General features: G+C 36.2%; 1 protein-coding gene and 1 long non-coding RNA gene across 3 annotated transcripts; both read left to right on the top strand.

Moving 5' to 3' along the window:
• The first annotated feature begins 14,508 nt into the window (after positions 1–14,508).
• LOC144255132 (uncharacterized) lies at positions 14,509–27,762 on the top strand. Its single transcript, XR_013343654.1, has 4 exons — positions 14,509–14,594; positions 16,480–16,578; positions 21,054–21,124; positions 27,690–27,762. It is a non-coding gene; the product is annotated as an uncharacterized LOC144255132 (long non-coding RNA).
• A 2,087-nt stretch (positions 27,763–29,849) lies between these two features.
• Positions 29,850–53,001, top strand: LOC144255131 (ankyrin repeat domain-containing protein 26-like). 2 transcript variants are annotated; one of them, XM_077799199.1, is made up of 9 exons: positions 29,850–29,938; positions 31,810–31,895; positions 36,781–36,944; positions 38,809–38,842; positions 39,408–39,549; positions 44,439–44,640; positions 46,132–46,315; positions 48,324–49,244; positions 52,348–53,001. In XM_077799199.1, exons 1-9 carry the CDS (start codon positions 29,869–29,871, stop codon positions 52,447–52,449), a joined length of 1,905 nt encoding a protein of 634 aa, XP_077655325.1. In that variant the 5' UTR covers positions 29,850–29,868; the 3' UTR covers positions 52,450–53,001. The 2 variants fall into 2 exon arrangements, with proteins under 2 accessions (XP_077655325.1, XP_077655326.1); XM_077799200.1 differs by lacking the exons at positions 29,850–29,938; positions 31,810–31,895; positions 38,809–38,842 and having other exon boundaries at positions 36,872–36,944.
• The last annotated feature ends 19,088 nt before the right edge of the window (positions 53,002–72,089 follow it).

Genomic DNA, 72,089 nt, shown 5'->3' on the forward strand with positions numbered 1-72,089 from the left:
ATTTCTTCTTTTTCCATGGCCTTGAAATGTAATGGGAGGTTTTCTGTTCTCTTAAGGAATAAGATCCGGGCTCTGAACCTTCTTCTCTGAACCACGTTCCGAGTATCCCTGGGTTGTGGGTAGGTTGTGTGGCTCTTCTCAGTAACCTTGAAGTATGGTTTATTTCATCTCTCGAGTCTTCTGCTCTCCAGTCGTTGATCACTCAGTCGAGGGGGCGTGAGGGGCTCCTGTGTTTTATTTCTACTGTTGATTTCTGGTTTCATTGCATAAAAGTCTGATGGAACGCCAGGCATTCTCCCTAATTGTTTCCTAGGAACTGATCCTTGCTTTGTGGCATCAGATGTGGTGTGTTTCAGGAAACTATCTCTGTGCTTCCGAGAAGAAAGTGTCTTTATAGTGCTTGCTAATTCCTGGCATCCTGTGTTTTTCCTTCCCAGAATGCCCCTGAGGAAAAAGAGGAAGTGTGTGAAAATCCCCGGCAGTCCAGGAATCATGGTAATGTCTTTGAAGAGTGCCAAATGTGCTATTGATTGACTTACAGTTACACAGAGTTTCATGTGTGTTTTACTTTGACTTCTTCCCAAAACAGGAAAAATCGACCTCGGGAAACAACAACACCGAGCCTTGCTGGACAACAGTCCTACTGAGACTGAAAGAGAACATGTGGTTTCCACCCCCCGTTTAGTGCCTTCCACGAAGAAGGGCTTGCGTGATGCTACCCCTTCATCGCCTGACCCCAAAGTAAGGCATGTTTTAATACTTGTTTCCCGTCCCCTGGCCACATCTTTGATTTCTTCTTCTGTTTTTTGTTGGTGTTTTCATCTATTATATCATCTGTTATATCCTCATAATGTTGACAATGATCCTACATAGAGGGCCCCTAACCTCAGGGCCACAAAAGAAAATAAGTGTCTCACCAGGAGAGGCATAAGGACAGGACTGTGCTTTGTGGGAGTCAAGAACTGTCAGGCCTGCGAATGGGGAATAAAGAACTAGAAAGCAAAGCCAATAAGTAGCTACTGGAAGCTGGAAGAGAGATTTTCATGAGCCCAAATAAACCATTGTTTGAGTGCTGACTAGAGTTTTTCAGTCAAGAGTGGGCATTGCTACAGCTGGGCCCTTTTGAGTTTCAGGAGTCAGCTCCATTCGGATTCCCATAGTGGATGTAGAAATAAGCATCCTCACCAACAATGTTGAAGCATTTCTATTTCCACATGATCATCAGAGTGTGTTATTTGTGTTCTCAACATTACCTTCCCGAATGGGGTAAGATGGACTCGCTGTTGAAATTTGATTTGCATGTCCCTCATGTGTGAAGACTGGGATTGTTACGACCTTGATGAGCTGAGCGATTATCCATGTTCCTTTGTGTACTTCGTGATCATGTGCCATTGGGTAAATGGGTTGTTTGTCTTCCCACAGCTCAGTACCTTTAGCTGTTTATGTACATATTATTATGGCAATCCACGGTCCACGAGAAACTGGCAAAAACTCATCTCCTAGGCTATATGCCTTCTCCTCACCCTGTGAATGGTTTTCTTTGCTGTTCTGCAGATTGAATTTGGACGCACTCATGTTCACCCCTTCTTGCGAGCACGTTCTCACGTGCAATATTCCTCTTCCTGAAGTCTTATTTGATGCCTCTATCCGGAGGTGTTTTCCCTGTGTTCCTTCCAATGGCTGCCATGTTTCTCATTTGTTATATCTAAGTTTTTTAATCCCTGTGGTGTTGTGTTGTGCATATAGAGAAACAGACACCTAGTTTCACTCTTCTTGAAATGGATATCCAGTTTGCAAAATTCCATCCTTTGTTTTGCTTTTGCATTGCATTAAACATGTACATGATAGTTGGGTTCCTATGGACATATTCATAAACGTGTTTTTTTTACACCATACGGACCCTGGTTCCTGCCTCTTATTTCCCTGCACCCTCAACTGGCTCTAATCTACTGGTCTACCTACCATGCATTCATTTATTTAGTGGTTTTTGATAGATATACATTGAATTGCAATTCACCATGATATAATTTCAGGCTTGTAGAGAATTGTCATCAACATTCCCTCCACTACCCTAACTCTTGTGTCCCCCCAAAGATCTTTTTCTGCTCTACCAGGCTTTGCTTTCACTTCAGGATATCCATGCCTACCTTGTTCCTAGTAGGTTGCTTTACCTTCAGCCTTGATTGGAATCTTTTCAATGCTCCATATTCTCCTATGACTTATTGAATTGAGCATGGGATTCTCCACTTCCTCCCTCTCATCGACAATGGTATAAGTTCATTCTTCAACAAATGCTAAAACTTGTTCGTGTATATACGCCTCATTGTATCATCCATTCAACATGTCGCTGCTGGTAAGGTTTGTGCGGCTGCAGACATTGATACACTTGTGTGTCTGATGGTCAGCTGAACACAAGAGAGGCGTGGACATCCAGATCCTGGGGTGGCTCCATTGCTTGTTTTCGGAGGAATCTCCATAGTGCTTCCCACAGTGGTTGCTCTAATGGGTGGTTGCCCTAATGTGTGGTTGCCCTATTGTCTGTTGTTTTGCATCTCTGGAGCCCAAATTGCATCCCAAGATGAATCGCATGGGATCCTAGTGGTGTCCTGTCTTTTTCCTGTGCTTTGGTAAGTGAATTACCGATGTTTTACTAAGATCTTCTGCATTTATTTTCATGAGGATGATTGGCCTCAAGTTTTGTTTCCTGATGGGTCTTTGTCTGGTTTTGGAATCGGGGTGATGCGGCCTTCATAGAATGAGTCTGTCCGGCGGGTTCCCTCCATTTCTTTTTCATGGAATGGTTTCAGGGGGTTTCCCATTAACTCTTTATAAAAGGACTGGTTGAACTGGGCTCAGCTTCCATCAGGTCCTGGGCTTTCCTTTGTTGGTAGGGTTCAGCGTGTCTTCAATTTCATTGCTTGCTTTGGATCTGTTTAAATTTCTGATGTGCATTTGGGTCTGCAATGCTGGTATAAGTTTCCCAAAGAGTTTCTGATTATCCTCTGTATTTCATTGTGCTCCCCGGTGATGGATCCTTTTCATTCCAAATTTCAGGAAATTGAGTCTTGTCCTCCTGTCTTTGGATAGTGTGCATAAAGTTTGGTCAAATTTACGTTTGCTTTCAAAGAACCAAGTTTGTATATTGTTGCTTTTGTTGGAACCTTGTTTTCATTTCGTAAAGTTTGGTTCTGATTTGAATTATTTGCCATCAAGGGCTGCTTTCAGTGTTGATTTCTTCTTTTTCCATGGCCTTGAAATGTAATGGGAGGTTTTCTGTTCTCTTAAGGAATAAGATCCGGGCTCTGAACCTTCTTCTCTGAACCACGTTCCAAGTATCCCTGGGTTGTGGGTAGGTTGTGTGGCTCTTCTCAGTAACCTTGAAGTATGGTTTATTTCATCTCTCGAGTCTTCTGCTCTCCAGTCGTTGATCACTCAGTCGAGGGGGCGTGAGGGGCTCCTGTGTTTTATTTCTACTGTTGATTTCTGGTTTCATTGCATAAAAGTCTGATGGAACGCCAGGCATTCTCCCTAATTGTTTCCTAGGAACTGATCCTTGCTTTGTGGCATCAGATGTGGTGTGTTTCAGGAAACTATCTCTGTGCTTCCGAGAAGAAAGTGTCTTTATAGTGCTTGCTAATTCCTGGCATCCTGTGTTTTTCCTTCCCAGAATGCCCCTGAGGAAAAAGAGGAAGTGTGTGAAAATCCCCGGCAGTCCAGGAATCATGGTAATGTCTTTGAAGAGTGCCAAATGTGCTATTGATTGACTTACAGTTACACAGAGTTTCATGTGTGTTTTACTTTGACTTCTTCCCAAAACAGGAAAAATCGACCTCGGGAAACAACAACACCGAGCCTTGCTGGACAACAGTCCTACTGAGACTGAAAGAGAACATGTGGTTTCCACCCCCCGTTTAGTGCCTTCCACGAAGAAGGGCTTGCGTGATGCTACCCCTTCATCACCTGACCCCAAGGTAAGGCATGTTTTAATACTTGTTTCCCGTCCCCTGGCCACATCTTTGATTTCTTCTTCTGTTTTTTGTTGGTGTTTTCATCTATTATATCATCTGTTATATCCTCATAATGTTGACAATGATCCTACATAGAGGGCCCCTAACCTCAGGGCCACAAAAGAAAATAAGTGTCTCACCAGGAGAGGCATAAGGACAGGACTGTGCTTTGTGTGAGTCAAGAACTGTCAGGCCTGCGAATGGGGAATAAAGAACTAGAAAGCAAAGCCAATAAGTAGCTACTGGAAGCTGGAAGAGAGATTTTCATGAGCCCAAATAAACCATTGTTTGAGTGCTGACTAGAGTTTTTCAGTCAAGAGTGGGCATTGCTACAGCTGGGCCCTTTTGAGTTTCAGGAGTCAGCTCCATTCGGATTCCCATAGTGGATGTAGTAATAAGCATCCTCACCAACAATGTTGAAGCATTTCTATTTCCACATGATCATCAGAGTGTGTTATTTGTGTTCTCAACATTACCTTCCCGAATGGGGTAAGATGGACTCGCTGTTGAAATTTGATTTGCATGTCCCTCATGTGTGAAGACTGGGATTGTTACGACCTTGATGAGCTGAGCGATTATCCATGTTCCTTTGTGTACTTCGTGATCATGTGCCATTGGGTAAATGGGTTGTTTGTCTTCCCACAGCTCAGTACCTTTAGCTGTTTATGTACATATTATTATGGCAATCCACGGTCCAAGAGAAACTGGCAAAAACTCATCTCCTAGGCTATATGCCTTCTCCTCACCCTGTGAATGGTTTTCTTTGCTGTTCTGCAGATTGAATTTGGACGCACTCATGTTCACCCCTTCTTGCGAGCACGTTCTCACGTGCAATATTCCTCTTCCTGAAGTCTTATTTGATGCCTCTATCCGGAGGTGTTTTCCCTGTGTTCCTTCCAATGGCTGCCATGTTTCTCATTTGTTATATCTAAGTTTTTTAATCCCTGTGGTGTTGTGTTGTGCATAAAGAGAAACAGACACCTAGTTTCACTCTTCTTGAAATGGATATCCAGTTTGCCCAATTCCATCCTTTGTTTTGCTTTTGCATTGCATTAAACATGTACATGATAGTTGGGTTCCTATGGACATATTCATAAACGTGTTTTTTTTACACCATACGGACCCTGGTTCCTGCCTCTTATTTCCCTGCACCCTCAACTGGCTCTAATCTACTGGTCTACCTACCATGCATTCATTTATTTAGTGGTTTTTGATAGATATACATTGAATTGCAATTCACCATGATATAATTTCAGGCTTGTAGAGAATTGTCATCAACATTCCCTCCACTACCCTAACTCTTGTGTCCCCCCAAAGATCTTTTTCTGCTCTACCAGGCTTTGCTTTCACTTCAGGATATCCATGCCTACCTTGTTCCTAGTAGGTTGCTTTACCTTCAGCCTTGATTGGAATCTTTTCAATGCTCCATATTCTCCTATGACTTATTGAATTGAGCATGGGATTCTCCACTTCCTCCCTCTCATCGACAATGGTATAAGTTCATTCTTCAACAAATGCTAAAACTTGTTCGTGTATATACGCCTCATTGTATCATCCATTCAACATGTCGCTGCTGGTAAGGTTTGTGCGGCTGCAGACATTGATACACTTGTGTCTCTGATGGTCAGCTGAACACAAGAGAGGCGTGGACATCCAGATCCTGGGGTGGCTCCATTGCTTGTTTTCGGAGGAATCTCCATAGTGCTTCCCACAGTGGTTGCTCTAATGGGTGGTTGCCCTAATGTGTGGTTGCCCTATTGTCTGTTGTTTTGCATCTCTGGAGCCCAAATTGCATCCCAAGATGAATCGCATGGGATCCTAGTGGTGTCCTGTCTTTTTCCTGTGCTTTGGTAAGTGAATTACCGATGTTTTACTAAGATCTTCTGCATTTATTTTCATGAGGATGATTGGCCTCAAGTTTTGTTTCCTGATGGGTCTTTGTCTGGTTTTGGAATCGGGGTGATGCGGCCTTCATAGAATGAGTCTGTCCGGCGGGTTCCCTCCATTTCTTTTTCATGGAATGGTTTCAGGGGGTTTCCCATTAACTCTTTATAAAAGGACTGGTTGAACTGGGCTCAGCTTCCATCAGGTCCTGGGCTTTCCTTTGTTGGTAGGGTTCAGCGTGTCTTCAATTTCATTGCTTGCTTTGGATCTGTTTAAATTTCTGATGTGCATTTGGGTCTGCAATGCTGGTATAAGTTTCCCAAAGAGTTTCTGATTATCCTCTGTATTTCATTGTGCTCCCCGGTGATGGATCCTTTTCATTCCAAATTTCAGGAAATTGAGTCTTGTCCTCCTGTCTTTGGATAGTGTGCATAAAGTTTGGTCAAATTTACGTTTGCTTTCAAAGAACCAAGTTTGTATATTGTTGCTTTTGTTGGAACCTTGTTTTCATTTCGTAAAGTTTGGTTCTGATTTGAATTATTTGCCATCAAGGGCTGCTTTCAGTGTTGATTTCTTCTTTTTCCATGGCCTTGAAATGTAATGGGAGGTTTTCTGTTCTCTTAAGGAATAAGATCCGGGCTCTGAACCTTCTTCTCTGAACCACGTTCCGAGTATCCCTGGGTTGTGGGTAGGTTGTGTGGCTCTTCTCAGTAACCTTGAAGTATGGTTTATTTCATCTCTCGAGTCTTCTGCTCTCCAGTCGTTGATCACTCAGTCGAGGGGGCGTGAGGGGCTCCTGTGTTTTATTTCTATTGTTGATTTCTGGTTTCATTGCATAAAAGTCTGATGGAACGCCAGGCATTCTCCCTAATTGTTTCCTAGGAACTGATCCTTGCTTTGTGGCATCAGATGTGGTGTGTTTCAGGAAACTATCTCTGTGCTTCCGAGAAGAAAGTGTCTTTATAGTGCTTGCTAATTCCTGGCATCCTGTGTTTTTCCTTCCCAGAATGCCCCTGAGGAAAAAGAGGAAGTGTGTGAAAATCCCCGGCAGTCCAGGAATCATGGTAATGTCTTTGAAGAGTGCCAAATGTGCTATTGATTGACTTACAGTTACACAGAGTTTCATGTGTGTTTTACTTTGACTTCTTCCCAAAACAGGAAAAATCGACCTCGGGAAACAACAACACCGAGCCTTGCTGGACAACAGTCCTACTGAGACTGAAAGAGAACATGTGGTTTCCACCCCCCGTTTAGTGCCTTCCACGAAGAAGGGCTTGCGTGATGCTACCCCTTCATCGCCTGACCCCAAAGTAAGGCATGTTTTAATACTTGTTTCCCGTCCCCTGGCCACATCTTTGATTTCTTCTTCTGTTTTTTGTTGGTGTTTTCATCTATTATATCATCTGTTATATCCTCATAATGTTGACAATGATCCTACATAGAGGGCCCCTAACCTCAGGGCCACAAAAGAAAACAAGTTTCTCACCAGGAGAGGCATAAGGACAGGACTGTGCTTTGTGGGAGTCAAGAACTGTCAGGCCTGCGAATGGGGAATAAAGAACTAGAAAGCAAAGCCAATAAGTAGCTACTGGAAGCTGGAAGAGAGATTTTCATGAGCCCAAATAAACCATTGTTTGAGTGCTGACTAGAGTTTTTCAGTCAAGAGTGGGCATTGCTACAGCTGGGCCCTTTTGAGTTTCAGGAGTCAGCTCCATTCGGATTCCCATAGTGGATGTAGTAATAAGCATCCTCACCAACAATGTTGAAGCATTTCTATTTCCACATGATCATCAGAGTGTGTTATTTGTGTTCTCAACATTACCTTCCCGAATGGGGTAAGATGGACTCGCTGTTGAAATTTGATTTGCATGTCCCTCATGTGTGAAGACTGGGATTGTTACGACCTTGATGAGCTGAGCGATTATCCATGTTCCTTTGTGTACTTCGTGATCATGTGCCATTGGGTAAATGGGTTGTTTGTCTTCCCACAGCTCAGTACCTTTAGCTGTTTATGTACATATTATTATGGCAATCCACGGTCCAAGAGAAACTGGCAAAAACTCATCTCCTAGGCTATATGCCTTCTCCTCACCCTGTGAATGGTTTTCTTTGCTGTTCTGCAGATTGAATTTGGACGCACTCATGTTCACCCCTTCTTGCGAGCACGTTCTCACGTGCAATATTCCTCTTCCTGAAGTCTTATTTGATGCCTCTATCCGGAGGTGTTTTCCCTGTGTTCCTTCCAATGGCTGCCATGTTTCTCATTTGTTATATCTAAGTTTTTTAATCCCTGTGGTGTTGTGTTGTGCATAAAGAGAAACAGACACCTAGTTTCACTCTTCTTGAAATGGATATCCAGTTTGCCCAATTCCATCCTTTGTTTTGCTTTTGCATTGCATTAAACATGTACATGATAGTTGGGTTCCTATGGACATATTCATAAACGTGTTTTTTTTACACCATACGGACCCTGGTTCCTGCCTCTTATTTCCCTGTACCCTCAACTGGCTCTAATCTACTGGTCTACCTACCATGCATTCATTTATTTAGTGGTTTTTGATAGATATACATTGAATTGCAATTCACCATGATATAATTTCAGGCTTGTAGAGAATTGTCATCAACATTCCCTCCACTACCCTAACTCTTGTGTCCCCCCAAAGATCTTTTTCTGCTCTACCAGGCTTTGCTTTCACTTCAGGATATCCATGCCTACCTTGTTCCTAGTAGGTTGCTTTACCTTCAGCCTTGATTGGAATCTTTTCAATGCTCCATATTCTCCTATGACTTATTGAATTGAGCATGGGATTCTCCACTTCCTCCCTCTCATCGACAATGGTATAAGTTCATTCTTCAACAAATGCTAAAACTTGTTCGTGTATATACGCCTCATTGTATCATCCATTCAACATGTCGCTGCTGGTAAGGTTTGTGCGGCTGCAGACATTGATACACTTGTGTCTCTGATGGTCAGCTGAACACAAGAGAGGCGTGGACATCCAGATCCTGGGGTGGCTCCATTGCTTGTTTTCGGAGGAATCTCCATAGTGCTTCCCACAGTGGTTGCTCTAATGGGTGGTTGCCCTAATGTGTGGTTGCCCTATTGTCTGTTGTTTTGCATCTCTGGAGCCCAAATTGCATCCCAAGATGAATCGCATGGGATCCTAGTGGTGTCCTGTCTTTTTCCTGTGCTTTGGTAAGTGAATTACCGATGTTTTACTAAGATCTTCTGCATTTATTTTCATGAGGATGATTGGCCTCAAGTTTTGTTTCCTGATGGGTCTTTGTCTGGTTTTGGAATCGGGGTGATGCGGCCTTCATAGAATGAGTCTGTCCGGCGGGTTCCCTCCATTTCTTTTTCATGGAATGGTTTCAGGGGGTTTCCCATTAACTCTTTATAAAAGGACTGGTTGAACTGGGCTCAGCTTCCATCAGGTCCTGGGCTTTCCTTTGTTGGTAGGGTTCAGCGTGTCTTCAATTTCATTGCTTGCTTTGGATCTGTTTAAATTTCTGATGTGCATTTGGGTCTGCAATGCTGGTATAAGTTTCCCAAAGAGTTTCTGATTATCCTCTGTATTTCATTGTGCTCCCCGGTGATGGATCCTTTTCATTCCAAATTTCAGGAAATTGAGTCTTGTCCTCCTGTCTTTGGATAGTGTGCATAAAGTTTGGTCAAATTTACGTTTGCTTTCAAAGAACCAAGTTTGTATATTGTTGCTTTTGTTGGAACCTTGTTTTCATTTCGTAAAGTTTGGTTCTGATTTGAATTATTTGCCATCAAGGGCTGCTTTCAGTGTTGATTTCTTCTTTTTCCATGGCCTTGAAATGTAATGGGAGGTTTTCTGTTCTCTTAAGGAATAAGATCCGGGCTCTGAACCTTCTTCTCTGAACCACGTTCCGAGTATCCCTGGGTTGTGGGTAGGTTGTGTGGCTCTTCTCAGTAACCTTGAAGTATGGTTTATTTCATCTCTCGAGTCTTCTGCTCTCCAGTCGTTGATCACTCAGTCGAGGGGGCGTGAGGGGCTCCTGTGTTTTATTTCTACTGTTGATTTCTGGTTTCATTGCATAAAAGTCTGATGGAACGCCAGGCATTCTCCCTAATTGTTTCCTAGGAACTGATCCTTGCTTTGTGGCATCAGATGTGGTGTGTTTCAGGAAACTATCTCTGTGCTTCCGAGAAGAAAGTGTCTTTATAGTGCTTGCTAATTCCTGGCATCCTGTGTTTTTCCTTCCCAGAATGCCCCTGAGGAAAAAGAGGAAGTGTGTGAAAATCCCCGGCAGTCCAGGAATCATGGTAATGTCTTTGAAGAGTGCCAAATGTGCTATTGATTGACTTACAGTTACACAGAGTTTCATGTGTGTTTTACTTTGACTTCTTCCCAAAACAGGAAAAATCGACCTCGGGAAACAACAACACCGAGCCTTGCTGGACAACAGTCCTACTGAGACTGAAAGAGAACATGTGGTTTCCACCCCCCGTTTAGTGCCTTCCACGAAGAAGGGCTTGCGTGATACTACCCCTTCATTGCCTGACCCCAAAGTAAGGCATGTTTTAATACTTGTTTCCCGTCCCCTGGCCACATCTTTGATTTCTTCTTCTGTTTTTTGTTGGTGTTTTCATCTATTATATCATCTGTTATATCCTCATAATGTTGACAATGATCCTACATAGAGGGCCCCTAACCTCAGGGCCACAAAAGAAAATAAGTGTCTCACCAGGAGAGGCATAAGGACAGGACTGTGCTTTGTGGGAGTCAAGAACTGTCAGGCCTGCGAATGGGGAATAAAGAACTAGAAAGCAAAGCCAATAAGTAGCTACTGGAAGCTGGAAGAGAGATTTTCATGAGCCCAAATAAACCATTGTTTGAGTGCTGACTAGAGTTTTTCAGTCAAGAGTGGGCATTGGTACAGCTGGGCCCTTTTGAGTTTCAGGAGTCAGCTCCATTCGGATTCCCATAGTGGATGTAGTAATAAGCATCCTCACCAACAATGTTGAAGCATTTCTATTTCCACATGATCATCAGAGTGTGTTGTTTGTGTTCTCAACATTACCTTCCCGAATGGGGGAAGATGGACTCGCTGTTGAAATTTGATTTGCATGTCCCTCATGTGTGAAGACTGGGATTGTTACGACCTTGATGAGCTGAGCGATTATCCATGTTCCTTTGTGTACTTCGTGATCATGTGCCATTGGGTAAATGGGTTGTTTGTCTTCCCACAGCTCAGTACCTTTAGCTGTTTATGTACATATTATTATGGCAATCCACGGTCCAAGAGAAACTGGCAAAAACTCATCTCCTAGGCTATATGCCTTCTCCTCACCCTGTGAATGGTTTTCTTTGCTGTTCTGCAGATTGAATTTGGATGCACTCATGTTCACCCCTTCTTGCGAGCACGTTCTCACGTGCAACATTCCTCTTCCTGAAGTCTTATTTGATGCCTCTATCAGGCGGTGTTTTCCCTGTGTTCCTTCCAATGGCTGCCATGTTTCTCATTTGTTATATCTAAGTTTTTTAATCCCTGTGGTGTTGTGTTGTGCATATAGAGAAACAGACACCTAGTTTCACTCTTCTTGAAATGGATATCCAGTTTGCAAAATTCCATCCTTTGTTTTGCTTTTGCATTGGATTAAACATGTACATGATAGTTGGGTTCCTATGGATATATTCATACACGTATTTTTTTTTTTTACACCATTCGGACCCTGGTTCCTCTCTCTTATTTCCCTGCACCCTCAACTGGCTCTTATCTACTGGCAGGATCATGTGAGCCAGCATAGCTGAAAAGAGATGGAGGGAGTTTCAGTGAGAGACAAAGATGGATAGAACCCTGGATTTAGGAGTCAATTTGGTAGGCCTTGCAGTGGATTATTCCCAGTTGCGAAGGCAGCCTGGAGGCCCATAGTAGGCCAGAAATATGTGTGGAATTACTGACTGCCTTCCTTCTGGTGTTCAATAGCCCCCTTTCTTCCAAATGGCTTCATGGGAGATCGGTATATAGGGAGAGGGTTTTTCCCTCTGCTAGCTCTCATGCCCTTGTGGCAGCTATGAGTTCAGCTTGTTGGTTGGTGATATTGGGTGAGAGAAGTTTTGGCTCTATGATGGATGAGAGGGAAATTATAGCATACCCTGCTACTTTAACCCCTTCAGTATAAAGGAGCTACCATCTGAGAATCAGATGAGGTCCAAAGAGGGCGGGGTCCCTCAGAAATGGTGGTAGGGCAGGGTAAAATCATCTCTAATACCTCCAGGCATTTGTGGATGGGATCTTGTGGGGGAGAAGATAGGAGGAGGGTGGCAGGGTTTAATGGAGTGCAGGGCTGAAAAGAGATGGAAGGATTTTCAAGGAGAGACAAGGAAGGAGACAAGTTGAATCTGATGCCCCAGTCAATTAATGATGCAGATGGGTTGTGCAGGTATAAAAAACTGCATGAATTAACAATACAGTCAGCCTGCAGAAAGAAACCCTGGAAAAAATGGTTCCCTGGTCAGCCACTAAGAATATGTAGGATAGAATTTGCAATACCCCATGTCTCCAGGGCCACACATGGAATTCCAAAACTATCCTCAGCTCTACTGATTTTTTTTCTCTTTTATCATTTTATTTTATTTTTTAAATTTTTATTTGGTGTTTTTAGATATACATAACAGTAGAGTATATTTTGACATACTATAAATACATGGAGTGTAACCCATTTCGTTAGGATCCAATATTTGTAGTTGTACATAATGAGGAATTACACTGGTCATGTATTCAGTTTAAAAAAGGAAAGTTAAGTCCAATTAACTCTATTGACTTTCTCTACTAACTCCCCCTCCTTTCTTTTTATTCCTTTTTTCTAATTCAATGATTTTCTATTCTTCTCTTCTCTACCCTCCTTTGTTGTGGATTAGCATCCACATATCAGAGAGAACATTCGACCATTGTTTCATTTTATTCACTTATTTTGTTTAGCCTGATAGTCTCTAGTTCTGTCAAAAGTTTTATTCATCATTATAGCTGAGTAATATTCAATTGTATGTATATCACATTTTTTGATCCATTCATCTGTTGAAGGGAACCTAGTTTGATTATTTAGCTTGGTGTTTGTGAATTGAGGGGCTAAACTTTGATGTGACTGTGTCACTATAGTATGCTGATTTTAACTCCCTTGGGTATATTCCAGGGAGAACGCAAACTGGCATAATTGGAAGTTCTATTCCAATTTTTCTAAGATCCATACGGTCTTCAATAGAGCTTGCATCAATTCACAGTCCTACCAGCAATGTAGGAGTGAACGTTTTCCCCACATCCTCATGAATATTTACTGTAACTTGCATTCTTGATAATTGCCATTCTGAATGGAATGTGATGGATTCTCATTAAAGTTTTATTTTAAATTTCTCAAAATGCTGAATATTTTTTTCATATATTTTTTACCATTGTATTTCTTCTTCCATGAAGTGTCTTTTCTGGTCCTTTGCCCACTTATTAATTGGGTTATTGTTTTTTTTTCCCCTTTTTGGTGTTAAGTTCTTTAAGTTCTTTGTATGTCCTGGAGTTAACTCTACTGACTTTTTAGCCCCAAATTGAAGCTGTATTAGAAGTCATAGACTGTGTGATGGACAGTCTATGTAAATGGTTTCTGTTTTCCTGAGATTGTTGGAATTTTTTTATTTTTATCTCTGGAGGGGAATCTTATAGTCTCCCACCTACCATTGTGTGACAGTAGCTTACATTTTTAGGAATTCTCTTAATATTCCAATAACCAATGTGTTCTCTATCTCACCTGGTCTCTGACTCTATATGGTTGCACTGCAAAGTTTTTGCTCAGTAACCTGTGTCATCATGGATTTCTAAGCCAGTCAATTAGGTTAAATCTCAGGTCAGCTTCTGTAGTGCCATAAACTTCTAGACTGACATTTTTTCTTAGTATATATCTTTCAAGTTTCTTTTTTGAAAGAAAAGAGTTGCAGAGTCTACACAAACCTGTGTGCTATTTTTAAATGTATGTCACGAAATGTTTTCTTACTATTTTGTCATCTTATTCAACTCCTTTTTCTATCAAATGAGTACCAAAAATATGTAGTTTTCTAGGTATTTGTTTACCCAATTAAGCAGCTGCTACAATGTTCCATTTATATACAACATGATATTTTCAAAGTCTTTTATCATTCCAACTATATTTATTTTATCCCACTAAAACAATGCCTGCCATTTGAGTGTCCTAAATGTTAAACATTGTATTATAACAAGTTTGTAGATGAGAATTTGTGTAAAGGGTTTGTTCAAGAATATCTCTCTTCTTATTGGTGGGGAATGCATAAGTAGAGTTCCATGTAGTAAAGTTATTTCTTTCCTAAAATATACACATTAGTTAGGACCTTGTCTCTGCATATGTCTCCCTCTTTCCTTCCATGCTGTGTTAACAGAGACAAAAGCCATGAGAAGACAAATTATTCTTGTTCTAGAGAGCATATATGAAGTTCTCTTTGGAAAGGTATTAGTTTGCAATAAATTCTTGTCTGCTTTTTAAGTACCCTTGGTTTCAGTAATGGGAATTTAGATCTCTTCTTAATAAGCAAGAAGGAAATCTTTCTGCAACTCATTATCAATGTTAATTTTACCAGAGTGTTTCTGAGCCTCTTCCTCTGAGCTGTGTTGGCAAGTTTACTGCAGCTGAAGATCAAAGAGGTGAACAGAAAATAAATAAACATAAAGAAGGTAAGAGTTACATGTCCTATACAATTTTCAGGTTGAATGTTTACTTAAAGCATGTACACTGGTATATTCTAACACATGAAGGAAGGCAACTAATAAGTAGTAAGGAAAAAGAAATGAAAGATATATGAGTGGCATATTGGATAAAGGCTCAGCAAGACATTTCATTAGGAGTATCACTAGAAGAGCTGAATTATTGATTCCATCTTCAAACACCTTCAGATAGGAAAGTTAAAAAATAAAGAAAAGGATGTGAGCATTGGGAACAAAGAATAAGAAAGGGAGAAATGACAGAGTGCATAAAAGAAAAGAAGGTGGTGCATACATTGGTGGGAGTGAAATTCATGTAATACTTTAGGAAGATGATGGAGAGGCTATTCCAAGTGTGGGGAGAATTTGTGTGCTTCCAGTTTCAAAACTTGTCTGAGAAGTGGAAATTCCCCACACTGCCTGTATTCCTCACTATTGGGAAGGCAGCAAGGATTAAAGTAGCTGATCATGCAGAGCTGTTTTTTTTTCCTTAAGTGAATATGAATCTTTGAACATAGCAAGCCATACATGTGTGTAATTTGATGTTATTTTAAAATGTTGGTACTCCTAGGAGAGAGCCACATAGTCTAGCACATGACAATTAGGAAAAGAAAAATTGTACGATTTTTCTGGAGACATCAGGAAAACCACAGCAGGAAAATGTCCATCAAATAGTCTGTGACTTCTCATACAGCTTCAATTTGGGGTCATGACAGGGAGGGTGGGTGCCAAATAGATCAACTATGGGAATTGGAAGCTGATACAGTTCATCAGAGCTTCTGTTGCCTCCTCTGTCTGAGCAGAGGAGGTCTGGAATTCTACATTCCCAAAGGCTTCTACATGTGTTTTAATTTTTGGTATCCTGACCACATTCTATTTAGCCAAGGTATAGACTTCCTTTTAGAAAAATCTGGATGAAGATCTGTTGGATACAAGTTCAAGGAATAACAAGATCCAGGGATGGTTATATTTTCTTGTTATAACCAAACATGCTTTCTGACAAATATGGAGGACCCAAAAGTTGAAGTGACAGAAAGTATAATTCTTTAATACAATTGCTAAATATGGAGGAAAGAGACAAAGTGGAACTAGTTTGTACAGAGAATGTAACATGGTAAGGATGACAACCACCAATCAAGAGGATACTTTGAAAATGCTGAAATGAAGGGAAATGAGGAAGGAAGGAAGGAAGGAAGGAAGGAAGGAAGGAAGGAAGGAAGGAAGGAAAGAAGGAAGGAAAGAAGGAAGGAAGGAAGGAATTAGCTTGGTAATTTAAGAAATGATAAGGAAACTTGTGAAAATGCATTTTGGAAAGCAAATGAAACATTTCATTGGAAGCAAAGATTAGATTATTCCTGTTCCAGAGATTATGGGAAGCCGGAGGGTACATTGGCATGGGAAGACACCTAAGTTATGCATTCTTCCTCTTCCATAATATGCAGGGAGGGGATATATGTTGTATTGTTACAGGAACATTGGCTGGACTTTGAAAGATAGGGACTATTTCCCCATGACTCATATTTTCCCTCTGATGTTGGTGCTGGCAATGGGTCCCATGGCCTTGGTCATACAAGCAACACATTCTGTCACTGAGCTACATGCTCAACCCTAGATAGATAAGTAGTCATTTCATTAAAATTTTTCAGACTAACAAGTTATACCACAGCAGAGTAATGTTGGGAACCAAACACATTCTAGAGTTCAGTCTTTGAATACCCAATTTGTTACTTTGAGAATCAACTACATGGATTTTGAAAAGTAAAGGATATTCATATCTAATCATTCATATATATCTGTTTATCTCTCCTTTCTTATTCCAAACTCAAATAATTTGAGTTTCTTCTACCTCATTTTTTAGATGATCTTGGTACATCTTCTCATAGGAATAGATTGAGAACAGCGAACATAACTCGGCCAGATGATGCAAGAAATGTAGGCACACTGGTGTCCAATGCAGGTATGGAAAAAGATAACTTTTTAAAATAAACTGTTATTCTAAAGATATGTATCTCAGTTTAACAGTTCACAAAGCTTTCTTTGATGAGAATTGTGTATTCCACTGGCTTTTATCACAACTTTTCACATACTAAATCACAGGAGAACTTGAGGGATAGGCTCCATCATTGTAATAAACAGGTGCAAATAATTCTGGTGTGTCACTGTTAGGAGACACAATGTTACAGTCCTCCTGCAGCGATCCTCTTAGGGCCAAGATTTTATCCTGTGGTCAGACTTTCTCTGCATCAATCAGCATATTGCCATTGGAAAATGAACACTGTCCTACTTGATTTCTGGTTATGGAAATCATAATCTAGTTTTGGCATTCTGACTGCATGTTTTGTGAAACCTACATTCTTGGTTGTGTTTTTGTGTCACATTTGGTTTTTTTAATTAATTTAATTTTTTACACAAATGGAGCACAACTTTTCATTGCTATGGTTGTACATGATGTAGAGTCACATCATACATGGAATCATACCTTTACATGGAGTAATACTGTCTGTTTCATTCCACCATCTTCTCCCCAACACACACCTTCTCCCCTCTCCTTCCTGCCTCTGCTCAACCTAAAGTTCCTCCATTCTTCCCTTTCCTCCCCCTGCTCCCATTATGGAGGAACAACCACTTATCAGAGAGTACATTTACCTTTTGGTTTTGTGGGGTAGGCTTACTTCAGACAGTATGATATTCTCCAACTCCATTCATTTACCTGTAAATGCCATAATTTCATTCTTTAAGGCTGATCTTTAATATTCCATTGTGTATATAAACCAGTTTCTTTCCATCATCTATTGAAGGGCATCTATGTGGGTTCCACAGTTTAGCCATTGTAAATTGAGCTGCTATATATATTGAGATGGCTACATAACTATGGAATGCTGATTTGAAGTCTTTTGGGTGTATGCCGAGGAATGGGATAGCTGGGTCAAATGGTGGTTCCATTCCAAGTTTTCTAAGGAATCTTCATATTGCTTTCCAAAGTGCTTCCACTATTTTCCAATCCCACCAGCAATGAATGGTATACGTTTTTTCCCAAATCCTTGCCAGCACTTATTGTTGCTTAAATTCTTGATAATTGCCATTATTACTAGAGTGAGAAGAAAACTTAGTTTAGATTTGCATTTCTTTAATTGCTAGAGATGTTGAACAGTTTTTCATACATTTGTTGAACAATTGTATATCTTCGTCTGTGAAGTCTCTGCTCATTTCCTTAGCCCATTTATTGATTGGGTTGCTTGCTTTTAGGTAGGTGTTAAGTGTTGGTGTTAAGTTTTTGTGTTCTTTATATATCCTGATGATTACTTCTCTATTTGATGTGAATGTACTAAAAATTTGTTCCTTAAATAGGTTCTTTCTTCACCTCATTGATATTTTCTTTTGCTGAGAAGCAGCATTTTAGTTTGAATACTTTCCATTTATTGATTCTTGATTTTATTTCTTGCACTTTAGGAATCAGATCCTAAGCTGACATGATGAAGATTTGAGCCTGCTTTTTCTTCTATTAGGTGCAGAGTCTGGTCTAATTCCTAGTTCCTTGATCCACTTTGAGCTGAGTTTTGTGCAGGGTGAAAGATAGAGGTTTAATTTCATTTTGCTGCATATGGATTTCTAGTTTTCCTAGTACCACTTTTCTACAATGCATGCTATTGGTGCCTTTGTCTAGTAAGAGATAACTCTATTTATGTAGATTTGTGACTGTGTCCTCTATTCTGTTCCATTGATCTACATATCTATTTTGGTGCCAATACCATGTTGTTTTTATTACTATAGCTCTGTAGTATAGTTTAAGTTCTGGTACAGTGATGCCACCTTCTTCACTCTTCTTCCTAAGGTTTGCTTTGGCTATTCTGTGCCTCTTATTTATCCAAATGAATTTCATGGTTGCTTTTTCTATTTCTATGAGGAATATCATTGGTTTAAATTGGAATTGCATTAAATCTATAAAGCGCGTTTGGTAGTTTGGTCATTTTGATAATATTAATCCTGCTTATCCAAGACTTTCGATTTTTATTTCTTTTCTTTTTCCATGTTTGGTGGGAATATTTGAGAAAACTTGGAAAATGCCAATGTTTAGTATCCGTGTTTGAAAAAAAAAAAAGATATATACAATTACAAAAAAATGATCTTAATCTTGAATGTTCCTACACTTATCCTTACACCACTTGAATTCCCAGAAATTTTTAGGGATTCAGAATTTGATGTTTTTAGACTGTAATATGTTAGAAAAATTCTTACTGAATTGCTGGACATTGGTGCACATTACAATCTCTTATTCTTGGGGTAAAACAAAAGTTGTCCCTGATTCCATGAGTTAGAGACAAGTTTTTAAAACTGAGAGAACAACTCTCCTTAAAAACCAGTTTTAGTACTAACTTGACACCAAGTTTATGCAGATAATATCATTGAACATTAGTTCAACTTTATGTATCTGTTAAGTCAGTGCCCTTATTCCCTGACTTGATTGGGTTTGTACTTTGAAATCACACCTATTTCATGTGTTTCTCTTTCCTGTACATTATCATCTTGTACTGTTTTTTATAGAAGGAAAGCAATTATTTCCAGGGTATTTCCTAAGAGCTATAAATTTACAGGTACTTACTTGTACCATTGAATTTAGTGTTCTTACTTCCTTTTGTTCTTTTTAATGAAAGGGGTTTGAAATCAGGGCCTTTTGCATGCTAAGAAGATTCCCTACAACGGAGCCTCACCCCTATCCTTGTCTTATTCATTGTTGAGCTTGATAGATCCAAGAATCAGGAAATTATTAACAAAACACCTAAATGAGTGTCCTGGACCTAGGAACATATAAAAGTGAAAACCAACCAAGTAAACACAAGCAACTTACACAGTCCCTGTAATTCACCTCACAAATCATTTGATACTTTTGTAGAGAATTAAGCAGATTCTCATTTACTAGGGAATCACATTTATACCTATATTCATTGAATAAAAACTTATTTTATACTATTGTTTATATTGAATATTTTTGGTGGGAATTTCTTCATTTCAGGCAGGCATCTTCTTAATGTTGCATATTCCCTTGTACTTGTTCATCTCCTTTCATTTATCCAGATGTGCCTGACATTCACTATACACATAGCATTTAGAAAAATCTAGCTCCCATGAAATTATGTTCATGAACCACTAAAGGACATGAATGGGCAAGTATTTCAATGTTACCTCTAGTGCTTTCATAATATGACTTTTGCCCAACTCTCTATCATTAGTCCTTTCCTGTCTTCCCTTCCCTCTGGCCTTACTCCTCACTAATTCCTATATTTTGGGGCAAGCACACACCCCATTTAATACTCATCCTTCTCTCTTGCTACTTCCTGTCTTGCTTGTACCCTTTCCTGCACTCTGGCTGGGCTACCCTCACCTCTTAAGTCTCAGCTCAGGAATACCTCCAGAAAAACCATCCCTGGCACCTTTTATTCATACTAGCACTACCAGGAGCTCAATCAACACTTAGAGGGTCCAATGAATAGACAGTTTACACCAGATGACCTAAAAGATTGTCCCTTCCAGTTAAGCAGCAAAAGAGATTTACTTGTAAAGAAATCGTTGATGTCTCTAGTGGTGAAATAATAGTAGGGAAGTTGATGAATTGGTAAAGTAGGCTCAAGGAAAGAAGCCCTCATTAATGTCATCATAAGGAATGATAGCCATAATCAAGTAGGATTTCACAGAGCAAACTGAGTCTCAGGGACAGAAAAGGAATACCACCTCAGATATGATTAACAGGGAGTTAACTGATAAAGATGTGAGAAGTTATCAGTAATTTTTGAAGCCATTAATGGTGAAAAGTAGATGATTCATATTCTCTATCAAGAGGTATAGAAGAGTGTATGGCTTGAATTTTATTTTTATGGCACTTTCAAATTTAATTTCTGGGGATTTTTTTCATTTGAGTAGATGAATTTGTGGATTAACATTTGAGATGTTTGTATGCATTAAAGCTGGTGACATGTAGTGTCCCACCAGGTGTTTTGATTAATTTCAGGATGAATAGAAGTATTTCCTAAAGAAATAATCCTAGGTGGTGCTGTGGAGCACACTACATTTATAGTGACTTGGGAGGCTGATGCAGACTGCTGGTAGGTTTCAGGCCAGTAGGGTGCTGGAGACAGACCCTGTCATGAAATAAACTAAAAAGACCTGTGGAATGACCTCCGTGGTAGAGCAGGTGCCAACCAAGACCCTGGGTTGAATCTCTAGCAATACACACACACACACACAATCACAGACATAAAATCAAATGAGATTTAAGATAATAAAATAAGAATAAAGGAAGTACATATTTAACTAAAGATTATGGTCCATTAAAATTACTAATTGATAAAATAAAAAGATATTACTATTGTTTTATTAGACTATTGCTCTTTCTGTGCCCTCTATATTGTTTAATAACTGTTTACTTTTCTTCAGCAGCACTACATGTGGAAGTAGAATCAGAGAACCACCAGAGAAGGCTTAACGGCCCAGAAAAGAAACAGCCACATGTGTGTAATTATATATGGTTTCATACTGGTTACTATGCTTTAGTAATGTAGAGTAGTTCAAATGCAATTGCCTTTCAGAATTGATTTATATATCTATACATCATAGATTAATTTTTAATTTAAAACATTGTAAATGGTTATGTATCTTAAAATGTGTTTATTTTCCATAGTAAAATGGCAAAACATTTATCCTTTGAAGTGAGGCCACTTTAAGATTATTGAATGTGCTCCCATTTGTATAATATCTGTAAATGATAAAGGAAAAATTTGGGCTTATGAATAAACAATTGAAATTAGGAACAAATGTCAAGTTGATGGCAGCTTAATTATACTCATTGTGAAAGAGAGTGGTCATTCCCAGTCACTCAAAACTTTTAGTTTAATATAACCAGTGACTAATTGCCATAGTTCAAGAGCTTATTCTGCTTGACTTTGGAGCATATGGAAAGGCAGATAAAAGGATTATAATAAAAACGCTAATGAAAATGAAGGTCATCATGCCTACCAGAATTGAATCTTTGTTATTAGAGTACAAACACCCATTTGCATTCAGTGTAGCAATTGATACATCTCATTAAACACTTTTATCCATCATCTTAAGAGGACAATAGAAAATGAATCTACAGATTCAGTTGTTTGGTAGTAATGAAGATTTGGAAGTGTCTTATCAATGCATTGTTCACTCATGTTGCCTTTTTTTTCTATGCTGAGGTTTGTGCTTATGTACAGATAGATTCCTCTTCCACTGTTATAGATAGGTCTTTTACTGAACCACTTTTTCCATGGGGTAGTCACAGGTTACATCCTGGTCACAGGTTACATCTCAGTGTAAAATCCCCAATTTAGTTTCCATACTCATTGATGTCTTTCTCACAGGAGATAACAACCATCAGTCAGTTTGACAACCTAACATGCAAAACATATATATGCTTAAAACAATTCTTTATTGAAAACAACCTTTTTAAACTACCATCTACAATGAAATGAAGTAAGAATAACAATCTAAAAGTAACTGGCTAAAGAATTTATCATTAGTAATAGTGCAACCATCATTAGCCAGAAATTAGAAGAAGAAAAAAAGCATGGGAGGGCAGGGACAGATAAGAACACATGAGGAACCCATCCAAACTCATTCTATGAAGCTAGTTTAGTATCATTCTGATTCCAAAACTGAACAAAGACACATCAAAGAAAGAAAACTTGGGACCAATATTCTTGGTGAACATAGACACTGAAATTCTTAATAAATACTGGCAAATCACATAAAAAAGTACTTTAAAAAGACAGTGCACAATGATCCAGAGGATTTTATGCAAGGCATGCAAGGCTTTTTTAACATTGGAAGTCAGTAAATGTATTTATCACATAAGTAGACTCACATGAGTATCACAATAAATGCAAAGAAAGTACTCAATAAAGCACAGCATTCACTCAGTTTTAAAATACTAGAAAAGTTAGGTAAATGAGGAGCATCCCTCAGAATTGTATGAGTTATATATATGACAAAACCAAGGCCAATGTCATTTTAAATGAAGACAGCATTCCCTCTAAAAACTGGAACAAGACAGGGCTGCCCTTTCACTGTTTCTATTCAACATATTTCTAGAAAAACTGGCTAGAGTGATTAGGAAAAAGAAAGAAAGGAAAGGGATACAAAATTAAAGGGATACAAAAGAAGAGCTAGAAGTATTTATGATTGCCTATGACATGACATGATCCTGTATTTAGAAGACCCAAAATCACCACTAGAAAATTTCTAGAGTTCAAAAATGAATTCAGCAAAGTAGCAGGTTACAAAATTAACAACCAGAAATCAAATACATTCCTATATTTCAATGATAAATCAGCTGATAGAGAAATTAAGGAAAATATCTCATTCATATAAGCCTCAAAAAATACATGGGAATCAATCTAACAAAGGAGATGAAAGACCTCCATAATAAAAACTAGAGAACACTAAAGAAAGAAATTGAAGAAGACCTTAGAAGACGGAAAGATCTCACATGTCCTTGAATAGGCACAATTAATATTATCAAAATGGACATACTACCAAAAGCATAGTACAAATGTAGTGCAATTCCTATTAAAATACAATATCACTATTTATAGAAATAGAAGAAGCAGTCATGAAATTTGTTAGGAGAAATAAGAGGCCCAGAATAGCTAAAGCAAACCTGAACAAGAAAAGTGAATCAGGAAGCATCATAACACAGACATTAAATTATATTACAGAGCTACAGTAACAAAAAGAGCATGATATTGGCATCAAAACAGGCATGATGATCAAAGGAATAGAATAGAAGGCACAGAGATAAACACACAAATACAGTAATTTCACACTCGACAAAGGCGCCAAAAATATACACTGAAAAAAAAAAAAACTGCTTCAACCAATGGCGCTGGGAAAACTGAAAATGAACAAGTAGAAAAATAAAATGAAACTCTTATCTCTCACACTGCACAAAAGTCAATTCAAGATGTATCAGAAACCTAGGAATTAGACCAGACACTCTTCATAATCTAGAAGAAAAAGTCTGCTTAGGAACGGATTCCTCAACAAGATTCCTAAAGCACAAGAATTAAAAACAAGAATCAATAAAGGGAATGCTATCAAACTAAAAACTTCTTCACAGCAAAGGAAACAATCAAGAATGTGATGAGAGCCTGAAGAATGGGAGAAAACTTTGTCGACCACACCTCAGACACGGCATTAATTTCCCGGATGTATGAAGAATTAAAAAATCTCAACACCAAAAGAACAAATAACACCATCAATAAGTGGGCAAAAGAACTAAACAGATATTATCAAAAGAAGAAATATAAAGGTCAAAAAATATATGAAAAAATGTTCAACATCTCTAGAAATTACAGAAATGCAAAATAAAACTATGCTGAGATTATATCTCCAATCAGAATGGCAACTGTCATGACTATAAGTAACAATGAATGTTGGCAAGTATGTGGGTAAAAGGGAGCATTTGGACATTGTTGGCTACACTTCAAAATAGTGCAACCACTCTGGAACACAGTACAGAGATTCCTCATGAAGTAGCAATTGAGCCACCATTTGACCCAGTTATCTCACTTCTTGTTATATATCCAAAAGACTTAATGTCAGCCTACTACAGTGATGCAACCACATCATTGCTTGTACCAGTACAATGCACAATAGCTAAGCTATGGAACCAACCTAGATGCTAATCAATTGATGAATGGATAAAGAAGTTGTGAGATATATCAATATATATGTATTTATATAACATATATATATTATATATGTGACTTTATGATATTTGCTGGTAAAGGGATAGATCTGGAGACTGTCGTGTTAAGTGAAATAAGCCAATGCCCAAATACCAAAGGTTGAATGCTCTCTCTGATATGTGAAAAGCAAGAATAGAAGTTCAATGGATTGGAAATGGGGAATGAAGGGAAGGAAGGTGGGTAGAAATAGGAAAGACAGTGGAATTAGTCTGACATAGTTTTCCTATGTACATATGAATACACTACAATGAATCTCACTATCATGTACATCCACAAGACTGGGATCCTAATTAGAATAAGATATTTCATGCTTATATCAGTATATCAAAATAGATTCTACTGTAATGTATAACTAAAAAGAGCAAATAAAAATTTCAAAAAAAAAAACTGAGGAGAAAAGGAAATAAAGAAGAGAAAGGATAGGAGTACATGTGAAAATGAGTACAAAGCTACAAATACCAAAGAGATAATGCAAATATTACCTAAACTTAGAAATGTGACACATAATGTGTAAAAACTGTATCAAAATGTTACAGAAAGCAAGATCAAAAACCATAAAAGTTTAACATTGCTCCTTACTGATGTAATTAAGATACAAACACATTCTTCTGAGTCTTGTAATTTTATAATCCACCATTGGAAGGAGATTTCATGGGAGTGATTGCATGTCAATATGTTCCTTTCTATCACCGGACTGAATAGGTTAACCCTGGTAGTAAATCAGTGTAGGCTGAGCTCCTCTCTTCCTTTCCCTATAGGGCTTACTAAGGAAAAGTTGCCAGTCACAATAGTAATTTCACCTTCCTTTTTAAAAATTGCTATTTTTTATGTACGTATTTATACCTCAGTTGGAGGCATTGCTCTTGTAGGAGCTGGGTGCTCAAACGTTTTGCCTAAGGAGGCTGTGGACCATTCAGTACTACAGACCATTAGTCTTCCAGATTCTGCCTCACTGTTCCTGGACCCTTCTCCCTCAGGATCCAATATACAGTTACTTTTATCCCTGCCATGAAGTTCAAACCACATATTAGAAATGGGCATTGATTTCCTTGACCTCCAATCTACAGACTGGCCATCAAATGGATTGTATTTCCTACCAACCAGAGTTTTCAACATTTCTGTACAACATTCTCTTTTCTTGGCTCAAACTAATTTTCAGAGTGGGAGCCCACCAACCCAGTTAAGAGAGATGACCACTGTGTGTTGGAAGATTTTTCCCCTGCACAAAGTGTCAGCCATGAACCTTTTCCCATTGTGACTACCCCTGAAAGGTCTCTCTGAATCTGTAGGGAGGTGACTAGACCCCCTTTCTTGGTGGAGGTGGCCACACTTCTCCTAATGTCTCAGAATATGGTGGAGTGTCCACATCTGGTAGATCTGGTCTCTAGTGGGGATTGCACTCACCAACATTTTTGGAGAGCTTGTTTGGACATTCTAGCAGGGGAGCAAGCTATCTATGTTGGAAGAATGGTTTTCCTACAAATGTTTAAGGTTGCTCTTAGATCAAATTGGCACCCTTAGGAAGGACACAGAATGAGCACTTAGGAAGAAAATATGACACAGCCTAGCAAGACAGATCAGGTGAATCAACACTAGGGATCCATGAGGTGGCAGATTTTGCACACAGAAGACTCTCACATCCAAGCCCAGGGTTTGTAGTAGATACAAACTTGATACTCACAGAGCTTGAACAGCATTTAAGTGAAAGTGCCCTGGGTTTTTGTCCCTTATGAAAACCACTTGACTGCTTCTCCAGCTGCCCAGAGTTCTCAACAGATCTGTGTCTCAATTTCTCTATGGGGCATGATCTGACATGATCTTGAGGTAGGTCTCTGCTCATCCAGTGAATTAGTGTATTAGTTTAATCTTGGAACTATAATTATTAATAATTAGAGGGGTTTCTGATCTACTATTCAGAAGGTGTAGACAAAGGAGCCCTGGTGAGGATGTTTCCCTGTCCAAGCATTAGAATCTGTCAGGAAGAACCTGAAGAGCCCCAAATTTCTAGTGCCAGCTTGTGCAGAATCCAAGTCAGCCTTTGCCTTGACTGTTCATTTGGCCTATAGTAGATTAAATTTTGTTGAGATTGATGGGTTTCTCACATTTAGAGGAGTTTCCCCTTTCTAACATCACTCTGTCCTATGCACTCCTAGGCTGTTTACTTTTTATGAGTTCTGTTATTATTCTAAAGTTGTGACCCAGTGCTTACCCACAGATGCCCATCCATGTCCTTGTGCATTTACACAAGTGTTGATTAAATTCCACTGAGATAGCTTTCAGGAGGTACTGAATGTTTCTACACTGCCTGTTTTCTACATGAGTATATATTTTTAATATTATTTCTTAATAAATGTTTTTGTAGTTGTAGATGGACAACATAACTTTATGTTATTTGTTTATTTTTATGTGGTGCTGAGGATCAAACCCAGTGCCTCACCTGTGGTAGGTAAATGCTTCACCATTGCGCTACATACAGCTCCAGCCCTGATGTTCTTTCTTAAATGAAAAAAAATGTACCCACTGTACCTAAAAGATAAGTACTGTTATCTAAGTAAACAAAAATTCTTCTCAGTAGTTTATCCATCTCTTTGATTACTTTCTGTTTTTTTAAAAAATAAAATAAAATGTTTTTTTTTTTTTAATTCTTGATGAACCTTTATTTATTTTTCTGTGGTGCTGACAATGGAACCCAGCGCCTCACACATGCTAGGCAAGCACTCCACCACTAAGCCATGACCCCAGGCCTCAACTACTTTCATTGCAATAAAAAATTTTGCAAAAAATATTTAAATTTTCCTAAGCCTTTTTTAACCTAAGTGAAGCAGCTGTGACATATTCTAATTTTAGTCCCACATGACATCCTCCAAAGTCTTGTCAGTTATCTTATTTTAGCACTAAAATAGTCTGTCATTGTAGTATTTTAAATGTTGAATGTTTATATAAAAAGTGTATCTATAAAATTATGGTAAACTATGTAGTTTTTAAAAGTTATTGGTGGGGAATGTAAAGTAGCTAGGCATACTGAAGTTGGTTCTTTGTTGAAACATGACACTGGTTTCTACTTTCTCTAAATATGTTTTCTGTGTTTCCTTCCATGCTCAGTGTTCAGAGACAGTAGCCATATGAAGACAAAAGTTAGGCTTCATCTTGAGTGCTTATATGAAGTTCCTTTCTTGAAAAGATTTGGTTTTCAATAAATGTTTTTAATTTTCGTTGATTTCCAAAATGGTAATTTAGATGTCTTCTTAGTATGTGAATAGGAAATCTTTATGCAACTCACTATTGACATTCATTCCACCAGAAAATTTGTGAGAGTCCTTCACTGAGCTCTGTTGGACATCTTTCTGGGCCTTCAGATCAAAGACAAAAGCGTGCAGTAAGTGGTTATATAAAAGGTAAGAACTATGCAGTATAACAATTTAGTTCCAAGTTCTTTGAACTAAATGTTTGCTTAAGACATGAGCACTGGCATGTTTTAATAACTGACAAAAGTGACTATTAAATAGTAAGGAAGAAGAGAAGTGAAATGATACTAAGTGGTATAACTTATTACTTTTCAACTACAGGTTAAGTTGGGAATGTCACTAAAGGAAATTAATTATTAGTTCCTTTTCCAGACATGCTAATCCCAGAGGAAAGTTGGTAAATAATAAAAAGAAAGAAGAGGAAATGGAGACTAAGAAAGGCAGAAGATAGAGGGAATAAATGAAGGAAAAATGAGCAGTCTGATACAATTGAATTCATTACTACTTTAGAAAGAGCATGAGCAGCATATTAAATGTGGGAAGAATTTGTGAGCTTCTAGAACCAAAACTTGTCCAAGAAGTAGAACAAAATTTTCCCATTCCTCCCATCTCCCTCACTGTTGGAAAAGCATTAGGGATTGAAATACCTGAACACACAAAGCTGTTTAATTTACCACATATAACAGCTTTTTGCATCTATAGTTAGGTGTCATTTTAAAGTGTTGCTATTTCCTAGGACAGGATCATATAGTCCAGTACTAGATAATGGAGAAGAAATTGTAAGATTATTTATGGAAAGACAAGAAAATCACAACCTGATAAAATGTTCATTAGACAGTTTGTGACTTCTTATACAGTTTCAACTTGGGGGGTGTGATAGGGAGGAACATGAGGCTAGATTTCATACACACAAAAAAAAGAGAGAAGTTAGAGGAAGTGAAGGCAGATTCAGTACAGACCAGAGATTCTCAATCTTTAATGAATCATCTCTGTGTGTGTGTGGGGGGGCATGTTAAAATTGCACATTGTGAATAATTAGGATGGTGGTTCTACATTTTGAATACATTGTAAGGTGATTGCAGTAGTTCTGGTTTCCAGATCTCATTCTAATTAGCCCCAGTGTACCTTTAAAGAAATCTGGAAGAAGGGCCTTGGAATAATAGTTGAAGATATAGTAAGATCAAGGAAGAAAAAAAGCTTGCTTTTATATCTATGCATGTTCCTTGTCAAGAGGAAGGGGGGAAAGATGCAGTAGTAGAAGTTATAAGCCTCAGATGCTATTGCTAAATGAACAGGGAGGAAGAAAGTAATGGGAATAATCCAAAGAATGTAAAATGGAAAGTATCAAAATAACCAGTCTAGAGATTGTTTTTTTAAAAGCAGAATGGCAGCATAAATAAGGAAGGAAAGAAAAAATGTAAGCTAATTAACTTGGAACTTAATGATGAGGAAATTTGATAAAATTTAATTCATGTGGCTTCAGTATATTTCTTCCCTTTTAATCCAAATATTAGGTTATGGCTGCTACAGACATTATTGGAAGCAGGAGGAATTGTTGGGATTGGAGTAACAGGGACATATATTTCATTGATATTAGCTACTCATATGAGACTTATGTTGTCATAAGAGCATTGACTGTTTTTGAAATGATAGCTAATTGTTCCCCTAGTATTTTTTACCTCCTTTTTTATTGGGGCTTGGGATGGAACCCCTGCCATTGGTCTTGATAGGAATGAACACTGTTACTGAGCTACATCCCATCCTTGGTAATATAACCTACTTTTTTCTTATAACTTTTAGTTGTGATTGACAAAATATACCTTTTTCTTTCTTTCTTTCTTTCTTTCTTTCTTTCTTTCTTTCTTTCTTTCTTTCCTTATTATTAGGTGCTAAGGATCAAATTCAGTGGCTCACATGTGCTAGGCAACTACTCTACCACTGAGCTACAACCCCAGCCCTATAACCTAATTTTTAATGAGATAGTCATTTTACTAAAATCTTTTAAAGACTGAGAAGATACACCACACCAGAGTAATGCTGGAAACAAATTAGAGAGTTTATTCCTTGAATACCAAAATTATTACTTTGAATATCAATCATGCTGATTTTGAAATATAAAGGGTATTGATATCTAATTCTATGACTGTATTTACTGCTTTCTTTTTGATTATCATATTCTAAAATTGTAAGATTACTATATATAATTTCTTAGGTGAAGTTCCTACATCTTCTTACATGAGTGCATCAAGTGGCCTGAAAATTTACATTTATATAAGAAATGTAAATGCATCAGGATCCCGTGAGGGTATGTAAAATCAAGAATATTTTTTTAGTGAACAGTTTTTCTCAAAGCAAATAGCTAAACTGATCAATTGAGCAAATTTTCTTTAATGAGAAGTGTATATTCATTCCATCAGGCTTTTAGCATACTTTGTACTTCTTAAATTGCAGGACAGTTTGAGGAATATGTTCCATACCTGTAATATAAATGTATAAAAGTAAACAAATACAAAGTGAAAAAAAGCAACTTAGTCCATGTTATTTGTTTCACATATCATTTGGTATCTTTTTATAGACTGAGCAGAGTCTCATTTACCAGGGAATCAGATTTATACATGAATTCATTCAATTAAAATGAATTTTACAGAGGACACACAAAATATTTTTATAAGAATTCCTTCATTTCAGGCATGCATCATCTGAATTTTGCACTATTCCCTCAGGCTTGTTCATCTTCTTTCATTTATCCAAATGCCCCTGACATTCGCTGTATGCATAGCATTTAGAGAAATGTGTTTATGTAATCTTCTTTCCCTTGCAGTTATGCCCTTGCACCATTCCTTAAACAACATTAATGGGCAAGTGTCAGAAAGTTATCACTAATGCTGTTGTAATATGACTTTTGCCTAACTCTGTCTTTAGCCCTTTCCCCTATCTACACTTTCCTCTGGCATTACTATTCACCAGTAACCTATATTTTTAAACAAGCAAACAACCTGTTTAATACTTGAATGCCTCTCCTGCTATTGCTTGTCATGCTCTCACACTTTCCTGCACTCTGGCAGGCTACCATCACCCTGTAAGTCTCAGCTCAGGTATTATCTCTAGAAAAGCCATCCCAGACACCTTTTAGTCACCCTAGCATTTATAAGGAATTCAATAAGCAATTCAATAAAGAAATGAAGACTGTTTATTCATACCAGGTGACACAAAAGATTGTCCCCACAAGTCTAGGTTCAAATAGGATTGACATGTAAATAAATAATTTTTTTCTTCAGATGGTAAAGTTATGGTAGAAAAATCAATAAAGAAAAACCAATTACCCCAAGGAAAGAAATAACAGTTTTTTGTGCAAAATTCATAATAATAGAAGAATTTACTTAGCAGACTGACTCTAAAATTTAGAAAAGTAGTTTGTCAGAAAAGTCCACAAAACTATTTCAGAAATAAGGAAGAGGGTGTTTACAAATGAAAGTATAGAAAGTATCAGTAATTTTTGAAAGTATCAATGATGAAAAGTTGAAAGTTGTTAATAAGTTACTCTTATGAGATGTGAGTTAGAAAACAGAGGACAGTGTAAACGTCTATGTTTCTTTGGTATTTTTATATTTTGTCTCTCAGTATTTGATCATTTCTATTGAATGGGTGCATTTGTGGATGAGTCTTTGAAACCACTGTATGCATGGAACCTGGTGACCTCTAGAGCCTGTCCAAGTGATTTCTTTTAGATAAGTAGAATTATTTCCTGGAAAAATCCATATTTGCTTAGTGACTTGGAGCTCACCTGTAATCTCAGCTACTCAGCAGGCTGAGGTAGGAAAATGGAAGGTTTGAGGCCAGCCTACACACTGTGGAAAGACAATGTCTCAAAATAAAATTAAAAGGCATGGGATGGAACTCAGTGGTAGAGTACTTGCGAAGCATGTACAAGGCCCTGGGTTCTACCCTGTAGCACATAGGCACACACACATATCAGTGAAAACCAAACCAAATGAGATGAACTGCAACAAAATAAAATAAGATAAAAAGAAGTAGATATTCAGATAAAGATTAAGCTTCATTTGAATTATTTATTGGGAAAATAAATATAAATTTTTATTATGATGATAATGATGATGATGGTTGGCTTCTTTAATTCCAATTTGATAGAGTATTACATCTTTTTATTGTTACCAGTATATTTTTCAACAGCACCACATTTAGAAATTACATCAAATGAAGAGCAAAATATACTTGAAGGATCTGAAAGTAACCAGTTACTGGTATGTAAAACATGTACATTTAAATTCCTGCTCTCATATTGTTTTCTTTGCTTAGTAATTAGTATATGCCAAATGCAATTACCATTCAGAATATTCTTTCAGAATCAATAGATAATATTTTAATATTGATTTTCAAAGTCTTTTAACTTATGATTAATCTTAAAATATGTCTGGTAACGTAGCAACTTATACCTAAATTTTATCCTTAGAAAAGAGGTCAATTTGTCAGAATATTGCATATAGGAAAACATTCTTGACTCTCTGAGTCCGGCTTATTTCATTGAGCATGATATTCTGCAATTCCATCCATTTACCAGCAAATGCCATCATGTCATTATTGCTTACGACTGAGTAAAACTCCATTGTGTACATGTGCCACATTATTTTTCTTTATCCATTCATCTGTTAACAAGCACATGGGCGGGGTTCATATTTGGCTACTGAAAATTGTGCTGCTGTAAATTGTGCTGCTATACAACTATAGTATGCTGACTTTTGTTCTTTTGGATAATTATTGAGGCATGGGATAGCTGGGTCATAGGGTATTGCATTCCTAGTCTCTTGAGGAATCTCCATATTGTTTTCCAGAGTGTTTGTGTTAATTTGAAGTTCCACTAACATTTATTATGGTTTGTATTCTTGATCATTTCTAGGGTTGTTGAACATCTTTTCATATCCTTGTTGGCCATTTGCATTTCTTTTTTGAGAATTATAAATTTAGTTATTTTTCCCATTTATTACTTGTTTTTGCTTTACATAAGCTTTGTAATTTGATGCTGTCCCAATTAATTGATTATTAATTTCATTCCTTGCCCTTTAGGAGTCTTGTTAAGGAAGTTGTTGCCTCTACCAATTTGTTGGAGTGTTGAGCCTATGATTTCTTCTAGCAGGTGCAAAATTTCTAGTATAATTCCTAGGTCTTTGATCCACTTTGAATTGAACCATGTGCATTGTGAAGATATGGATCTAGTTGCATTCTTCTTTATTTGGTGTGTAGTTTTCCCAGTGTTCAGAGCAAATGCTCTGAGGTTTTCCTCCATTCAGTATGACATTGGCTTTGGATTTTCATATTGGCCTTTACAATGTTGAGGTTGTTCCTTTTATCCTAAGTTTCTCCAGTGTTTTAAGGTGAATGGGACTTCTCTCTCTTTGATTAGTTTGGTTAAGGGTTTATCACTCTTGTTCATCTTTTTTAAGAATCAACTTTGTTGCATTTATCCTTTGTATTGCTTTTTAACTCTCAATTGCATGAATTTAAGCTCTGATCTTAATTATTACCTATCTTCTACTGATTTTGGAATTATAGTGTTCTTTTTGATGGTATTAAAATATAATGTTAGATTTTTTTTGTTTGGTATTTTTCTTTTATTTTAATGTATAAATGCTATAAATTTCCCACTAGGACTGCCTTCATACAGTCCTAGAGGTCTTGGTATTGTTTTATTCTCATTTGTTTTTAATAATTTAATTTCTTCCCCAATTTCTTCTTTGGCCAGTTCCTGATAGAAAAGTGTATTACTTCATTTCAAGGTGTTAAAATGGCCTCTAATTTTTATCTGGTTCTTAACTCCTAATTTCATTCCATCATTATCTGATAGAATGCAAGGAATTACCTCTTTTTGTATTTGCTAAGACTTTCTTTGTGCTCCCAAATATTATCTGTTTTAGAGAAAGTTTCATGTGCCTTTGAGGGTAAAATGAATTCACTTCAATAGATGAAATATTCTATAGATGTCTGTTAATTTATTTCATTAATTCTACTTTTTACTCTTGGTTTATGTTTGGATGACCTATCAAATAATGACATGGTTTGTTGAAATCACCCAGTATTACTGTATTGAGTTCTATTCGATTCTTTAGAATATTGAGAAAGGCTTGCTTTTTGTTCATCAGTACACCAATGTTTGGGGCACAAAGACAATCGTTTCATCTTGTTGTTGGTTGATTCCCTTAATAAGTATGAAATAACCCAGTTTGTCTTTTCTGATTAATTCTGGCTTGATGCCTACTTTGATAGGAGAGTAGCTACCTATAGGCCAGGTAGAAAATTATAGTCTCATTCTGTCTGGTAGCTCTTACTTCACTGCTTCCTTTCTGGACTTTGTAGGGGTGGAGGGCTGTGCCTGCTCTGCCATCTTCAGTCTCTAAAGGACTTAGAATTCTTTGATTTCCACAGGAAAATTCCTGTGGCCCAGATGAAGGAAGAAGGGTGATGAGAAAGTCAAGAGTTACTCAGGAACAGCACCTTAGTAGGGAGAGTTCAGGGAGGGTATTTGAACCCTGAGGAGGGTGGCTCAGGGTCAGAGCTGGGTGTGTGAGGAGGGGCTGCCCAGCTGTGCTGGTAGGAGGGCCCCAACTCACTTTGACAGGCCCATGTGTGTCCCTGCCATCCAGTGGAGACCACCTGTTTTTGCTCCTCAGGTCCTTCACATCCACACACTGTCTTGCTTGGTGCGTATTGATATTGGCTCTTAAAATGTGTTAACTCCAGAGGAAGAATCAATTTAAAGGAAAACACTCTCTAATTTGAGAAGTTATGTACTTGATTTGAGGAAAAAGTTGCTTCTGGAGTGTCTATCCCTGTAGTAATGCAGAAATGTCTTAAACACAAAGAACCCAGTCTTCAAAATTCTCTCCTTCTCATATATGCTCTGGGTCCCTAAAACATTCTCACCAGTCATTTGCTAAGATGCATCGAAGTGAAAATAAATTAAAGCCTGAACATAACAAACTAGAAACTGAACATTCTTCTAACACTGAGGAGAATTTTTATAATAATACAGAAAATTAAAAACTAGAAGTTGTTATAGTTACAATGAGAGAAGACCAAGGATTTGATCTACAAATAAAAGTAACTATGAACATAAGTACTCCTAGTTGGAATTTAAATGCTGGACCCATGCTTAGGGTCTAGTAAGTCAAAAGCCATCTTGATTCACATCTTACCTAATCCCAAGAAGTGAATCAAATTACTCAAATAAAAAGGCACAGTATTTATACTGTTAATGACACTTGTAAGAAAACAAAATCAAATCAAATTTTGTCCCAGAATCCATCATGTGATGCAGTGCTATAGCTGTAAGAGCATGGGAACTGAATTAGAAAAGGTGAGTTTCTCTCTACCACTTAGTGATAGAATAATAAAAGGATAAGATGTATAGGTGAACACTTACTGCAAAACAAGGGAAGGTTTAGGAATGAGATAGGCATGTCTCAGGTAGAGGTCTTGACATTAGAGAAAGAAAATGTTCACCTTCAAAATGGGAGAGCTATTCTCTTGTTACTACTCTTGATTTTTCTCAGTATCAATTGTATTCTGATTTCCTGCTTTGAAAAAGCTCATGTATTAAATGGTATTATCTGAATAAGAAATTCTGTCTAGAAATTTATGCTTTCTTCTCTCTCCATAAAGAGAATTTCAGGAAAACATTCTCATGATCTTTCTTTCTCATCATCTTAAATCAATCAATCTTACAAGTTGCCTGTGAACTGGGAAAGTAATTTAGTCCTATACCATATGACCTTCTGAACCAAGATAAGCATAAAGAAGTTGCTGACAGAATGTAATAAGCTTGAGGTGGTTTTTTTTCTCCCTCTTGGTGTAAGATTAATTCACATTTATTTACACATAGATACACATACAAACACACAACACACACACACAAAGGAAATGTAAGGGAAAGTTATGGCTGAGATGGAATATATCCATGTGCCTAGTTTTGAGATATGTTTTCAGACAAACTAATCTGTTTATTGTGCTTTTATCTGTATAAATTTATCTGTTTTACCAAACCATTGAAACATAATTCTAATATGAGCACTTTAAATATCTTTTACAAGTATATATACTTCTTTTAAAGTCACTTCTGTTAAGTGTTTCTGTTTCAGTCAGCCCTTTACTTTAGGTTGTTTTGAAAAATTTGTTAATCTTGATATGTTTGATCTTATCACATAAAGAAGCATTAAATCTCAGCCCCAAATTTTGTACTTGACTCCAATGCAGAACATGGATGTCTGAAGTTCTAAGTTTTAAATATAGACAAAATCTAGACATATCCTTTTAAAAATAAATGTAGTAGCATATGAACTAGGAGGCTTCCTATCTCCCAAGAAATAATTGGTTTACTTTTTCTGGATAATTTATGGGATGCAGAATTGTGGTAACTTTCCATGCTACCAAAATGCTAGGTAGTGCCAATTGGGAGTCATTAAAACTTTCTTGGTTTTACTCCCAAGTAGATAATGGGGCTAATGCAGATAACCAGTCTGGGAAGCATCTCATTTTCCAGCATTTCATAGTTACAAGGTAGCAATTTTGTCCTGCTCCTTGTGTTGCAGCAAATTTTAGTTCATATGTTGTAATGAGCACCTTCACTGTTTTGCTCTCCCTGTATCCAAATGACAAAAGAATTGCACAAGGCAAGGTGGGGGAGGTTGGAGACTAGCTTAATGCAGAAAGGGGAAATCTTTCTCTTTACTGAGGCTCAACAATGACTCAGTCCCTGAATTTGGGTGTTCAATGTTCAATCCAGGTAGGAAAGACAGAAGAGGACTCCTTTCCTATCCTTTTCTTTTTATGTCTGCCAGAGCTACAGGGAGTGCAAATGCTAGATAGCAAAAATGGCTCAAAATAAAAGCATGGAATGAAAAATTGTTCTATTTGAAATTTTGGAAAACTCTTATTATTTCCGCTCCAACAAAAATGAAGCAGAATTGGCAAAAATTTTCAATGATATTTTATAAAATTAAAGGAAGCTCAAAATATTTTATGGGCTGAAATAATGACAATTAAACTAAATCAGGAGGTAAAATCAAGGATAAAAGCAGAAAAAAAGAAAACTTTTTTATTAGAAAGTAGCATGATCATCCTTATCATTCATTAAAGGTAGAGGAAAAAAAGATGAAGCACCCAATTGAAACAAAAGAATCACAAAACCTATGTGAACGTACTGAAGACACTGATTATAATGATGAACCCATGAAACAGAGAAAGAGAAGAAAAAATGATCATGAGCCGTTTTGTCTTACGAAGTGTCAAGAACATGATGGGTAAGCGTGTGGCAGTACTCCACAGTAGATAATTGTTATTCTCCTCTAAATCTCATTCTAATTTGGTCTAACATTCACGATTGAGAAACATTAAGCTTTACCTGGGGATATTCAAACTTGCAATGTTTCCAGAAAAAAATGAAAGTAAACAATGAGATACCATTTTATTATGAATGTATTGATAAATTTTATTTAAAATGTAATAACTAAGATAGGGAACTGTGATGAAGAGAACATTCTCATACAGTGTTTATAAATTAAGTTTATCAGCACTTTTGGAAGGGTAATTTAGAGGCATGTACCAAAGATTTAGAATATTATTCGTCAAACCTAACAGCCTCACTTCTATTCCTGGATCCTTCTTGGAATGGAAAATATACTTGTAAATGCATGCCTGCCCACATATATTAAGGACAAATATTATATGATATACATAATGCATATCATATATATGAATATTTTTCATATGCATAACAGGAACATTAAATGCAATATATGTGTTAAGTACACACACACACATTTATTTATTTATTTATTTAAGGGTATTTATTATAGCACTGTTATATCATTGAGAATCTAAATTCCTATCAATAAGGAAACAGTTAAATTTCCATATCTATAAAGTAATGTAGTAAGCAATCATTTAAAAAATGAGGTTGGTTCTATAACATACTGTCAATTTCACATTAAAGTACACTTATAACAGTTGCATGACACCTCTTAAACAAATTTTGTTCTAATTCTTGAGAGTAACGTCATGTATATAGATATGATTTTGTATGGTACTCTAAAATATCAGGTGTATCAACTTGATAGGTGTTTAGATTCTCAGGAAAATGGAAAGTTTGTTGGTGCACAACAGAAAAGTGAACTATCCACAACCTACTACTAAATATTGCTTTGATATTCTAAAGTATACAAACCTTGCTTCCCCATACCAACAGTGGCATTGAAAATGGATTTTGTGCTCAGGAAGTATTTGTGAAATGCATGAATACACTGTTGGATTATCATACCTGTTGATAAATTTCTTTAGAAAAAAACCCAAATCTTTAGTTTACCAAAACTAAACTAGCTTTTAAACTATGTTTTTAAACATATTGGCACAATTCAAAAATTATTATTTATAATTATCACCAGATATGGAATGATAATGTAGATTGATCTGCTATTCTGTGTCTTAAAAACACCAGAAGAGAATTATTACTTTTCATAGTATATTGTGATACACACGTTTAGAACCTAGAATCTATATTTGGGGTTTGCTGCTGACCATTTCTATGCCTTTAAGCAAGTTACTTGGCCTTTCTTTGCCTAGTTTCTTCCTTTATATAATACATTATATGGTATCTGCCTTATGGAATTATGAAGATGAAAACAAGTTGAACCCATGTAGAGTGTTAGAAAAATGCACAGTAATTGCATTGTAGGTTTTGAAAAATTAACTCATATCATTATACAAAAAGACTTTCCCTTATATAAGGATTTAAGCCATATTTTACTATGAGGTTTGAGTCCTTGGTAAAAATTTGTCTTTTATTTTGATTATAATAGCAGAATCTTCTGTATTTATTTCTATTAAAGAATTCAAGTAACATGATACTTTTCCTTTGGCTGTCAAATAGTGTGATCTAAATTTTATTTTTCTAATGTTCTTTATGTAGTATTATTCTTTGTCCCTTAATGTTCCTCTTTCTGTTTATGATTGCAGAAAATGATTGTACTTTAAATAGCCTGTAAAACTTATGAATAGGAGAAATAATAACAAATGTAAAGATTTTACATAAAAATATATTATACATTCTTATTAACATATTAATATTTACCTGAAAGGATTTTATTTGTGTGTCTTTTCTTTTATTAGGGTCAGACAGAAAGCATCTAACTCAAAGAGAAAGGTATTGTTAAAAATAATAAAAGGTAGTATTTTATTCAAAAACACACTGTGAAAGGCTAAGTGATATAATTTTAAAATTTATATTGTATTGTAAAATGTAACATGAACTAGGAATGGTAGTGCATCCCTGTAATCCCAGTGGCTGGGGAGGCAGAAGCAGGAGGATTGAGTTCAAAGCCAGCCTCAGCAAAAGCGAGGTGCTAAGCAACTCAGTGAGACCCTGTCTCTAAATAATGTACAGAATAGGGTTGGATGTGGCTCAGTGGTCAGATGCCCCCGAATTCGATCCGCAGTTTCTCCAACCTGCCCCCAGGAAAAAAAAACAAAAAACAAAAAACATGTAACCTGAAATAATAGAGAATCTTTTTAGGTAAAGACTTCTACTTTGGGAAAGTGATTAAGAAACAGTCACCATTGATAAAGACATCCTTTTGACAGAAACTAGCTCTTATTTAACAAATACCTGTATTTTTCATATAAAATAACAGAGAGATGTTCCCTCTATGAATTTAGTACATGGTATAAATATTTGAGGGACATTTAGAAATCATATTATTTTTTTACAGGTCAAAACACCGGCCAATCTCATGGAAAACCTTGATAACTTAAGTAAGTCATGTCAAACAGCCTCAGAGAATTGTGAGTTGGCTTACCCTAATGATAAGGAAATTTTACAGTTGATTGAACAACATAAAACATCATGTAAAGGTAGGGTCTTTGCATAAAAATTAGGCCTTTTATGTATATTATAATAATAGATGCATAAATAAGAAATATTATTATGTTATAATAATAATACAATAACATTGCTTAGCAGTGCACCAGGGAGAGGTGATGTTTCATAGCTGTTCCTATCAGAAATGTATGTTATATTAAAATAGATGGAAAACTGGGTTTCACTCTGAGCCAAAGAGCTAGGATAATTCCCACTGCACTTTTCTTTGTGAATGGCACCCTGGCTCCTTTTGTTGGCTGTGTTGCTCTCTTGTGCCTTGATCTTGATCAGGTCAGGTTACCATTGTCTCTATCTGAAGTCTGCAATAACCTTAAACCTGTTTTTCCTGCTACCCCACCTCCTAAAACCATGCCCTAGCCTGCAACCATAATTATACATTTTTAAAAATTCAGATATGATCATGTTAACCCTACCCTTAAAACCTAGCTCTCACATATTTTTGCTATAAGGTGAAAATGATTTCTGTTCTCTAGCTTATCCTGCATTGCTGTGTTCCAACCACTGTCTTAGATGTTTGTCCTTACAGTACAGCTTTTTGTTTTAAAAGTTTCAATGTGAGATATTATTAAAAATATGATAAACTGCACATATGTAAAGTATGCAATTTGACAAGTTTTAACATACGAGTTAAACACATTTAAATGCCATAATCAAGATGTTCAACATTTCTAGCAATTAGCAAAAATGCAAATTAAAACTGTACTAGAGACTTCATCTCACTCCAATTAGAATGGCAACAATCAAGAATACAAGCAACAATAAATATTGGTTGAGGATGTAGGGAAAAGGGTACCCTCATACTTGCTGGTGGGACTGCAAATTTGTATAACCACTCTGGAAATCATCATGGAGATTCCTCAGAAAACTTAGAATGGAACCACCATTTGTCCCAGTTATCCCACTCCTTAAAATCAGCCTACTATAGTGACATAGCAAACTCTATGTTTGTAGCAGCTCAATTTGTACAATAGGCAAGCTATGGAAACAACCTAATTGTCCTTCAACAGATGAATGGATAAATAAAATGTGGTATATGTACAAAATATATACAGAATGGAGTATTACTCACTGTAAAGAAAAATGAAAATAATGGCACATGCTAGTAAATGGATAGATCTGGAGAATTTTATGCTAATTGAAATAAGCCCATCCCCCAAATGAAAGGCCAAAAGTTCTTTCTGATATATGCTAACCCAAAACAAGGAGGGTGGGGAGGGAAAGAATAGAAATCCATCACTAGATAAAGGGAAATGAGGGAGGAAAAGGGTGGGGAGGAAGGACAATAGAATTATCAGACATAACTTTCCTAGACTCGTATTTGAATACATGACCAGGGTAACTCTGCAGCATGTACCACCACAAGAATAGGATCCTAAATAAAATGAATTATACTCTATGTATGTTAATTTCAAAAAATACATTCTAGTGTCATGTATATTGAGAAAGAACGAATTTTAAAACACAGTTAAGAAACCCATTAATCACAAAATGCTCCTCATGCTGCTATATATTCCCTAATTAAGAAAGTCTCAAACAGCTTTCCAAAATATTTCCATCTTTTTCAATGCCCATGGTATGAAAGGTCCCATTCTTTCCTATCTTCAATATCAAGTCGTATGGTCAATTTTTAATAATTATAACCTTTCTAAGAGGGTGCTCTGCACACATGCACACATCAGTACGGTTTCAATATGTCTTACACTAATGACCAGTAATGTTGAGGATGTTCCATGTGCTTATTATTAATTTGGATGACATTTTGGTCACTTATCCTTTTAATTCTCTGTTAATTTGTTTGTTCTCTTAAATTATTCATTCCAGGAGGATCCATTTTGATATATTCATACAAGCATGAAATATATTTTATTCTAATCAGGCTTCCAATCTTGTGGATGTACACAATGTTGAGATTTCCTCTGGTGTATTCCTGTATTTAGATAGGAAAGTTATGTCAGATTCATTCCACTCTCTCCTCAGGATACCATTCCTTATCAGCTATTTTTTTGCAAGAAATTTTCACCACTTTTTGTCTTGATATTTTCTCCTCTTAACAGTTATTTTTAAGAGCTTCATTTTTAAATTTTGATGAACTCTAACTTATGTATTTGTGCAAATAACAGATTTTGTCATTTGTGTCATAGCACTTTAATTTCTTTTATAAACCATTTGATTTTAAGCTGACATAGTAGGGGGGGTATATTGATGGGATACACTGTGTAATAATAAGAGCAGAATGATTAAGATATCTCATATCTCATATATCTCTTATCTCTTTTAGAATCATGCAAAATACTTTCTAGGGAATAGCTATTAAGAAACCAACCTAGATGCCCATCAACAGATGAATGAATAAAAAAATGGGATATATGTATGCATATACCTATACATATGAAGTAAATAGACACACACTCAATGGAATATTAGTCAGCCAGAAAAAGAATAACTTTGTCATTTGCCAGAAATATTTTGTTGTTGATTTCTGATCATGGCTTCAAAATCAGGGAACATATTGTGCATGGTTAAATTATTATGACATCTTAAATTACAATTTATTGTCTGATCTTAGCATCTGTTCCATTTTGGTAGAGAATGGTGGTGTTAAGCTTTTCTACATTCTCGCTGACTTTCTGCCTACTTTTTCTACCACTTATCGAGTGAGGAGTTTGGCCCCTCAAATGATAACTGTAAATTCGCTTATTACTGTTTGGAGCTCTATCAGTTTTGTGCCTCAGGAATTTTGTATCTATGTGGTACACAAAAACAATTGTGATCATATAGATATATCAAGTTTTTCATCAATTGAATCTTTTATCACTGTGCAATTACCATGTTTATTGCTGGTAGTGTTTTGTAACATGAAATCTCATCAGGCCTTTATGTAGCCATTCCCATGAAGCCTTCTTTTATCAAGTGTCAGTGTGGTTTATCTTTATATTTTTAACCAATGTGTGTCTACATTAAAAAAGTATTTCATGTAGGAAATGGGAAGCACATAGTTGTAGAAAGCACATTTCTTGTAGAAAGCATAGAGTTGAATCAGACTAGTTTGTTCATACTATCAACCTGCCTTTTAATTTGAATTTTTAGAGCTTTTTGTTATGTACATTTAGCCCTTGAACAGTGTTGGTGTCAGGAGTGTGACCGACCTGTGCAATCAAAGAAAATCTGTGTGTACATTTGAATCTGCAAAAATCAGAGGTACTAATAGCCTGCTGTTGACCAAAGCTGTCTTCCTAATAGAAACAATTAATATATGTTTTATGTTAAAGGTGTTGAATATGAGGGAAAATGTATAAAAACTGTGAGAGATCATTTTTTACTGTCATAGCCAATATGCTGGAGACCAACTACTCCCATGGAGATAATTAGCATCAAGGGGCCTTTTATGCAGCTGTTCATAACAACTCAGTAACCATAGGAGGTGACTACATAATTATTCGAGTAGTGCAGTTATATACTATGACATCTCCTGACTTCTCTGAGATCTTTCAAATTGTTTCTAATTTCCTAAAACAAATAAACAAATTTGTGTATAAGACAACTCCCAGAGTTTAATCCTGTATTGTTCAATGGTTAATGTAGTTGGACTACCCTATCATCATGCTCTTTGATTTCTATCAGTGTTCCTCCCTTCAACTGTAGTTTGTGTTTCTTTTTTAAGGCTATTAGTACCTCTTTCATCCTCCTCTTCTCCTTCTGAATTTTATTTTGGAAGTGAGTCAGGTTACTAATAATGAGCTTGATATCCTTCCCAGTCTTGTTTTTATGATTGTTCAGGTGATCAGCTGGTTGCGAATTCTCCACTACTGGGAGTTGCTGATGACTCTCCCCTTATCCTGTGAAATATCTATTTCTCCAGATTGACTGATGGGCAGAGACACCCTTCTTGGCACTCTGTGAACAGGAGACAGTTCCTCTAACCTTAAGCAATGCTTTTTCTTTGGGTCTCAGGTTGCTTCTTGGCATTCCTTTGTGGTCCATTAGTCTGCTAAAAATTCAAAGGGGGTCCTCTGCAGATGTCCAGGGTTCTTTCTCTGTAGTACTTTCTCCTCTCCTGCTCTATCCTGTGATGTCTCTGTGTCTTGGTTTTACCAGAATCTCAGCTCCATCACCTCAGCTCAGAGAGGCTGGTAGACTCTCCTTCTGCTTGTTCTTCTTGAATCACCACCTTGAAGCTCTCACAACAGGGAGATGGCACACTTACAAAGCTTACATCATTTGTTTCCTGTCTACTGGGGATCATTTTCCTCATTGTCTGAAGTGTCCACGGTCTTGGGAAATGCAGTTTAATATCTTTGGCCTGTTTTGGTTTGGGTAGGTTCTGGTGGGATCAGGAAGCAGTACCTGTTACTTCCTCTTGGCCAAAAGCAGATTGTCGTAGAGCCTCAGTACATGCTGTATGTTGACTGGAATGCTCTTCTTCACCCTCTGCCCAGCTGCTTCCTGATAATTTTCATTTCTCTGGGGAGTCATATTTTCCTCAGGGAAAACTTTCTGTAGCTCTGATTCCATAATGTGATTACAGAACTCTGTTTCCCTACATTATCCATTTATTTGTCTTTCTTCTCCTCTACACTTTAAGCTAAAGAAGAACATGGATCTCATCTGGTAGGTTTTTCTACAGAATATATTATAATGTGCCAAAAGTTGTAGGCACTCTGCGTGCATTTCTTCAGTGCATGAGTGCCTGGGAAAATGTACAGTCCTTCATATATGAAAAATATTCACATATTTGACTTTTATCGTGTTTGTTTTAAAATTTATTGTTGTTTGTTTTTAAAAAATAAATTTTCTACTGTTTTTTATTCATTTAAAAAATTTGCATTGCAATCATTGCTTCATGTTTTTTTCCATTATATAGATTCTTTGAGCCTATCCAAAATCGAGGATGCAGTTATTTCATCTCAAAGAACAATGGAACATAGAAAATGTCACTGTTCACAGTGTTTACTATTTATAGAAAAGGCTTGTGAACTGAAAATACAGCTATTAGATGCAAAAAAAGTAAATGCCATGCTAAAACATGAAAAAGCAGAGTGGAAACAGGAACTCTCTAATTTGAGGTATGATATCCTAACTTTAAAGAAATGTTTGAATGATCCATTTTTTGCTGGAAAAAAATAATCTTATTAGTTCTTCTTAGTTACACATTAGAGAAAAATCCATTTTGATAAAATTATTCAAGCACAGGACATTTTGTATTTCCTGACTTACCTTTTGGCATTTCATAAGGGAGAAAACTTCTAATTCTTCTGGAGTGTGAAAATCTTGGAAATAAAAACAAGTTGGTAGGAATGATTAGTTCCACCAATTGAATGCATATTCTTCCCAATCACAATTCTACTGGCTACATAAAAGCCCACTTTACAGGAATCTCAATATTCATTAACAAATAAAAATTTTCGACTGTATTTTATTCATTTAAAAATTTGTATGGCAATCATTGCTTCAAGAAACTTCATTTATAGAAATTGTTTTCTATATGTTTATTTTGACTACATCCTTCAAAATACAATTATTTATTTAAAGTAGAGACATTTTTAAAAGGTATTTAATCAGTATTTCTAAATTGTACTCTAGAAAAATTATGTAAATTTACAATTCCAAGAGAGGATGAAATGGGCATTTTCCTCAATGAAGAAACATGTTTTGAAAAATTACACATTTTTTTTTCTTCTTGTGCCTGTGATGGAACCCAGGATTTTGTTCAAGTGTATAGGTCTGCTCTTGCTGAGCTATATCCCCAGATGCTGTCTTATTCTTAAGACCCATGAAATAAAATATGAATTAAAAAGTGATTACTATTTTGTTCGATTTATCTCATATATAAATAAAATAAGTTCAAATTTCTCTGGTAAAAGGACTTATACTCTTTATTATTGGATTAAATATAAGGTTCTGTCTTGTTCCAAGACTAATTTCTACATTGTTTATAAAGTACATAATAATCAACAAGATCACTTGAAAGTGTTACCCAAAAAGAAATAATAAAAAGTGTAATACAAGGAATTATACTCCTTAGATTAGGAGTATAATATAGTAATGTGCTGTTATGTGTTGTGTGAAAACCTATGAAGGTACTATATTACATTGTGAATCATTTCAAGGGATATGTTTAATGTTTCATGAAGATAAACCTTATTTCCAGTAAACTTATAAACTGGTTTTTAAACAATAATTTTTTAAAACAACTTTAAATCATATTTAGAATTCAGGAGGAATTCTTAAAGTTAAGTTTCAACTTGTGAATTTACAGAATCATCTCAAAATTTCTTTTGCATAATTTTTACCAGTTATTAGTAACAGAATCTTGCCCAATAACAGAATGTTCTTTATTACCTTTATATATCTAAATCTCTTTTATTTCTAGATATAGATATATCCCCTTTGAGAGTTGTTGAAGTAGGAAATAAAGTGTGAAAACAAGAAGGGAAATGTATTTGAGAACACAGAATTTGTATCAGGATAATAAATTAACATATGAAGAGCAGTTCATAAAGTGAACTTTTTTCTTTCTAACAAAATGAATTTTAAGATAACTTATTTAACTGCAGATGTGAACTACAAGAAGAAGAGAAGAAGAGAAAAAATGCTGATAATCTTTTGGAAGAAATTAAGCACCAGTTAAGAGAAAAAGAAGAGGATTATAATAAAGAAATGGAAATAAAAAGACAACTTGAAATGGCTCTGAAAACAAGAGATATGGAACTGAATACTGAAAGAAATAAGTTAAAGCAGGTAAAATAAGTGTCAAATTTCTTACTTTATTTCAACATTAATTATACTATTTGTATAATTTAATATATGTGGTCATGTTTCACTTCATGATTGGGATAAGATCTGAGAAAGGTCTCCTTCAGTAATTTCATCATCATGCAATCATAAGCTTGAACTTGCACAAACAGAAGATGTCTACCCTGCAATATAAACTTATGAGTCCACTGTTGCATACCAGTCTGTTGTCTAACAAAGCATTGTTATGCTGTGCATGACTACATTATTTAGGTTTAAAACAAAAGGCATCTTTTGGCTTTTATGGCTAAAATTTTTTATTGCAATGTTGACATCTAATAGATGTTCCACATGATTTCTGAATGTACTAATGGAAGCTGAGTGGAGTTAACTCGCTAACATAATTGTTAATTTGGGCATTTTATGTTATAACACAGGCTAAATTACTTTGAAACTATCAGGAAACTTATTAAATGTTTTGTAAAATATTGTATTTCATGATGCTGTCTCACTCTGCTTTTAGGAGATGTTTTTGCTCTGAGAAATTTATCTGTTATTTATGAGATTAAAATTTGAGCTATCCATGTGGGATAAAGTTTCATGTGCTTTAATAGCCTCCTTCTTTTTAAAATATTTTTATCAGAGTACCATAATTATACATAGTAATTGGGTTCATTTTATCAAAATCATATGTGCAAGGAATTTGATTTCAAGCCCCATTCCCCCTCTTTTCCTCACTTTCTCCTTCCTTTTATCCTCCTCTCTTCTCTATTAAGCATCCTTTCTTTTCTATATGCATTAAAGTGAAATTGCCTTTGGTATCTTTATATATGAATATATAACATGATTTTGTTAAATTCCTTCCATTTATCTTCCCCTTTTCTTCCTTCCTACCTCTCATTCTCCTACATCTACTTCACTCATCTTTCCTGTATCTTTCTGCTCTTTGATCTCCTCTCCCACTGGCTTCTTTCCCATATTATGCTCTAGCTTCCACCTATGAAAGAAAACATTCCACCTTTGATTTTCAGTGGGGTTTATTTCACTTAGCATGATTTTCCCCATTTCTATCCATTTACTGGCAAATGCCCTTCTAACATTCTATTTTATGGCTGAGTAAAAACTCTGTGGTGTATATTTACCACATTTTTTTAATCTGCTCATCCATTAATGGACATCTGGCCTGGTTCCATAGCTTGGCTACTGTGAACTGTTCTGCAATAAACCTTGAAGGGTATTGCCGTGGTATGCTGATTTTAGATATTTTGGATATTCAAGGAGGAGTTGGAATAGCTGCATCACATGGTGATTCCATTCATAGTTTTTTGAGTAATCTCCACATTGCTTTTGAGACTGGTTGTACTAGTTTGTAGTCCCAGCCTCAATGTAAAGAGAGTGCCTTTCTCCCACATCCTCACCAATATTTGTCATTATTCATGTTCCTGATCATTGGTATTCTAACTGGAGTGAGATGAAATCTTAGTGTAATTTTGATTTGCATTTCCTTAATTTCTAGAGATGCTGAAGATTTTTCACATATTCTTGTCAATTTGTGTTTCTATTTTTGAGAAGTAGAATGTGTATAGAACATTTTCAGAAATGGAGAACCAAAAAATTTTGGAAAATTTTTATCAGTCAAGTATATGTACAGCTAAGGCTCTTACTATGGCTTGGTTCTATATATTAGAATGTAAACCTTTTTTTAAACATGGTCACAGCCATTAATCACTGATTCTATGCCTTGGGTCTGTTGTACTTCAGGAAAAGTGTTCTTTAATTCTGAGATTCTTATAACTCATCATTTCTTTTGTACTCTTATAGATTCCCTTTCTTCAATTAACTTTTTGAACTTCTGGGAATATATGCTTTTATAAGGTCTGAAGTTTAGCTCTAATTTTTCTCCATATATATTAAGTGTTGCAATGAATGGATATCCAACTGGAGAAAATTATATATATATATATATAATTTTTGGAATTGAGTGCTAGCTAACTATTTCCTTGGTTTTGCTTAGATTTCTACTAGCAATAAAATGGGAAAAGATCTGTTGTATAAATATCAGGCGGAAATAATTGCTAGGAAAATACTAGAAATAGAAAGAATAAAACATGAGAACCAAGAAAAGGAAAAGAAATACCTTGAGGCTTTTGAAATTTTAAAAGGTAAGTATGATGACCTTCAAAAGACAATCAAGCAGAAAGAGGAAACAGCTGGAGCGAATCCATTCCAGGATAATGAACAATTTAATAAGATGAAAGATGAGACAACAACCCTAAAATTTCAACTGCAGTATGAAAAAGAAAACAGGGAAAGGCTGGAAACAGAATTGAAGTCGTACCGTGCCACGTTGGCTGCTGCACCCATCCATCATTATGAAGGCCAGACATCCAGAGAATACCAAGAATTTGCTTTCCAGTCAGCCAGAGAGGAATACTTGCGTTCACAGGCCAAAATGAAGTTTGCTATCTCTCTCCTCAAAGCTCATAGTGACCTTGTTGCTGAACGATTTATTAAGAATGAAAAAAGATTCTGTATCCTAAAAAATAATGTCCGTCAGACAAGACATGCTGTTAAAGAAATGATTTTGAATTTAGAAACTCTACAAAGTAGAGACCTACGGCAAGCACAGTGTCAGATAAAGAAAATTAAATACACATATCACAATGAACAAACTAAAGTGAATAAATATGATGGGAAGCAGGATTCCATAGGGGAGAGATCACCACCACAGACTGAAAATACATTGCTTCAACAGCAATTGCACAAACCTCACAACGAATCTGTCAACAAAGACACAGTAATAAGTATCCAACAGCAATGTCGTGATATTGGAGAAAAACGTCTAGCTGAAACTAAAAACCACAAATTAATCAATAAATGTGATCGTATTGAAGAAAAACTGAATCAATATGAAAATGAGAAGACAGAAAGAACAGTAAGTATCAAGCATAAAAACATATGAATTACCTTTAATGGAGAATTCAAAGTAATATTTGCTTATGACTAAATGTTGAATCTAATTGTGTGGAAAAATCCATACACTATAAATGTATTTGCTCTATCAACTCCAAAAAACCTCACTTCTACAAAATTCACATTTGACCTAATTCCCAACACAAAGAAATAATCCATGCTTGAAGTGATGTCTGCTTATTTCCCTGCTCTGGTCATTATTCATTGTATACATGCTTTGAAATATCACACTGTACCTTATAAATATGTACAATTATGTGGTGATTAAAACTAAAAATTCAGAGGCACATAGTACTGCATTCAAAATTTACCAAAAAAATTGAAAATGTTGAATCTGAGATATTTTTACTCAATGCTGTACATTGAGTAAAAAAGGCATTGTGTTTCCTATGAAGCTTGAAGATGTTAATTTACAAATATTTAATATACCTATACTGATATTAAAAATGTAGTTATTCACTTGAATTCAAATTTAATTAAGCTTTTAGGTCTTTGGGGTATAGTCTGAGAAGAGGAATAGCTGGGTCAAATGGTGGTTCCATTCCAAGCTTTCCAAGGAATCTCCATACTGCCCTCCAACACTAATTTGCAGTCCCACCAGCAATGTATGAGTGTACCTTCCCTGCCCCCCCCCACCATCCTCGCCAGCACTTGTTGTTTGGCTTCATAATGGCTGCCATTCTTACTGAAGTGAGATGGTATCTTAGAGTAGTTTTAATTTGCATTTCTCTGATTGCTAGAGATGGTGAGCATTTTTTCCTGTATTTGTTGATTGTACATCCTCTTCTAAGAAGTTTCTGTTCAGGTCCTTGGCCCATTTGTTGATTGGGTTATTTGATTTTTTTGTTATACCCTAGAGATTAGAGCTCTATTTGATGTGTGAGGGTAAAAATTTGTTCCCAGGATGTAGGCTCCCTATTCACCTCACATATTATTTATCTTGCTGAGAAAAAAAAAATTAGTTTGAAAAACAGCATACTACAGGGACACAGCCACATCAATGTTTATAGAAGCATAATGTACAATAGCTAGACTATGGAACCAACCTAGATATGCCCTTCAATGGATGAATGGATAAAAAATATTGGCATATATACACAATGGAATATTACTCAGCACTAAAAAATAACAATATCATGGCATTTGCAGGGAAATGAATAGCATTAGAGCAGACTATGCTAAGTGAAGTTAGCCAATCCCTAAAAAACAAATGTTTTCCCTGATATAAGAGGGGTGACTCAAAATGGGGTAGGGAGGAAGAGCATGAAAAGATTACCTCTAGATAGGGAAGAGAGGTGGGAGGGAAAGGAAGGGAGAAGGGGAATTGCATGGAAAATATAAGGAGACCCTCATCGTTATACAGAATACATGTATGACGAAGTGAGGGAAAAAAATTGTGTCACGTTAGATTGGGTAGAGAGAACTGATGGGAGGGGAGGAGAGGGGAAGGGAGGAAAGGAAGGACAACAGAATAAAATAGACATTATAATTGCTGTATGTATATACATGACTGCATGACCGATGTGATTCTGCAACCTGTACATTCAGAAAAATGAGAAATTATTCCCCATCTGATTCAAATATATGATATGTCAAGATCATTGTATTGTCATGTGTAACTAATTAAAACAAATAAAAAATAAAATGCATTCAGGAAAAACAATATTAAATCAAGCTATGAAATAGTTTCCAGGAACATGTCATGCAAGGAAAAAATCCAAACCAAACCAAACAAATGATCCACTTTCACACAGAAATAAGCAGCACTAAGAAAAGAAATATGAACTGTTGTAGATTAGAAGACCCAGAAGGTCCACACCAACCAAATATAATGTATGGATCTCTATTGGAATGTAATTAAGCAAACCAAACATGAAAAGATATTTTGATAATCTTTCAATTTTAGACTTACAGAAAGATTGCTACAGTACCAAGAATTCCCACATAGCCTTCATGTGTTAAGGACTTACCATGTTTACTTTATCACTCTCTCTTACACTGCTGGGAATTGAACCCAAGTTCTTGCACAGGCTTAGCACATTCTCTCCCAGTGAACTATGTCCCACTCTTGAATAATATTTGTAATACCTTGATGTTCCCTTGTTTTAAGACCATGATGAAGTTGACAAAAAGAAATGCTCATATGTAGATTGAGTTAAGTGGGCTATTTTGACAGCTGAGCCAAAGTGTAGATGATATATTTTGTAATAATTCTCCTTCACTAGCATTTTATCTATTCTGCTTAGTTCTTTTATTCATGGCAGTAGTAGTAGAATTGAAAATAACCATCTCAATTTTTTATGACCACTCACCTCTTTCAAAGCATCTACTTTTTGTGAAATCATAATGGGATTAATGGCTGGAAAATCATAGTTGATTTAAGCTACCCATCGTTTCTGTCATTAATCGTGCATATTTGCAGACAACTTGTTCAGACTTAACTGTTAGTGTCGTAAAGGATACCACTTCGTCCAATGCAAAGATAATTATAGCTGTCTGTGGTTGACTAATTGGGCATTGAATCCCCATTTTGAGACTAGCAAAGTGTGGCAGGACTCACATACACCAGGAATGGAGTGAGGAGTGGAGCAAGTTTTAGGAGCTGTGGTCAGGGAAGTAGGTGGAGGCCAGGTCACCCAGGGTCTCCTTTTTATTCTTAGTTGGGAATATTTTGGAAAGACTTGAGCAGAGGAGTGAATGTGTGAGGAACTCTGTCAATTTGAGCCTCTAAGAAAAAAGGGGGTAATGTTCTCTGTAGAATTCACCAGTCCAAATCCAATCCACATACTCATGTATGTTTGAGAATTCAGTAGGTTGTCAAGCATTGCATCAGGGTAGGAACAGTTAGAGGGCTGAATCTGTTGTCTAAAGAACATAAAAGTGATCATACTTGAAGACAACACCTTCTGTGTCCTCAACAGAATCCAGAAATAAGAGCACATCCACAGAAGATAGATTGATGTATGTGGTGATATTTTTCAGAGAACTATGTAAGAGTTAAGTGTGGTTAATATCCAGAAATCATAAGGTGATTTATAAAATCATTAACAGAAATATCTTACCAGGTGGCAGTGAGACCACTTCAACAAGAACGGGCTTCACTTGAAGTTTCATCTGATTGTCACCTTAATTTAGAAGAGGAGACACGGGAATTAAGAAGAAACTAGATAAGTCACAAGTCAAATATGTATGAAAATGGACATTTAAAATCTAAAATCTAAAAATTTTAAACAATAAAAAGCGTTTTAGGATACTAATTTCAGTGCCTAGCATTCTTTGGATTTCCATTATACTTGATTTTTATTATGATTTTATTATTATTCTCTTGATTGAACTTATTTATTTGTTTTTGTTTTTCAGTACTGGGGATTGAACATGTAAAGAGTGAACATTCTCATAATAATCTTATCATTCTGATGCTACCTGATCATATGAATGTTGAACTGAGGAATGAAGAATGGGGAAACCCAAAGCTCTGTTACTCAGGCACATTGATAATTAACTCAGTGTTCAACAATGGGCAAATTATATTTCAAAGTAATGTTTTAGTAAACTGTGAAATCTTAGAGAGACAGAATATAATAATAATGCACTTTGTTCCATTTGCTATAGAATTTGTACCTAGACTTAATAGAACTTCTGCAAACATTCCAGTAAAAATATCAAGTTATTTTATTATCATTTAGGAATATTTTCTACCTTGGGTATTACTTTTTTAAATTCTGACCTTATATTTTTATTTTATGTTTTTATAATGCTTCTGTATTTCTAGTTTAACATTTCAAGTTTGCTTTTATTTACGTTTCTACACATTTAGTTTTACATATTTCTTAGTCATGCTTTTTAAATTATTTCTGCTTTTTTAACTTTATATTTAATGTACTCAGCCTGGTCAATCATTGATTAGTAAACTTATATTATTCATTTTTAGACTTTCAAAAATAAATAGAAGACTATGTTTTCTCTCAGTACAACTTTACTATATTCACTGTAAAATATTTCTTTGTAGCAAAATATGTTGTCATTATTCCAAATTCCTCTTTAATCCAGGGGCTATATAGAAAAATGAATTGTTATTTTTTCCACTCAAGTGGATTTAGAGTTAATTGTTGTTGGTGATAATGGGTATTTCCATGTATATATGGAATACACAAATTCAATAGGTTGAATAAAATTAGCATATATTAAATTTAAAAATTGAATCTTTCTTGGCTCCTACAACTAAATTTGAATTTAGTTGTAGTATGTACCCATTGGACTTTTATGTACTCTCAAACTACCCAAACTATAATATAATTTGGCCAATGTCACTAACACTCCCCGCCCATCCCTACCTCCTGCCCCTAGATCTTTTTCCTTTACTGGTCTCCCTTTTATTTTCATGATTTTATTCCAACATTTCTTTACCTTTTTCCTCTCTAGCTTCTGCATGTGAGAGAAAGCATACAACATTTGACCTTCTGAGTTTATTTTGCTTAACATAATCCATTTTGCTGCAAATGACATAATTTCATTTTTCTTTCTGGCTGAATAAAATTCCATTGTGTATATTCAGCACATTTTCTTCACTCTTTCACCTTTGATGAACACCTAGGCTATTTCCATAATTTGGCAATTGTGGATTGTGCTGTTAAAAAGATGGACATGCATGTGTCACTGTACAAAGATGACATTAATTCTTCAGGATAAACACTGGAAGATGGTATTGCTGGGTCGTGTGACAGTTCCATGCCTAGTATGTTGAGAAACCTCCATACTGAGTAGTGGTTATACTAATTTACCATCCCAACAACAGTACAAGCATTCTTTTTTCTCCACATCCTCGTGTTATATTATTATATATGTATCCTTGATATTTGTCATTCTGACTGGTTTGAAATGAAATCAGTATAGTTTTAATTTCCGTTTCCCTTATTGCTAGTGATGTGTGGGACATTTTTCATAAATTTGTTGGCCTCTGTTTACTTTATTTGCCCACTTACTAATTGGGTCATTTGATTTTTTTGTGTGTAAACTGTTTGAGGTTTTCATATACTTTATGTATTAATCCTCCATCGGAAGAGTAGCTAGCAAAGATTTTCTCCTGTTTTATAGGCTCTGTGTTCACATACCTAGTTACTCCCGTTGCTGTGGAGAAGCTTTTTCATTGGATGTCATCCCATTTATTAATTGCTGGCATTATTTACTAAGCTTAGGGGTCCTAAAATGTTATGTTATATTTTCCCACTACAATGGAATTAGACTTTCTTTTTGGTGATGATAATGTCTGTATGTATGTGTGTGTTTGTGTGTGTGTATGTGTGAGAGTGTGTGTGTGTGTGTGTGTAATATACAATTTCACAAAGTTGAATAAAGTGAGCACATATTAAGTTAAAAAAATTAAAACTTTCTTAGTACCTACAACTAAATTTGAAGTGCAAGTGCACATCAATTTGAGTTTTATGTACTAAAACTGCCCAAATGACAACTGATTAAACACTACCCTAACAACCAAGTGTTGTTAATAACTTTATGGAATTAAATTCACATTATTGATGGATTACTTTTATTTCCCAATTTTTATTTCTAAATATGTACCTAAGAGTTTAGGCAGACATTATTTTGCCACATCAAGACTGTGGCTATAGCAATTTTTTTTTTTATTGTTGGTAGTTCAAAACATTACATCTAATTTGATATATTTCACAGTTTGATTCAAAAGGGTTATGAACTCCCATTTTTACCCCGTATACAGATTGCTGAATCACATCAGTTACATCAATTACATTTCCATTGATTTACATATTGCCATTCTAGTGTCTGATGAATTCTGCTCTCTATCCTATTCTCTACTATCCCCCCTCCCCTCCCCTCCCCTCCCCTCTTCTCTCTCAACCCCCTTTACTGTAAAACACTTCTTCCACTTGTATTATTCTTTCCTTACCCCTCACTTCCTCTTGTCTAGTCCCGCAGCCATCAGCCACTCCGTCATTGGCTCCTCCGGGAGGCCTAGCTCTCGCTCTGCGAGCAGCCGCCTCTCCTGCCCGGATCCTAACCACGCAGCTATAGCAATGTTTTAATGTATTATAATTATTTTAGTGCAGTCAACCTTATATACTTTTTCTAATTTTTTATTTTAAGCATTGACATGTTTTTTTTTCCTGATGAGAAAGAATGTCTAAAGCCTTAAAATATTTCCCTTTTTGTTTGGTTCTTCAACTTTAATTTTTTGGAAATAATTTTAAAATTAATGTTCCAGGTTCTATTAAAAAGAACTTTGTTTCTCTAAACCATTTGAGCGTAAATTTCTGAGACTTGCCATCATTCGTGATTACTAAAATATTTCTTTTAAGTCAGAACATGCTCCATAACTTCCATACAACTTTCACAAGAAAAAGTCAATACTAATACATTCTATCAATCACTTAATCCTCAGATTCTTTTGAAGTTTTGTGACTTGTCCTTTCTAGCCAAAGGGATTTCATTGGGATCTGGAGAATGCACTTAGTATTGTATTCCTTAGATTCCTGAAGTCTCAAACATTTCTCAGTCTTTCCTTAACTTTCATGACATGGATGGAATCTTTTAAGGACATCTCTTTTAGAATTTATCTCAAGTGGATTTTTTTATGTGTTTTTTTATGATTACACTTAGATCACACTTTCTGTGAAGAGTATCAAATAATTTTGTGATTCTCTTCTAAACCCATCATGTATCCTATAAGTTTAATTTTCCCATTACTGATGATATTAACCTGGGATCACTAAAAAGGGGGATCTTGAGATTTTTCTCTTGTGTGATGTTGTCTTTTCACCTCATAATTATTTCATGTTTTATGGATATATAACTTGAGACTATATAAATGTTTGTGCTCCTCATGCAACTTTGAATTTATTCATTTATTTTACCCATATGGATCCAGGGCTTATCTTATTCATGTACTATGTGTTAATATCATTTTATACTCATTTTTCTTTTTATAAATGCCCTGGTTTAATAATTTCAGACTTATACACATTATAATGCAAAGAATCTCTAGATACTTCTTCCCAAATATTAACAGTTTATTATTATTGCTTTATCCCTTCTCCACTATTCTCTTTTTTTTCTAATTTTTTTGTCATTGTAGATGGATAGAATGCACAGTGCCTCACACATGCTAGACTATTTCATTGAGCTAGAGTCCCAGCCCCCCAATATTCTCTTTTTGTAAATAAATATAAATGTAGGTATATAACATAGTCTAGTTTCTCTGAAATGTTTGTGAGTTACACATGATACTGTTTTATTTCTAAATATGAGGGTCTCCTAAAAACAAGGTATTATAAAACTGCAATATAATCACCAAAACCAGGAAATTAAAATTTAACTAAGAATATCTAATATATAAACTTCATTTAGATTTGCCACTTATCTCAGCAATGCCCTTAACAACCATAGTAAATCCAAGATTAGGGATTTTCACAATTTGTGATTCATTGTGTCCAGAGGTCTTCTTTCTTTAGTATCCTTTAATCTGACACAGGCACTGAGACTTTCTGTGCTGTTCATGACATATATAATGTTGAATGGTATAGGTCAGTAGTCTCATGGATTTTTCCTCAGTCTGGGATCAGATGATGTTTCCTGATGTTTGGATTCAGGTTCAGCCATCAAGGCAGAAATGTCCACTAGTGATGTTGAGTTCTTCCCAATGTAGCATATTCAGTCTTCACTGCCAGACCCCTGATTTGATAAGCAAGCAGCCATGTTGAGGAAGCCCACATGGCTGAGAACTCTTTACAGCCTCCAGGAAGAGCAAGCATCCTCTAGGACTTAAAGGAAGCTCCTAGTCAAATGAGCAAACAGCTGGTGGCCTCAGTTACACAGTCACAAGAAACTATGGAGGCAATTACTTGGTTTCATGCCTGGCCAATATTGACTTTGACTATTTGGTTAAGGAATATCTGCCAGTTTGGTCCATGCTATAGTTTCTATTTTCCCTTTGTGATTCATAAACATCTTATGCAGAGATACTTTGAAACTCTGTAGAAATCTGGCTGGTCTCAAAATATCACCCTCTAGATATAGCATTTCATTGATGGTTCTTGTTTGAATCAAATTATTACCATAGTGATTTACCCAATGATGATGTTCTTATTCTTTCATTTAGTCAACATAGACAAATACAACAAAACACAAATGGGAGAGAAAAGTCAGCTTACTGTTTTGGTATTTTGCACACCCCAAATTTGGGTAATGGTGGCCATTTCAAGGTGATTCTATGTTTATTTGTTATGTTCTCACTCATCTTTGAGTACTTTCCGACTCTCTGGCACAACAACATTTCCCGATCACCTTGTATTTTCTCTACTTTGGACCCAGAATCAGTCTTTTTTTTTTTTTTTTTTCCCGAGAAGCTCTGATTCACATTCGGGGAGAAAGATGTGAGCACTATTTGTTGTAGTTGTGAATATTGCCCTTGGAATTGTTGTGTTAAGCACATTTATTTTATATTATATATAACATACACAGCTGAATATATGTTTCATATAGATAACATGCATAAAGGATATGTAATATATGTGTTAGGAACATTTATACAAATCTATTTCACATATATATACGTGTGTTCTAAGTGCATTTATTATAGTATTTATCATATCAAATTGGAGATAATCTTATTACTACTCAATAAGAAAAACATTCTATTTTCACATCCATAAAACAATGTAGTATGCAACCATGTTTAAAATTTTAGAACTGTAGAAAATAATAATAGTGTGAAGTATAATTAAAGCACTCTAGATAGATAGCACATCTTAAGCAAATTTATTTCAAATATCTGTAACAATTGCTAAATTGCCAAAGGAAGCTGCCTGCTACTGGCACTGTACCTTGTTACTATTGGTTGTTATATTTTTGGTTTTTGTTCCCAGTGCATGAGTGCTCATATAGAGGGCCATCAAATTAATCTGAATGTCACTAAGGGATTGCCCATGGGGATCCATGCCCCACTAATACTTCAGTGTATTTAGTAAAGCATATTAAATTGGTTCTTTGACATACTAAACAAGGGACTTAAAGGGACTTTGATATACTAAACAAGGAGTTGACAAAAGTTTTCTGCAGAGCGCCAGATAGAAAATAGTTTAGGCTGTGTGGACCAGAAGTTCCTCTGTGGGTGTAGACTGATTGTGCTATAAATGTTAAGTGAAGGTATGTGAATGTAATCCAACACAACTTTATTTTCAGGGATAGAGGCATAGTACAGTAGTAGAGCACTTTCCTAGAAGGCATCAGGCTCTGGGTTCACTACAACCACTGCAAAACAAAAAGAAAAAAAAACCTCCATTTACAAAAAAAGGCAATGAACTCGTTTGGGTGTACAGGCACTAATTTTCAGATCTTGTGTTAAACCCAAGGGACTGCTAATGCAGGGGATCTTCCCTTCAGTGGCACTCTGCACGCATGTCACGTTCCTTTTTATAGATGATGGTGTGGCTGTGCAAAACATATACAATTCACAAAAATTCAGTTTATAAAATAAGATTATTTTCTGAATCTCTCTCCCTTGGTTACTGTTATTAAATGTAGTATCTCAATATGATTGCATACTTCGTATGTTTGATTAGCTTAAAATATCCTCAAATTAAAGTACTTTTATCATTCAAGAAATATTGCCCTCAAATTGTTTTTAATATGCTCTTTATTCACAAAAACTAGTAAATTAATAGATTTAATAAGAAATTGGTGAGATACATTCAAGGGGGTTTTGTTTAGTTTATAATTTTATGAATTTATTACTTAAAACCTCAGTCTAGTATTTTTGGTACCCCATATATGTAATTTAAGACTCTTTGAAGTGTGGTAAATATATTGCATGATTATTATATCAGAATTCAAAGATACAGTTAAACAAGATAAAAATTAGATCACCCACAATTATGCCATTTAGTTTTAATTCATTGAGAAGGAGGGTCTGTACTCCCTGACTTCATTGTCCTTTTAAATCCTTGAGTCAATTCCAGGGCATTCACTACCATTCAGCTATATCTCAGGCTCTTAGTTCATTCTTGAACTTGCTAAACATTTGTTCATAAGTACTCCTCTAACCTTCTACTACCCAAAGTTACCATTGATTTTCACTTTAGCAAATCTAGACAAAACTACATTCACCACATTTTACATTTATACACTGAACAATGAAAAAAGGGCATAGACTCCATGTAAATTAGCAGCTCTGCAAAATGACTTCTCTTTCACAACCACACCTAGAGGTATGGACAGCCCTCCATCCCATCCAAATAATGTTAGTACAGCTAAGACAACATCAGTACAGAGTGCAAAAGTAAGAACAGCCTTATTGAAAGTGGGGAGGAACAAGTACCCAGAACAGCCTATTCTTAAGTGGACACAATCTGGTATGATCAGGAGAAAATAACAAATTCTCAATGTTCTCCTTGGGAGTCAGAAAAGGGAACATCAATCCAACATTCTGGTGTTTCAGGTGATTGCTTTCTTTCTCCTGTGACACAGAGAGCTGAAATAGGGGACCCTGAGAACAGGAGAGAATGTGGCAACTGATTGAGCATCTGAGTACTGCAGACAGACACCAGAAATAGTAGGTTATGCATTTGTGACAGAAGGTCTTCCAAGCTCTCTGCTTGGAAGGCTCAGAGAATTTGAATTTCCAGAAAGATTGGAGAAGTCATGAAATATCTAGCTGAGATTATTAGTGAAGGTTTCCCTGTATGGATATCCAAACAGAAATAGTCACAGGTATGTCAGTTTAAGGAGCACTACAGGGTAAGTCAGAAGACAGAGCAGGTATCGTACACAAACCTGACAGATTTAAAATAAGGCATCTTAGTATTTATGTTAAGAGATGAGCAAGAGTGACAAAAACATTCTCATCTTAAAAGTATCAAAAATATTACTAAAATGAAAGAAATGAATGACTTTGGAAATGTAATATCAGGAATAAATTGATAAAACATTCAAATAATCATTGAATTTGTGGCTCTCAATCTTCTTTTTTTCTTCTGCAGTAATGAGGGAACCCAGGATGGAACCCAGGGCACCCTGCCCTTGAGAACAGTCCCAGGCCTTATTTTTAGTTTCTTTATATTGAGATACATTCTCAATAAGTTGCCCAGGATACTTAAATTTTGGACTTCTCCTGCCTCAGCCTGGGTAATCTCTAGGATTTCATGCATGCACCACTGCACACAGCTTAACAACCTTTAATTTTTTTCTTAGTTGTAGACAGACACAATACCTTTATTTTATCTGTTTTATTTATATATGGTGCTGAGGATGAAACCCAGAGCCTCACATGTGCTAGGCAAGCACTCTACCACTGAGCCACAACCCCAGTCCCTTGTCAATCTTAATTAAGGGGGAAAAAAGGCAAGTGAAACTACAGTAATAGTAAAAAGCAATAAATAACCACAGGTCTGGAAGAGTTTTCTGAATGTTTTCATTAATATCTTACACATAATATCAGAATTTTCCTTTTACATAATCATACATACATAGAACGTAATTGCCTCCACTTCAGTCCCTAGTACTACTCGTTTCCCAGCTCTCCTAGTACCCCCTTTCCCATACTTCTAATCTACAAGCCTTCCTTCAATTTATTTGAAGCGTCTTAAACTACTGATTTATAGATAAAGGTGAAATTCATTCATTGTACTTTATTTACATATATATGTCCATAGCATTGGTCAAAATTGTTTCTTATTCTTTCTTTTTTTCTTTTACTTTCTTTTTTTCTTTCTTTTTTTTTTTTTTGGTACTGGGGTTTGAACACATGGTCACTTAGCCACTGAGGCACATTCCCAGAACATTTTTATGTTTTACTTTAAGACAGGATCTCCCTAAGTGGCTTACTGATTTGCTAAATTGCCAAGGCTGGCTTTGAAATTGTGATCCTCAGCTTCCCAAGCTGCTGAGATTACAGGTGTGCACCACCGGCACCTGGCACACTGGTCAGTTTGGTTCCAGCAATTCTAAATTCTCCATTTCCTGTTCCTCTTCCCTGTCCCTCAACCCTTCTTGCTCTGCTTTGAGACTTTAAACACAATGTCAACTGATCAATAAAAACAGTTTGTAATCATGTCTGGGTATACTGGAAGTTGAAAATTAGTAACTCAATGTAGCTCTTATAGGAAAGTGAGGGAGAGGGGATCAGCTGCATTGACTCCAGAAATGTGTCCAAACACAACTGTGATTTCTTTACTTTGCAGAAGACTTTAAGCAAGCCAAGGAGTATTCCTTCCACAGGGCACTAGTTTCCCGAGCTCCTCCTGAGCCTATGCAGTAAGTAGTCTCTCAAGGAGCACCCTGGATTCTAGAGCAAACAATACATGTTCTGTTTGACATAGTGCTGTATGAAGCACCATCTAGTTGGCCCAATGCTTTCCAAAATCACTTGGGATATTTGCACTGCCCATTGCAGCCAAAAGTGTTGGGCAAAACCAGATCCTTCTGAGGCAAGTCTGGCCTTCAAGCCAAGGTCCTCCCTTATCAGGGATGCCCACTCTTCAGTTGCACTGGGGTAGGGGAATGGCTTTATGGATGATGGTTAATGAATCAAGTAAATTACACACACAGGAGCATGCTATCATAAAAGATGCAAATGAAACTGCAAAGCCTAACTCTACACACACTGTGAATAATCACTACTGCAGTTTCTAGGACTTCCTAACAGTATATGTGCACTGGAATATTTACCAAAGTGTCTTTGCCCAGTGGCAAATATGTCACTAAGGAAATTCCTACAGGTTTTTGTTTTCCTATGGGGATATTCTCCATGAACTGAGGTCATAGAGTGAGGAGTTCAGAGAAAAGTTCTGTTTCTAACACCTAATACCATCTTACTAGTGTATTCTGGGCTGGAAGACATATTCTATACATTTATGATACAATTCTGGAAAATTCCATGCTATTTGGAAAAATGCATCAAACCTCTGACTTATTAATGAAGAAAAACAAACGTTTAACTACAAGCACTCAAAAGTCAAGTGCAAAAGTTGTGATCCAACCACTGTGAGAGTACATCCTGTCAGATTTAAACTGTTTCATATAAGGATATTTACTTTCTTGGGTTTATTGTTCTCTTCTACATGAACAAATATCTCCAAATCAAATGGAATCATGCATTCACAAAATACACACTATTTCTCACAATTAAACGTGTAAACATGCTTCTAGGATTGTTTTCTTTGAGAAAAATAGATGTTTGAGCAAGGCTGTGTTAGAGTCTAGTTGAGGTTTTTTTTCAACTCATCATATTCCAGTTTCACAGGGTATTTGGGAAACAGTGACCACCAGTGAAGAGGCTGCTAGTACCCACAGACTGATTGCAGCAAGCTTCATAAACCTGGGCCCCAGCAGTTACCAGGAACTAGGAACTTGCAACACTGACAAGTAGTCTGGGAGGGTGAGGCCAGAACCTGTAGGCATTAAGCAGGTGAATATGAGAGCAGGACCATGTAGAGCAGATACCATCTACTCTGAGTAAGGAGGATACCTGACCCCTGACCTTGGGGCCACTAGGGTAAAATTCACACACTTTGAGTTTCCATTGTTTTCTGCAGTGTACTGCCTCATAGTACTGAGAGGAGTAATGGGGTTTGGAATCCCTGTCAACTTGTTCTTACCAATTTTGTATTTATGTTAGCAAACTCTTAGTGGAAATGTTTGTAGGATTTCATGCCATGCAAAGGATTCTTATTTACATTGATAATATAGAGATGATTTATATTTCCTGCCATTTTTATTTATTTTTTGGCCTTCAAGCCAAGACTTGATTCTCTTTTAGTTGAGTATTCTTCTAGGGAGTTTCATCCCTCTACTGGTTCTGATTCTTTCTTTTGCATGAAATATTTCATTGAGTAAATTTCATAGTGCAAGCTTTTGGTTATTTGAATTCTTTTACATTTAGTATAGAAGTTTTGTATTTCCTTTTCAATTCTGAAGGACAAATTTTGCTGGATATGTTAATCTTGGTTGGTTTATATGATTCCAAGCCCTCCCTGCTTTTAGGGTTTGAACTGTGAATGCATTTGAAATTCTAACTGGTTTTCCTCAAAATGTGACATCCTCCTTCATCCTGAACCTTTTAAAATTCTAACCTTAATCTGTATATTAGGCATTTTATTATACTGTGTTTTGGAGAAGATCTTTATTGATCCTTCCTATTTTGGGTTCTAAGAGGCTCTATATTTGGATTTCCATCTCATTTTAAATGTTTTGCAAATTTTTGGTATATTGAAGTTTGTGCATTCATATATTTTGTATTTTGGTGCCTTCATCTATGCCAATGATTCTTTGTTATCTAAGAATATTCAGGTCATGGCCTCTTAACATCTTTACTGTTGACTTTATTTTTTTAAATTACACACTTTGACTTCAAGGTCTGAGAATCCATCTTCAAAGTGGTCTAATTTATTAGTGATGTTTTCCACTTAATTTTTAATTTGGTTTACTGAATCTTTTCAGGATTTCTCTTTGATTCCTTTTCAGAATCTCTTTTTTGAAATCATCTTTTACTTCCTGTATTTTTAAACTCCTTACATATTTTTAGTTCACTGAGTATTTTAACTATGAACTTTCTTAATTCTCAACATTTTATTCACTGTGGTGTCAATGAGATCAGTCGAAGTGTTGTGGGTTATTTAGGGTGGTAGGTTCACTTGTTTTTTATATTTGTGTGTACCCATCTTCTGAGATGATTATTACCTCTACTATTGTTTTTTGTACCAAGAATAGAACCCAAGAGCTTAACCAGTGAACCTCACCTCCAGTCCATTATTTTTTATTTTGAGACAGTCTTCCTCAGTTGCCTAGTGCCTCATTATATTGCTCAGGCTGGCCTTGAACTTGTGATCTTACTGCAAAAACATCCTGAGCTCCTGGGATTACAGGCATGAGGCTCCACGCCTAGTTATTATTTCTACTTTTAAACAAGAGACAATTGAGTGAGCTTCTTTGTGTAAGTGCCCTGGGCTGGGTGAATATCCAGGTATTGATACTCCCATTCAGCATGTATCATCTTCTGTTCCCATTCTCAGCATCACTGAAGCAGCCCTACACAGAAAACCCCAAACCTGAAATCCAGAACCTCTGAGCACTGACATGACACCCCAAGTGGAAAATCCCACACCAGACCTCATGAGATGGGTGCAGTGAGAATACAGGCACAAACTGTGTGTGGCACATACACATGATCCCAGCCACTGTGAGGCAGAGGCAGACAACAAACCCTAGACAGCACTTCTTCCTCCAAGTCTTCACAGTGAGGGTGCCCACAGGGTGTCCATCTTACCTTTTCAATTAAGTATAAAGCCCAGTGCCAATAATTATGACAAGCAAGCATATCCGAGTCCTGTGGAAAGAAGAAGAGAATCAAAGAAGCAGCTGGCAGCCCCAAAAGAAACCAGTACCATCTTGTGCTGCACAGAACCAGTCACCTCCGAGGGCAGCCCAGCAGCCCTGCCAGGCACCAGCTCCCAGGCCGCCCTGTGCTGGGCATCTGTACACTACCTTATGGTCTTCAGTCCTGAGGGGCAGCAACCATCACTCCTGCTTTTACAGAGGGGAAGCTGGGGCTGGGGCAGGTGGATGCATTGTCAGCCCCCAGCTAGGAGCAGCAGTCCTCGTACAGGCCACCAAATGCCGCAGTCTGGCTGGGCACAATTCACAAGCCACTTATCAAGCAGGAATGAACTTTATTTTTAGAATGCATACGCCGCACCACAGGACCTCTTCAGGAATTCCATCAGAGCCCAAAGGCCACTACCAGCTTCCTGAGAGCCTCTCAACCCCCTCCCTTCCCGCTCTTGAGGCTGATTGGCTGGGTCGCATGGGCAGAGCCAAAAGTGTACCCCAATGAGCAGCTCCGTGGTCTGAAAGGGTGGGGAAACAGCCCAATGAGCTTCACCGGAGAGGAGCCAATCAGCCGGAAGTTTGCTGGGGCCGCTAAAAAGCATTTTTCACTTTTTTTTTTTTTTTTTGGTACCAGGGATTGAACTCAAGGGTACTTGACCACTGAGCCACATCCCCAGCCCTATTTTGTATTTTATTGAGAGACTGGGTCTTACTGAGTTGCTTAGCACCTCACTATTGATGAGGCTGGCTTTGAACTCACCAACCTCCTACCTCAGTCTCCTGAGCCACTGGGATTATAGGTGTGCACCACCTTGCCAGGCCATCTTTCACTCTTGATAAGTGGGAGTCATGTGGATTGTGGGTAGTTTTTGACCAGTATACTTAGTATCTTCAGAGCAAACTTCACACTAATAAACCTTAGGTCAAGTGGAACTTGATGAAAAAATTCTCTACTGTTATCATATTCTGGGTATAAAAATGTAGTAACATTCTGGAATAGGTTCATATTCTGGGTATAAAATTGTAACATTCTGGAATAGGTTGGGAAATGAGTTATTAAAGATAGTAAAGTTACTGTTACATTATGTAGGAGATGAAAAGAAGAGATTAAATGGACAGAAAGAATGAAAGAAAAAATAAAAATAAAAACCAAGTTAAAAAGAAAGATGGATGGAGGAATTTGTGTTAGTAGCAGATAATGTAAGAGGGGAAAGTGGGGCTAAGAGGAGCAACTCTGACCTAGAAAAACAAAAATAAAATTGTTTCCAAACTTTAAAATATTACAAGAATACAATCAAATATTGATGAGGGTGTAATATTGATAAAAGATAACATTTATGGATTCAAAAAGATCAAAACTGATATTAGTGCTCTATGTAATATCCAAGCCAAAGTGGAAAAATTTCTTATTGAGTCTTGCTTGTTTGTATTTCACCAGAATTTGGGACCTTTAGAAGATGCCCACCAATCTTCAGCTTTAAGTCTATGTTTCTCTGGTTGTGGCAATAGTGTTCACACCAGCTCTAAAAAAATTCTAGGAGGCTCCCTCCATCTTTGGTATACTTGGGTCCCTATTAGCTTCCTGTTGGTTCAGAGGAGAGGACACCTGATTTTCTGTGAGTAAGCAGCCTAGTTATACCGAGTATGCAGCCTAGTTATACCGTGTTAGGAGGTATAGTCTTGTGTGCTCTGCTGAAGAAAAACTCCATGTATCCAGGGCTGTCAAATCCAGGGTGTGGTACCAGTGTATATTTTGGAGGGTGTAAGGTGTGGCAGTGTAAGTTAGAGGTATTTTAACTTGTTTGATATGATGCTGGGTGGCCCATGGGGCAGAACGGTACATGGCTGCACCCCTCTCTAGGGTGCACAAGTCAATATACTTGAACCTGGGCACACTGGGAGGTAGATGGTGTTTGTGGGATGTAGTGTCCAGTATGCATGTGGTTTTCTGCTGGCCACTGTGGCTTGACAACCACTGTTGGGGCACAAGAAGAGTTCTTGCCCCAAAAGGCCTCCCAGTCCACAGAGTGGGACAAAAGAATCCGCCTTAATAGAGACCCTTCCAGATTTTGACAGGTTAATGGGAGGAAAAATAACTTACTTATTCCTGGAACAGGCCTTTGACATGCATCTCTTTCATTGGCTGGTACCCATCCCTAATCAGTAGGCTATGGGTAATTCTCTATCTTATGATGCTCAAGGACATCATCAAGCTGAGCTTTCTCTCCTACTTCCCAAGACTGGACATGCCATACATAATGCTGATCTTACTGCCTTGCTGACAGAGATAAGCTCTTGCTGTCCTTTTTCCCCAGAAAGTGGAACACTAAATTTGAAAGACTGGAAAAAAAAATAGGCGAAACACTTCATGAGAAGCCACAAACTTCTATACCAGTCCTTCAAACTTTGTTTCTTTATAGAGATGCAATTGACAAAAACCTCTCTTTTTCAACCTACCTGCTCTTCTCTTTCTGTGCCTAACTATGCAGCCCCTTTAAATCCCCTGCTGCTCCTCCTGCAGCTGCACAACAGCCCTGGCAACAACATTCTGCCTGGAGTTGTCCTGGAGCCTCCCATGCATATATACAACTCTTCTGACAAATTCACTGTAGTTGCCTCTGTGGCTGTCTGAGGCAGACGCCCAGCCCCAGCTAGTTCCCAGTTAATTTAGTGTTTTGGACAAGCTGTGGAAGAGGGGGAATCTCATAGCTTACCTGTCTGTCCTATTAAGATAAACTCTGCTAACCAGCCAAAACATGAACAGTTACTTTTTGCTATATTGAAAGAATTACAACCTTTAAATGAAAGGAGAAGTACAAGATTTGACTCTAATGTCATTGAAATTGTTTATCAGTTACTATAAGTAGACCTGAATTTACTATTTAAATGAGCAGTCAATTACAGGGTTATCAGACACAAATACTAATGTCATGATAATACTTTTATGGTATGGCTTTATGCATGGGCTCAAGAGACCACCCTGGTCTAGGGCAAAGGAAATAAAAATAAAAAATATCCAAAGGCTCCCTGGGGCTACCAGGCTCTATCCTTTCTAATCCACAACAAATCATCACTTATATTCAACTGTATATGGAAAGTATTACTAAATTTGCAAGATTTAAAACAAAAAAGAAAGAACTCTCCACAAAGTATATAAATTGCAACACCATGCTTTAAGAGAATTATAAAAGAAAAAAAAATGGTTACAACAGTTTTACTTACCTTTCAACTTCTGCTGGATCTCTAACTTTCCTAGCCTTATATTTAAAATGTAAATTACAGGACCTACAAGATTTACTAGACTTATAAAAAACTAGTTAAGCCAAAAGGAGAAAAGTGTCTCTCTTAAATCCAAACTACATGGCTACTGTCTATGTTCAGCTGGCTTTCTTGATTAATTCCTCCCTAATGTTACAGCACAGAAAGACAAAAGGAAAAACATTCTAAATATACAAGCTTTCTTTTTGAGAAAAAGTTTTTTCTTAAAAATTTCACAGGCTTCCAACTGACTCTTATCTAAACTACAAGTACACTCTGACCTGATAAAGTCAGTATTACGGCAATATAGGTTTTTAAGTATTCTATTTAAGCTGATGTATTTTTCTGATCATTCTTATTTCATCTAACTATACAGGTTTTTACATTCTGTCTTTATCCAAAGGCCAATTTCTCCAGAGTTAACTCTCACATACATTTGAAATTTTCTTTTAATAAATCCTTAGGAAGATATGGACTTGATGATGTTGGGCATGTTTCTGGTAAGCATCACACACAAATAGCCGCCTATCTGAAACCACTGATTTCAGTATCCATCATAGCCGTTAGGTATTAAACCTAGCATTTCCAAATACACAGGCCTATCCTGTGTCTATATATTATGTACTTGATATCAAAGTTGACATTTAGACAAAGGAGCGTTCATGAAAAAAAATTGAAATTAAAAAATGAATCCAAATAACTTAATTCAAATCAAGTCATCAAATAAAAATATAAATGTCTTTAAGGTTCTAACTTATGGGTTTTTCTAGTGACCAAAAAATAAAATTTTAATTTCTAAAAAAATGTCTGTGATATAATGTCCATTACTTCTAAAAATTTTCTTCAAGAAAACAGGGATGATTAATACTTTTCAACATGTTTTTCCTATGTTTTCATGTTTAACATAAAAGGGATTAATCATCAAGAGTTTAGTTTCTTCAATATGTAAATTAAAAATTACAGCTAATGCCAAACTGATCTCTCAGTTTTTCCAGTTGTTAAAGGAACAGAATGCTACCTCCTTTTTTTAATTTAACTCCTTTTTTAAATAGACTTTACAGAAAATTAAGAAGGATTATAAACAATAATGATGGGTCAACTTTCAATATCTAATGTGCCATTGTCATTGCTTTTACAACAGTAGTTACTATTATAACCAAAAAATTTATATATATATATATATATATATATATATATATACAAATACTATGAAACTCAGGGTCACAAGTGAGCCTTTGCAACATAACTAAATATATATATATATATATATATATATATATATATATATATATATATATATATTATATAATCCTCACTTTTCAGGCTATGATATTTTGCCTTTTACTGACATGTATACTCAATTAATTACTAATGATCATACTGAAATTTTATCCTTAACAGGCATAGACATTTATGTTTTATACCTTACTTATAAAAAATTTCATATCTCTACCATCAAGTTATATTAACAGATATTTTAACACCAACTAATTCTTACATGCCTCACTTACACATACTTTTTCTTCCTTGATTTCTACTGTTCCTCTTGTAGATGAAATAACAATATAAACGGGTGGAGGTAAACAAAAAATAATAATATTGGTTCTTATTAATGAGAAATAGACTATTATACCCTACCTCAAATCTCTCCACAACAAACTAAGTTAACTACCATTATCCTGGCACTATGACTATATTTTTTAATACTTTAAACATTATTACAGATTGGCTCTCTCTTGTCCATCAAGGAAGTCCACGGAACAGGGTAGAGGATGTGGCTGCAGAGCCGCTAATCAGAAAGCAGGTCTCATTTTATTGTACAATTACTATATATATATATATATATATATATATATATATATATATATATATATATTCAGGCAGTAGCTAAGCAGAATTCAGGCAGCCACCAATGCAATTTCTTCTAACTGTCCTTCCAGTGACCAATTCAGGAGTAGGCCATGGAGCAAGTGCAGAAACTGCAACACATGACCTCATGCCCAGGGCTGTGCCTACAGGGTAAGTGGCATGAGCATGAGCAGAGTGGCCTGCCACTCAGACGCCATTAACCTATGCCATGTATGCAGTAGTCCATGCACTTGTCCCCATAGATAACTAAACTTGTTCCTCTTATTTTTATAGCTGTGTAATGTCCTCATTTGGATTCCAACTTACTATCTCTTTTTTAACCCTTTATCTCCCTCTCATATAAAAAAACCACACCAAAATTGCTGGACCTTTGACTAAAGGTAACACTCACACAGATAAAGCTGTAAAATCCCTTTTGTCTTTTAAGATGCTATAAAATCCCATGGATTTTTTTCATCAAAATACTTGAACACTAATGAAGATGTTTTCCATCTCTTTACAACAGGCTCATGCTATAGTTAACAACTGTTCTCAGTGTGTACCCTACCACACCCCTGTGTGGATATCTATAAATCCACAAGACCTACATTGCAATGTACTTTGATAAATGGATGTTACCCATTTCCCTCCTTTTCATCCTTGTTTCTTTCTTTATGTTTTTATTGATACTCATTCTGGGTTCATTAGGGCTAGTGCCCATAGGTCTAAAAGGGTATCTGATTACATTTCTTATTTATTAGTCTGCTTTGCCACCATGGGCAACCCTGCTAATTTAAAAACAAATATGCCCCTCCATATACATCTTGTGCTTTTTCACAATTTTGTAATAATAAAATATAATTTTAAATTATAAAATTCCTCATAATTCTACCAGACATACTTTGGTTAAATGAGCATATCATACTCTTAAAACTTGCCTTTTAGCAGTTGAAGACAGGAAATAATTAAAATTAGAGCTGAAATCAATGAATTAGAAACAATTTAAAAAATCAACAAAAAGTTGGTTCTTTGAAAAAATAAAGAAAATTTACAGACCTTAGCTATGCTAGCGAAGAGAAAAAGAGAGAAAACTCAAATTACTAGCAAACTTGATGAAAAAGGTAATATCTCAACAGACACTACAGAAATACAGAGGATAATTAAAAATTACTTTGAAAACTTAAACTCTAATAAAATAGAAGATATTGAAGGCATCAACAAATTTCTTAAGTCATATGATTTGCCCAGATTGAATCAAGAGGATATACACAATTTAAACAGACCAATATCAAGTGATGAAATAGAAGACACCATCAGAAGTCTACCAACCAAAAAAAAAGAAAAAAAAAACCCAGGTCCGGATGGATACACAGCAGAGTTCTACAAGACCTTTAATGAAGAACTAATATCAATACTCTTCGATTTATTTCATGAAATAGAAAAAGAGGCAGCACTTCCAAACTCATTCTATGAAGCCAATATTATCCTGATTCCAAAACTGGGCAACAAAAATAAAACTTGAGACCAATATCTCTAATAAAACATAGATGCAAAATTTCTCAATAATATTCTGGCAAATCAAATGTAAAAACATATCAAAAAGATAGTGCACCATGATCAAGTGGGATTCATCCTAGTGATGCAAGTTTGGTTCAAGATACGGAAATTAATAAATGTAAATCATCACATCAATAGACTTAAAAGATAAGAATCATATGATCACCTCAATAGATGCAGAAAAGCACTTAACAAAATACAGCACATCTACATGTTCAAAATTCTAGCAAAACTAATAACAGGAACATATCTCAACATCATAAAGGCTATCTATGCTAAGCCTCAGGCCAACATCATTCTAAATAAGGAACAATTAAAGGCATTCCCTCTAAAAACTGAAACAAGATAGGGATGCCCTCTTTCACCACTTCTTGAAACACTAGCCAGAGCAATTAGAAAAAAGAAATTAAAGGATACATATAAGTAAAGAAGAACTTAAATTAGCACTGTTAGCTGACGATATGATTCTATACCTAGAAGACTCAAAAAGCTCCACCAGAAAACTTCTAGAACAAGTAAATGAATTCAGCAAATTATCAGGATATAAAATCAACACTCATATATCAAAAACATTTCTGTATATCGGTGACAAATATTCTGACAGGAAAATGAGGAAAACTACCCCATTTACAATAGCCTCAAAAAAAAAATACTTGGGAATCAATAAAAGAGGTAAAAGATCTATACAATAAAAACTACAGAATGCTAAAGAAAGAAATCAAAGAAGATCTTAGAAAATGGAAAGATCTACCTTGTTCTTGGATAGGCAGAATTAATATTATCAAAATGA

This window comes from Urocitellus parryii, chromosome 5, assembly GCF_045843805.1.
Source record: "Urocitellus parryii isolate mUroPar1 chromosome 5, mUroPar1.hap1, whole genome shotgun sequence".
Lineage (NCBI taxonomy): Eukaryota > Metazoa > Chordata > Mammalia > Rodentia > Sciuridae > Urocitellus > Urocitellus parryii.

Bases quoted from the DNA above. Each gene is read 5' to 3' on its own strand.
- LOC144255131 (XM_077799199.1), top strand. From the start codon at position 29,869: ATGAGTGCATCAAGTGGCCTGAAAATTTACATTTATATAAGAAATGTA. The intron at 36,945-38,808 runs GTAAGCGTGTGG...TTCTTTTATTAG, and splicing joins AAGTGTCAAGAACATGATGG to GGTCAGACAGAAAGCATCTA. The intron at 46,316-48,323 runs GTAAAATAAGTG...GGTTTTGCTTAG, and splicing joins AAAGAAATAAGTTAAAGCAG to ATTTCTACTAGCAATAAAAT.